Source organism: Kogia breviceps, chromosome 1 (genome assembly GCF_026419965.1).
Source record: "Kogia breviceps isolate mKogBre1 chromosome 1, mKogBre1 haplotype 1, whole genome shotgun sequence".
Taxonomy (NCBI): domain Eukaryota; kingdom Metazoa; phylum Chordata; class Mammalia; order Artiodactyla; family Physeteridae; genus Kogia; species Kogia breviceps.
In genome coordinates, this window is record NC_081310.1 from 192,501,945 (window position 1) to 192,573,645 (window position 71,701).

A 71,701-nucleotide genomic window follows, 5' to 3' on the forward strand; every position below is an offset into this window, starting at 1 on the left:
GTGCTTAATAAAGCAGAGTGAATTGGAGTTTTCAGGCTGACAGGTAAGTCCTGAGCTCTAACCAAATTGTGATTTCCTCTTCCTGTGGCTGCCTCCTAAGCCAGGGGCTCCTTGAGCATGGGGCTGCACTTGCTTCATCCTCGTTCCCCCATACCTAGCATAGAACCTATTCTCCTGGGATGGATAATAAGGGGACCAGGAATTTGTTCAGAGCAACTCTGGAAGGCTCCCTGGAGGAGGCCAAGTTTCCTTGAGCCAAACTTGGAACATGGTGAGAGGCAAGCTGGAAAGAGAGTGCGTGTAAAGGTTTGAAGGTGGATGTGTTAAAGTGATTTTTGGGGTGCTGTGGGCTTTGATGGAGTAGAGAGGAGCTAGAAATGTGTTGGGGGGAGCCCCAAACACCCAGGCTACTTCAAGGGTACAGCTGGCACACTTTGTACTCCACACACAAATCCCTCCCCTTCCATGAGCCCAGAGCCAAGGCCACCTGTGGAGGGATGAAGGTCCTTGCTCCCCCTAGGAGGTAGATAGGCATCTCCAGGTGAGATACCACTGGAAGCTGTTGAGAAACTGGCGGCCTAGTTGAGAAGCATCATTTGTAGGTGGCAATTAATTAATTAAACATTTTTCAAATGCCTATTATATTTTTGGGGTGATTCTAGGAACTGGGACAATGTAATGGTTCTCATAGAGGTTCTATTTTAGTGCCAGGAGGTAAAGCAAGTAAGTAAACTAAAAAGCAAGCTAGATAATATCAGGTGGTAACAAATGTTCTGAAGAAAATAAAACAAGGTGGTAGCACAGAAGTGAGGTGGGAGAGAGGGAGGTCAGTGCAGGCCAGTCAGAGGAGGTGACATTTGGGCCAAGAAGACCCGAATGACCAAATGGCACCAACCATGCCAAAAATTGGGCGAGGTGGGGGCGGGCAGTATTCCAGCCAGAGGGCACAGCACAGGCAAAGGTCCTGGGGTTGGCACAAACATGATGAATTAGATGTATGAAAAGACCAGAGTGGCTGGAGGGTGCTGAGCCAAGGGGAGAGGGCTCCAAAATGGGGCGAGAGAAGCATGTGGGGCCAGAGGATGCAGGGTCTGGTGGGATGATTTTATTCCAAGTGCCAAGGTGTATTAGCTAGCTGTTGCTACGTAACAAATTCCCCAGAAATTTGGCAGCTGAAACAAAACACATTTTCAATCTCACAGTTTCTGTGGGTCAGGGGTCTGACCGGGCTTTGCTGGGTCCTCTGCATAGGGTCTCTCACAGGTTGCGACCAAAATGTTTGCTGGTCTTATGCGGTTGTTGGCAGGACACAGTTTCTCATGGGCTGTAGATCTGAGGCCACCTTCAGTTCCTCACCATGCAGGCCACTCCAACACGGCAGCTTGCTTCATCAAAGCACACAAGTCAAAGAGGCAGCAGAGTGAGTCTGATAGCAAGATGGAAGTCACCGTCTCTTGTAACCTAATCATAGAATGGCATCCGTCCCCTTCGCTAGATATGTTAGAAGCAAGTTACGGGGCCTGCCCTCACCCAGGGAGTGCCAAGAGGTGGGGATCATTGGGGATCATCTTAGAAGTCTGCCTACCACTCACAGGAAGCCACTGGGGGTGTCTGAACTGGGAGGTAACATATTTTCAAAGGCTCACTTTGGCTTTCTTGAGTGTTAGGAGCATGAGTGGGGAGCGTGAGTGTTCCCTTGTTGGAAACAAGGCTGGAAGCAGGAAGGCCAGTGGGACGATGTAAAGGACGTAAAAATGTAAAGGATGTAAAGGACGATGCCAGTCTGGACTAAGGAGGTCCCGGTGGAGGCAGAGATATAGCACCCAAGGGCCTTACTAGTGGACAGGAGGTGGCTGTGAGGGAAGAGGAAGCAGGGATGAGTCCCGAACTCACTGGAGAACATGTGTCTCCTGCCTGTGGGATGGCGGTGCCCTTGACTCTTGGGACATGTGCTCTGTGTTTTTCTTCTGGGAGAGACAGGGTGGCAGTATCCCCATCCTCCTTACCCAAGGTCACTCATTTGCTGGCTGGCTGGCCAGCATTAGGAGCACCGGCTGTGAGCAGAGAACAGATGTCTCCTTGTACCAGGCTGAGGGACTGACCCCACGTCCTTGGTCTCATTGGTCTGCCCACGCTCAGGCCAACCAAGCCAGGATGCCGGAAGCTGCTCACCTATAACTGTGCTCACAAAGTCAGCCAGAGCTGGAGGGGGCTAAAGGGGTGGGGACGTGTGTGTGTGTGTGTGTGTGTCTGAGAAATGCTACATTTGGAGTAAGGTTCAGGGCAGGGAGAGTTACTAAACCCAATCCTAGAGTGTAGGGCATCCCTAGCAAATACATTCCAGATAAACACTTTCATTATTTACCTAAAGAATACCACTTCCATTAAATATTTACCTGCTATATGTGAAAAAACAAAGAAATCAATAATTATGTGGCCACTTATGATGTCAAGACTCACTGCTAAGCACTTGATAGAGCTCATTTAATCCTCATAACGGCCCAGTGAAATAGGCACTAGTATTATCCCATTTCATTGATGGGAAAACTGAGGCTTAGAGAAATTAAGCAACTTGCTCAAGGTGGCAGAGCCAGGGAAGAAGAGAACCAGGTTTGACCCAGGTCTGTCTGACTCCAAACCCATGTTCTTAAGCACGACTACCACCCTGCCTGCATTGAGGCTGGTTAAGGATTTGTTTCCTAGCACCAGGGGTGAAACAGGGGCAGGAGCTTTTCTTCTAAAAAGTGGGTCCAGGCTTGCCAGAGGAGACAGAGCTGCTGCCTTGAGAGAGGAAGGGTTCAGCTCTCACCAGTACAAGCAGCGGATGGTGCCCCCTGGTGGTGGTGGTGGAGAAGGGCAGTGGGTGGGAACAAACTGGAGCTTGGAGTTTGCCAGTTAGTGGGGGGACAGATACAGAGCAGCGTCCTCGGAGCAGAGAGCCGGCTCCACTGAGTCAGCCTGCCCCCAGGCAAAGGGCCAGAGCACGTCTCCCTTCCTGGGGCCCACGGGGTGCCAGGTCAGCCAGGCACTCATCACAGGTGACACATGCCAGTAACCCAAATGACGTCACCAAACACCCTCCACAGTCTTATCATTCAAACCTAGCCTCTGCACCTAAATTCAGATTCCTGCACATACCATCCTGGCATCATCTTGTTTACAATTTAGGGCCTAGGATTTGGGCTAATTTAGAGGCAACCAAAGGGGAAGCCCTCACGCCCGGTTTGCTTTTGCTTGGGGACCAGCCACCACGTGGGGGGTTTCCTGCGGCCCAACCTCAGGGGGAGTCAGACAGGGGCCACTTACAAGATAAGATAGGAAGTGCTCTGTAGCTCGGGGAGCATAGAAGAGGGGTGAGGGATTCTGCTTGGTGATTTGGGGAAGGTTCTGAAAACTTCCGGATACCTCCGGTATTTGTCCCACCCCTGCTGTGAACCTCTCGATCAGGCATCACAAAGTGTGTTGACTCTGGGAATAAATACAGAAATGGAGCCGATAAACTGAGTCTCGGAAGGTGTCTCTCCACATCACCTGCACTGTTCTTCCTCAAACTGTAAGACGCCCCCTTTCCAGGGAGGCAGCAGGGTGAGTCCGGTGGCAGGGGAGTCGCCATGGCTGTGTTCTATTTCCTGCAGCTACCACCGACTCGCGGTGTGACCTTGCTGAGGTCACAGCTATGTTTTCCTTGCTGGGGGAAAATCAGAGGTGGCAAAGCTTGCATTCTCCCAAGGCATGGGAGTCTCGGGCTACGGGGGGCCTCCCTGCACTCTACGACCCTAGCCACTCTGCTCCTTCTCCTCTCCATGAAAAAAGCCTTCGATTTGGATTCAAGGTGCTTTGGGGGACACCAAGCAAGAAGCAAGGCATGCCTGCCACAGCAAGACTTACGGCCACTTTTATATGCAGTGTCTCTCCAAACACTTTTCAGCTCACGTTCCAAACCAGTATGTCCCCGCGTGGCCTTCACACTAGCTGTGGAAGGGGAGAGGGAGGGTATTTTCTCTCTAGTTTCAAGGTGAGGCAATCAAGGCCCAGAGTGTCATTTCTCAACATCTGCATTGCTGGGGACCCCTCTGATTATTTTACCACCGTGCAACCCCCTGTTCTGCAGGCCCTTGCTAAATGCTCTGAACTTATTAGGTAGACATTCATCCGTTTCCATTAATCAAAGTCACCAGTTTCTGCTCAACACAGAAGAACTAGGGCTCTCACTGAGTTCGTTGCCAAGAACTGCAGCATTTGCTCTGGGTGACCTCCTTATAGGAAAAGGCCCAATTTTCACCAGAGTTTTTGAAATTCTGAAAAGAGTTGATCCTCAGGGGGCCCAAGGATCCCCGACTGGGAAGTATTTCCCTAGAGAGATCGAGTGGCCTGTGAAAGGTTCTGTGGCCAGTGGTAGGGCCAGGACCAGGTCCAGGGGCCTGACACTCAGGCCAGGGCTCCAGCCAACCAGACCACTTGGCAGGGAGGTATGGTGCTCTCAGACACACAGGCCCAGGGGGGCACGTGTGTAGGATGACAGCCCAGCCAAACGCAGATGCCCTGAGCAACGATGCTAGGGGCTCAGACGGGTAAGGAATAGATTCCCCTCAGTACTAGAGTGAGGAGCTAGAGCCAAGCCTGAGGCTGGAGGGGTGGAGGGTGTAACAGATCGTTCCAGGGCGTTCCTGGAGAGTTGTAATGGGGGGACCCGTTGGTTCTGCCACCTGCCTTTGCCTTGACAATAATGCATTATTTATGCAGCCTGGGGGTGTTCACCCACTCTGGGACGATTCACACGTTTCCCCCAGAGCTGCCTCATCAAAGGCATGAGACCAGAATGGGGGCTGAGCCCCAGCCCAGCTGGGAATGACAAAGACAGACTGGGGACCCTGGGAGAGTGGGGACACGGACAGGAGACTCGGGAGGTCTGGTGTGGAGGCCTGGGGTGTAAGCAGGACCCCAAGTGCCTCAGAGCTTCCCTCAGGGCTCTGTACCCCTCCTCACCCAGGGCTCTGCTGAGCCCTTGGCTCGGTCCCAGAGGCTCAGGTTTTTGATCCATCGGAAGGCATCAAGCTGCGTGTACCTTTGGAAAAAGTCCAGGGCTTAGCTTTGTGGCTTCAGAATTCAGGGCTCCGTCAATCTGCATGGGGCCAGGGGCCAGGGCAGGGGTTCTGGGGGCCTGCTGCCCAACAGCTGTTCCTGGGTTATTTTGGTCCAGGGGGAGCTTATCAATTCCAGGACACTTGGACCAAAATAGCCAACAGCAGCACAATCTCTTGGTGGCTCTGTGGAGACTTCTCCTTAGAAAAGTTTCTAAATGGGGTTGGGAAGGGAAAGGAGTTTGACTTGGGGGTTGGTGAAGGGTCTGAAGCTAAACATACCACTGCTTGCTGTCCTTCCAGCCTTGGCACCACCCTGACCATCTTCCTTGAGGACCAAAGCTGGGGGTTTGTTGAGGATGGAGTAGAAATTAAGAGGGAAAAGATCATTTTTAAACTTTGTTTCTTGACTCTGTGCTCCTCCCCCAAAGCTGGTGTCATGCCTATTACCTTTTCCCATCTTACAGATGGGGCGCGTGGGGTCCAGAGTGTGGAAGCACTGGAACTGAGGCCACACAGCTGGGAACCCTGGCCTCTGGGGCCTCTGAGGGTGCCTCTCGGCTGGGCCTTGGTTAGATCAGCAGCAGATCCCCGCGCCGGGTGGCCGCCAGTTCCCCGACAAACTCAGGGCCAGCGTGGAAACTGCTGACTGGCCCCTGGCTTTCCTTCGGGCCACAGCGGGGGGCCTGGCAGCGCCCCCTGGTTGACCCCGCCTGCCTCACTGAGATGGGTTGAGTGCCGGTGGAGGAAAGGAGGCAGGAAGACCAGCCACCCTGGAGCTCCGTGGAGCCCTCTGGAGCCCCGCCCAAGCCCGGATCAACAGCCCCCGGCGCGGCCGCCGAGAGCCGGCCGGGAATGCCCTGGCGCAGAGCCAGACGGACCCAGGTCGCGCTCCCTTTTGCAAGGGGTGGCGCGCGGGGAGCGCGCTTTGGCACCAGGAGGGCGCGGGGGCGCGGGGCGCACGACCGTGACACGCCCTCTGAGATCCACTGGGGCTGGGGGCGCTTGGTCACTGAACTTGGTCGTCGAGTGTTCCGCGCCAAGTCCGCGCGACAGGTCTTATTGCCCGGTGTCGGAAATAAGCTGCCCGGGCGGGGCCGCGTTTGGGACGGCCACTCCGCCACCCCTGCAGCTCCCGCCTCTCTCCCGGGATTTTTCCAGCGGGTTAATTTCCTGTTCGGGTAAATCCTTCCCGAGTCCCTCGCCCCTCCTCCCCGGAGCTCCCCCCTCTGCCCGAGCCTCCCGGGCTCCCCTGGTCGGTCCGCGCTGCGCTCCGTCGCCCCCGCGCGCCCGGGCGCAAGCCCTCCCCGCCCCGGCAGCCCTCCGGCTCCCCGCGCCTGGCCTCCGGGACCCCGCGCGCCGCCCCGCGCCGGGGCTCGGCCCCAGAGCCGCGTCCGCGTCGCCACCGCTCGCGCGGGTCCCGGCTATGCGCCCCCGCGCCGCCCCCCGCGCCCCCGCCGGCGCCGCCGCCGCGCTGGGGCTCTGCAGCCTCCTGCTGCTGCTGCCGCCAGGACCCGCGTGCCCCGCGGGCTGCGCCTGCACCGACCCGCACACCGTGGACTGCCGCGACCGCGGGCTGCCCAGCGTGCCCGACCCCTTCCCCCTGGACGTGCGCAAGCTACTGGTGGCCGGTAACCGCATCCAGCACATCCCCGAGGGCTTCTTCATCTTCTACGGCGACCTGGTCTACCTGGACTTCAGGAACAACTCACTGCGCTCTCTGGAGGAGGGCACGTTCAGCGGCTCGGCCAAGCTCGCCTTCCTCGACCTCAGCTACAACAACTTGACCCAGCTGGGCGCCGGCGCCTTCCGTTCGGCCGGGAGGCTGGTCAAGCTGAGCCTGGCTAACAACAACCTGGCGGGCGTGCACGAGGCCGCCTTCGAAACCCTGGAGTCGCTGCGGGTGCTGGAGCTCAACGACAACAACCTGCGCAGCCTCAGCGTGGCCGCCCTGGCCGCGCTGCCCGCGCTGCGCACCCTGCGCCTGGACGGGAACCCGTGGCTCTGCGACTGCGACTTCGCCCACCTCTTCTCGTGGATCCAGGAGAACGTGTCCAAGCTGCCCAAAGGTGAGCCTGCTGGCCGGACCGGAAGGCGGGAAGGAGTGAGGGAGAGCGCGGGGAGAGGCCGACAAAGCCCGGGAGCCTAGGGCAGCGAGCGGCCTGGCGTTGAGCCTGGAAGGGGAGGCCTGGCCGCTCACGGCCACTGCCCTGGATGAGAGTTGCTCCCGGTGTCACCCTCCCAGGTTCCCAGTCTGAACTTTTCCTGGGACTCTGCTAGGGAAGGGGAGTGGGAAGGGACACATCTGGAATTCTCTGGAGATTCTGGGCCTTGTTGCCCTGCTTTCCCCCGTTTCTCCAACAGTGTTCGGGACCTGGATTTCTGAGATCATATTGTGGGGCCTTGGGTCCTAGTACTGGTGGGTGTGGGTTATTTCTGGGCCCCTCCTAAGTGGAAGACACCCTGCTCTGTGGGTAGCGTTTCAGCATCCATCTCACTACACTGAACGTGGAGAGAGAGCCTGCCAGTTCTAAGAGCTCTCCAAGGGCTTCTGTAACCTGAGCAGGTCTTCGTTGCTCAGCTCCCAGTTTGCTCTTCTGTCTGAAGGGGGTGAGGAATATTCCTGGTGAGGAAAAGCAGCAGCCTGCTAAGAGCCAAATGCAGTAAAGATTTGCCGTTCAGTAGCTTTTCAGCCCAGACGTGAAATTGCTGAACAAAATCTTGTGGCACCCTTTGCTTGCCTGGTGCACTTTTCTGGCGGTGACATGGACATACATCCCCACCTGGCAGACAGGCACAGCAGGTAAGAGACCCTGTGAAGGCCAGTGGAAAGGAAACAAAGGCAGAGCTGAGAAGAGGGGACCCCAGCATCCATAAGGATAAGCCCCAGGACGGGGAGGAGGTGAAATGCCCTACTTGCAGTGGATTCCAGGCTTCCACTGGTAAGCATGTGAGCCTGGGTCCCCGCAGTGACCTCTCAGAGCAAGACTCCACCTCCCACCTTGACCCCGAGGGTTTGTCAGAACAGGAACCAGAGCTGAAAGACCCACAGTATAAAAAGTGACATTTAAAAAAAAAAAGTGACATAGATGTGGATTTATCATGGGTAAATATATAGTTTTTCCATTTACTGAGAATTCAAAAATGCTGCTCATCTATGTCCTGAATTCCTGTGCTCACTTATTCATTCTGTACTGTCACTAAGCACAAATCCCAGGCATTAGGGGCAGTCACTCCTCTGCAGACACAGGCCCCTGAGCTAGCACTTTAAGCCCAGGCTGGCTCTCCCACACGAGCAAGTCCTTGAAAAGATCTGACCTGCAAGGTACAGCGTGGCCTAACTTTAAACTTTGCCTTCATTCATTCCCCAGACCCTCCCCACCAGAGGACAGAAAGGTCCAGATGCAGACCTCACTGTTGAACAGGGGTTCCCCTTGGTTCTGATGGCTTCTGCCTTTACTTCTTGGTAGAGCTGGCATCGTGAACCCCAGTTGTCAGTTGAGGTGCCATAATTGGCTCCCACCGTCATTCACTCGAGGGCTAGGTGTTACCAGTCAGGAGCTGTGGATTTCAGTCTCAGTTCTGCCATGGATGGCTGTGACCTTGACCAGGACAGGTATCCTGTCTGGGCTTCGGTTTCTTCATCTTTAAAGTACTTTGGTTGACCTCTGAGGCCTCTACAGAGCCCTGGATTGGTAGGTATACACTGGAGTCCTGGCTTAAAAACTGGGTGACTCGGAAAGTTCTTTGAACCTCCTCTTCCTCCTGTGTGCAGTTGGGACACAGTAACGCTGACCAGTCCATCTGACCAGTGATTGTCGGGATAATGTGGGTAAATTAAAGAGCAAAGAATATAAAATGTCATCCTTCCTACGGTCTGTAGTAGAGGAAAGCAAAGAGCTACCAGATGAGGGTGTGTGGCTGGGGGTAAGGATGGACAGGTCCAGAGCAAGGAACAGTGTCCAGGCCCTGGCGAAGGGTCGGTCTCATTCGGGGAGAGAGGATGGAGACAGCAGCAGGGCAGCATGGGGGCTTCCGGCATCTCATGGGGTGAAGCACCAAGAGCAGCTCTGACCTCCACTGCCCATGTTCTGTGGCCAGAGCAGTGTCCCGAGCTCTGTGAACCGAAAGTGGGGTGCATGTGGAACGCCCAGCCCAGGCCTTGATGTGGGAGAGCTGAGTTCCCACGTCGACTCAGATTATGACCCTAGACAAGTCCCTGACCTCTCTGTGCCTCCGTTTCTCTGCCTCTAACTTCAGACTGAAGATCAGAATCCCACAGCATGTTTGCAGCGAGGGTTGGACGAAGTCAGCTCTGTCCAGGGTGTGGTAATCTTAGCGAGGCGTAGGTGATCGCTAGGTGTCAGTCACTCCCTTCTCTCCTCCTGCATTTGGGCCTCTCATATTTTCACAGATGCAGCAGGCAAGGGGGCCAAGTGCCCAGACTCTGGCACAGAGCTGCTTGGTTCAAATCCTGCCTCTACTTCTTACGAGTTGGGAGGATTAAAAGGGTTTTATCTATCAAGTACTTAGAACAGTGCCTGACACACAGTAAGTACTAATAAGCATTAGTGCTGTTACTGTTACCCCGTTTTCTCTGGAAGGCCCAGAGAGGTGATGGGAGTGACTTGCCCAAGGTCACACAGAGTTAGAAACAGATGGGAGAGGGCTTCCCTGGTGGCGCAGTGGTTGAGAGTCCGCCTGCCGGTGCAGGAGACGCGGGTTCGTGCCCCGGCCCGGGAAGATCCCACATGCCGTGGAGCGGCTGGGCCCGTGAGCCATGACCGCTGAGCCTGCGCGTCCGGAGCCTGTGCTCCGCAGCGGGAGAGGCCGCGACAGTGAGAGGCCCGCGTACCGCAAAAAAATAAAATAAAAATAAAAAAAATTAAAAGCCCTCCAGTCCTTCCCATTGCCTTCCCTTTACAGCAGCCCAGTGAGGTGGGTAGTGAATGAAAACACACGGGTGATGAGAAACCCGTGTGCTAATCACCTAGAGAGCTTGTTTGACATGCAGATTCCTGGGCCTGCAGACCTACTGAATGTGTGCCTGGGGGGCGAGGCCCGGGGATCTGCATTTTAATCCTCCCCACCCCCACCCCTGAAAGGGGCCTGCAGTGCACACTCACTAAAGCTTGAAAACCGTGCTGGAGGGGGAAGTCATTTTGCTGCAGCTGTGGAAATGCTGTGTGACGTTATACGACTTTCCTGCCTCTCTGTGTCTCCGATTTTTCTTTGGTAAACACAATAGTATGAGTAGGAGGATTTTAAGGTTCCTTCCAACTCTAAAGTTCTATGGTTTCAAGGGAAGGGAAGACTGTCTGTGTCTTAAAGGTTGGGAAGTTGAGGCCTGGGGAGACCAGGTCCCTCCAGAGACCCCTCTGCTGGAATCCAGGTGGCCGTAGTCTCTGTGCGGTAGGGAGGGGGCAGGGCACTCAGGCAGCCCGGGCTCTGGGCTCACAGGACATCTCATGTGTCCCGGCCTTGAGCCTGGAGCCTCAGGCAGGAAAGGCCCCTGGGTATGAGGAACCATAGCCTGCAGGCAAGGGACTGTCTCTGTGCTCAGAGGTGCCTGGAGCCAGCAGGCTTTCCTGGGGACACAGACCACACCAAGGCCTGAGAGTGTATAATGGGAGAAGCCCAAGCAGGAGCTGGGGCCTGGGAGTGAGGGGTGTCGAATAGTGAGGCACCTTCTGTCACCTCCCTTTGCAGCCGTGGCTTCGTGTGGCCTGCAGGACACAGCCCACAGCCCCAGGGGAGAGATCTGAGCTGCAACTGGGACCTTGACAGGGAGGCTGCAGGGAGGGAAGGACTGGGAGAAGCGGGGACTGGGGGAAAATGAAACACGGCTGCATGTCATGCCTTGAGTCTCTTCGCCCTGGCCCCTTGGGTGGGTACAAGCCTCCGAGACAAGGTCCACCGTAGTGCCTGGAGCATCCGGGCATTCTGTGGCTTAGCCCCTGCAGGGTGGACCCTGCCGGCAGAGTGCTGTCAAGGAGAGGGTTCATGGCAACTGAGGTGCTCACCAGTTATATCACTAACCCTGCCTGCTTAGCAGGCCAGGCTTGCGGCCTTCTGGGGGAGCCTGCCCCCCACCTCCCAGTAACTCCACCTCCCTTTCCTGACGTCAGATGCCGTGACGGCCTGGTTTGGTCAGATGAGTGGGGACTTGTCATACCGACAAAAGAAACAGTAATTCAGCCAAAGGGACACAAGCTGATGCTCGCCTGGAGGTCACACAGGTCCTTTTCTCCCAGGTGACTCCAAGGTGACTCGTTTTCTTTGAAAATAAAAGCATTTTATTTTTCTGCTGATAAAATAACAGGTCCTTTGTAGACTTGGGAAATGTAGATAAACATCATGAAGAGAATAAAAACCACCTAGAATCCCACTGCTACGAAAGTTTTACTGTGTTTAGTTCTGGCTCTATTCTTATGCACATATATATATTTTAAACAAATTGATATTATCCGATGTATCTTATTACAGACTCTTTTCCTCTTACTGAGTTGTGAGAGTTACCTGTCATTATAGCTCTTTGAAAATTTGACATTTTATGGTCATGTAAGAGGTCATTTTATGTCTAGTCATTGAACCTGTCTCCTGTTGTTAGAAATGTGCATTGTTTTTCTTTCTTTTTTGTATACACACGGTGCTGAACGGAACATCCTCGTTCATGTAAATTTGTGGACATCTCCGGTTATTCCTCTGGGGTGGATTCTTTGAGGTGGAATCACCAGGTCAGAGTCTACGGTTATTTTAAACCTCTGGCTACATTTTTGCCTAATTGCACCCCAGACAGCAGGCTCTGTTGGCAACTAGAAAGTACCTGTCTCACCGTACCTCTCCCAGATTTATGTATTATTATTTTTAAACACGCTTTCCAATTTAATAGACAGAACAGTGACATCCCCTTATTGCTGTAATTTGCATGATTTGCTTGCCAGTGGAGGGGACCTCTCCCTTGTGTTTACACACTTAAGAGAACCACGTTCCTGGCAGAGGTTGATTGAGGTCTTGCTCGCCCTTGCAAGTGGCCTCCTCCCGCTGTTGACAGGCCTGTACATGTCCTGGTGCCATAAGCTCATGTGTTTTTAACTTGTGTCTTAATTAGAGTTGAGTCCCTGGTGTCACCTTTCTCACCGTCCCCAGCGTCCCAGCTGGGTGTCAGCTCTTACAGACACCACGGTCTGGAGTCCGGGGGAGGGTCAACTGCAAACATGACGTGTGGCAACCCTGCCCTGTCTCTCTTCTCCCTGGAGAGCCCCACCCGGTCCTGCGACTCTGTCCCAAACGTTGGATCTTTCTGGAAACGTCACCTTCGTCCTGCCGCTCTATCAATTAACTCAAAGGGCGACCTCATTGCCGGGCTAGTGGACAGAGGGCCTGCCTTCCTGCCCAGCTAGGACAGCCCCAGGGGAGCACAGGCAGTCGGAGATTTGCTCTGGAGAGGCCAGTGTCACTGCTACCTGAAGCTGACAAGCTGCCATCTGACTCAGATACCCAAAGGCTTAGGCCTTTTCAGCCAAGTGGCCATCCAATGCCCACTGTCCCAGAATCCTGTGGTCTCCGAGGTAGCTGGGAATGAGGTGCTTGGCAGGCCTTCTCACCTGCGGGCTGGGAGTTTGATGATGGCCCAGAAGGACCTCCTCGCGGGTGGGTTGTCGTGAGGACCGGAATTGGGTTCCGGAACCCAACCGGAATTGGGTGTGTTCACGGTTACGTGAGCCACATCGTATCCTGAACTTGGTCGCTGTAGGATAACAGCAGAGTGTCAGTCCAGTCCTGGGAGTGTCCTGGGCTCCTGCCCTCAGGTCTTTGCCCAAACGGTGCCAGCCAGGTCCCCGCTTCTTCCCTCCCGCCCTTCCCCACCTCTGCTTCTCTACCTTTCTGGTTTTTTCTTAGCCTTCCAGCCTCCAGCCCTCTGGGCCTCGAGGCTGGGTTGGGAGTCTGGCCTGTGTGACCTCATTGGATGCTGTGTTATCTCCATGGCCACTGCCTGAGCTTGCTGGTTCACAGGTCGGGCCTGTTTTGAGGACACAAACTGTGTCTTCTTCTCCTTGAATCCCCAGCAGCCGGTGCAGTACGTGGCACGTTTGGAAAAACCTTCTGATGGCTTCCATTGCACTTAGAACAAGCCAGCTCCCTCCTGTATCCCACGAGGCTCCACCCCCACACCAGCCACGCTGGCCTTCCTCTGTCCCGTGAACACGCCAGGTGCCGGTGACCAACCAGGACCTCCTAACTTATGGCTCCCTCTCCTCCCAAGCCGTTTTCCACCCCAGATGGCTGCGTCTTCCTCATCATCACGTCCCCAGGAGATGTCCCCTCCTCAGAGAGGCCTTCCCTGCCCACCCCGCCCAAGCAGTCCCTTCCCCTCCCTCTCATCGTTGTCGTATCTGCTTGTTCCGTCTGTGGCGTCTCGCTCACTGAGTCCACATTCTCTCGTTCACACGTCTCATCCCTCTAGAAACATGAGCTCCAGATCAGCACGCTCCCTGCTGTGTCCCTAGCGCCTGGGGCCACGCCCAGTGTAGAAGGGGCTCCGTGGGGCAGTAGGCATGTGTGGGTGAGCGGATGAATGCACGCCCCCCGAGGGCTGTGTCACAAGGGCCATTGGGGCGAGAGGCCAACCTCGCTGGCCTTGGCTTTTGTCCCCACCAAATACCGCCTCTCCGACTTTGGTCAGCCAAGGGTGTCCAGATCACCTTTTAGCAAAGACAGAGGCCCAGACTGGGGGTTCTCTGAGCTCCTTCAGCAGATCTGTGTGATCCTGGTGAAATCCTGAGCCTCAGGCTCTCCGCTGTGAAGGCGGGAGGGAGCCAGCTGTGCCTGCCCCACCTGTTGGAGCAGTGCCGGCAAGACGGCGCGGCGGCCATTCGTTCTGGGAGCCTGTTCGCCTCTGCTCTGCGAGGTACAGTGAGAATGGCTGGTGGGGGGAATTCAGGACACGGAGGCCGCCGATCTCAGTTTCCCCCGATGCATCGGAAACCAGCTGCCTCTGACATAAGCTAACAGAAGGGTGTCTTGTAAGCATGTGGGTGTCACCAGGAACCCAAGTCCTGAACAGTCAGGCCTCGGGCAGCTCGTGGCTGAGACCCGAGAGGCTGCAGGGAACACAGCGCCTCCTTGTTTCACCCTCTGCTTCTCACACTTTTTTTACCCCCCTTCATATACCGATGGGCTTTCTGTATTTTTCCATCCATGTGGCCAAAAATACGCAGCTCCATTCACGAGACCAGCTGGGGCTGGGCGAGCCTGTGCTGTCTTGGTCCCAATTTCCAGGTCCCGGGAGGAGGCTCTGGGGGGCAGAGCTTAGGGATGGGGGCTGGGCAGGCCATGCACTAGACATCCAGCGAGGCAGCCGTGACTGTGGCCAAGCTTCCAGTGAAGTGTCTGACGGCAGGTAAATCCCCCGACATTCCTGGCCCCTGGTGTTCCCTCTGTCGGATGCAGGTGATAGCATCTGCCCTTTGACCTCGAGTGATGTCATGTCAAGGTGCGCAGAGTGCAGCTTCCTCCAGGACTACACACAGAAGCTGTTCTTTTCTTCCTTGTCCAATTCGCAGACATGTGCAAACAGGCTTACAAATCCCACCGGATTTAAGCCTTTCCTGTGAGATCCCAGATGTCTCCAGTCCGCGTAGACGGGCATCATCTGTGTGTTCACAGCCCATCCCCCCCGTGGCTCTCAGCCTGGCCCCTCTGCTTCAGAGGCGGCCCATCAAGGAGCCCCCAGATGCCTCATCTCTTCCATCCTCTGGGCCGGTCATGGGATAAATGCCAAGGGCAGGAGTCAGGACCTTGAGGGAGCAGCGGGTCACTCGGGATCCAGAGAGCTAGGAATCGGGGTCCCTGTCCCCACTTCCTTGTTAGCCAGCAATCGACCTGTGTCAGGTCTTCTTTCTCAGTTGCTCTGGATCATGAGTGGTGACCCCAGATGCCCCTGGGGGCTGTAGGTGGGAGTCATCAGAGAGGATGGGGCAGGAAGAGAACCACATGCACAGGAGAAACAACTTAGGGCACCGCGCTGGCCGGATTCCCCAAACAAGGCGGTGGCTGCATTCCTCCCCCCAGCCACCCGCTTTAGACCCTGGGGCTGGATGACCTCGAAGGCCTCTTCTATCTCTGACTTTGGCTTGCTCTGTGCCCTCCCCAGCCAGCCTCCTCCAGGTCGTGGCATGAGAGAGTCTGGAGGCCGCTCGCCCCCAGCTCCCAGCACAGGTTTCCTGGGTGGGTTCCCTTGGCATCTAGGCCCCATCACCCCCGTAGCTCTCTTTCAAATCAGTAGGTGCAAAAGTATGTTCCTCTCTCCTCCCTCTTCATGTGAAGAAAAGGCCCTCCCCTCACATTATTAGAAACAATGGCATGGCTTTTTCACGGGACACCAACGAGATGATGTCTCTTTTTAAACATAACCAACATAAATGATCGTTTGCATCAGAAATGAAGATGTCACATGGTCCCGTTGAGGGGCTGAGAGCTTAGAGCTGACAGGACACCCCGGACCTGCTGCCACCTCCTTGACCTGGGCAGGTCACCTGACTTGTCTGGGCTGTTGTTCCCTCATCTGTTACCCCGAGGTTTATTTGGAAGATCAGGGAAATACTGATGTCAAAGAGCTTTAGAAGAAAATGGGGGCATGCAGAATAACTGTCTTGAAGGGTGAAGTTTTATACTCACAGATCTCTAGAAATAGGAAGAGTGGAAGCCATGCAGCGCCACACGCGGAAGCACTAGGGATGGTCAGGAGACAGAGGAATGAAAGGAAGAACAGGTGAGAGTCTTGATTGTGGTTTTTGCAGGAAGGAATGGGCAAGGCAGGGTAAGCAGAGGAGGCAGGTTAAGGGTTGGCTAGTTTGAATAATTTCAGGAGGCTCTGGCTGAAAGCGAGATCCTTAGCTGTCTGGTACCTGGCCCTGCGGTGACTGAGGGCAGGGAGATAGTGTCTCGGAGTGCAAGAACCTGATAACAGGAGGTGGGTGGGGTATGGACTGGGGTTGGTAGCTCTGCATATCAAGGGTGTGCAGCTCACTGGCGAGGGTTTACCGTCTCTAGGAACTGGCCGACCCCGGGAGGGACAGTCCATCTCCAGTGGCAAGGCCCCAAGATGCCAAAGCTAAATAAAATATAGAATGTAAAAATAATGATTAATACAAGGGTCATTGCAGATATAATTGAGTAGGATGAGGTCCTTAGGGTGAGCCCTAATCCAGTATGACTGGTGTCCTTATAAAAAAAGGGGAGGTGTGAACACAGATGGACACAGAAAAAAACACCACATGAAGGTGAAGGTTGAGCTCAGTGATGCCTCTACAAGCCAAGGAACGCCAAAAATTGCCAACAGGCCACCAGATGCTAGGAGAGAGGAAGCAGCCTCCCTGTCACAGCGCTGGGAAGGAACCAGCCCTGCCCACACCTTGATCTCAGACCTCTAGACTTCAGAGCTATGAGACAATACATTTCAGTTGTAAAGCCCCCCCACCCCCCCCAGTCTGTGGTGCTGTGTTACGGCAGCTCTGGGAAGATACTGCAGGGGATAATGTAACCACCCTCTTTGCCAGAGGCAGGGGAATGGATTCGGTAGCCTCCAAAATGGCATCCAGCCCTTGGATTTTATGATGTCAAGAACCAATTGCTTCCCTTCCTTTGCATGTGGCCTGTCTACGATGTTCCAGGCGCTGAGCTAAGCACTCGAGGGCAGCTCCACCCAGTAGAAATAGAATTCAACGCACGTCTAGAATTTTAAATTTGCTAGTAGCCACATTTAACTAAATCAAACGAGTAGGTGAAATGAATTTCAGTGTTTTATTTAATCCAGCATATCCAAAATGTTATTCTTTCAACTTATCAATAGAAAACTCATTCATGAGATAGTTTTCCATTCTTTGTTTCATACAAAGTCTTCACAATCTGGGTGTGTTTTATACTTACAGCACATCTGAGTCCAGACCGGCCGTGATCAAGTTCTCAACATGTGTCTGGTGGCTACTGTGGTGGACAGTGTAGCTCTAAGTCTATGAGTGTCTTCCAAAGAGGTCAGTGCCAGGCGCACCCCATTTTACAGGTGAGGACTCCAAGGCGCAGACAGGTTAATGTAACTTGGCCAAGGTCACCAGCCAAGAAGTGATAGATGGAGGGATGTGAGCCAGGGTCTTTGTCACCAACCTTGCATGGCTTCTGAAATATCATGTCAGGACCAGGTCCTTTATCCACAAGCCCACCCTCTCAGGTCCACAGCTCCTGCTTTAGGTGCAGAACCAAACTTAGTGAGTCTTGCCAACTCAGAACCTTGACTTGGAGGAAATCAAAGTTGACTTGAACATATTAGTGGAAACCAGAGTAGACTAAACACCTGTTGAAAGCAAGTTCAACTCCTACTTTCTGCTCTTCTGAGAGCTTTATCTGGAACAATGACCCCTCCCTGCTTGCCAGAAGGATATCAAGTCACGTCCTTCCTCTGCTCAGAACTCATCAGTAACTCCCATGTCACTGAAGTTAGAAGCCAGGGTTCTTCCAGGGGCTTATAAGCAGCCCCCCACCCCCATGATCTGACCTCCTCCTTTCTTTCTGGCCTAATTTCCTACTACTCCCCTTTCATTCACTCTGATCCAGGCACCCAGACCCCTTATTGTTCCCCAAACACACCAGGCATATTTCAACCTCAGGGCCTTTGCACTTGCTGCTCCCTCCACCTGGAACACCCTTTCCTGATGTCCACATGACTTGCTCCCTCATTCCTTTTAGCCGCTTGCTCAAATACCATTTTCTCACTAAGCCTTTCCTCCCAGCCCCACTGAATCCTGCGACCCACCGCTTCCAGCTCTCCTTCCCTCCCTGCTTTGCTTCTCTTTCTCCATAACACCCGTCACCATTTGCTGCATAATACATATTACTGACTTACTCATGGTCTCTCTGGTTCTCCTCACTAAATTGTAGTCACAAATGATTTTTTCACTGTTTTTACCCCAGAGCTGGCCTATATTAGGTGCTCAATATGTATTTGTTGGCTGAATGAATGACTCAGTGATGGATGCTAACACAAGGTAAAGGGGAGAAGAACAGAGAGGAGGTAGCCTTCAGAACCATCCCCCTTGCTTAGAGAAAACAGTTTGATAAACTAATTCTCAGCAAAGTGTTAATGACTTGAGGGTTAACCAGGAATAAATACAGTAAAGGCAGAAGGAAGGGACCTCTGCTCACTATGGAGGCAGAGTCTGTGTAGAATTTTAGATGCGGGGAGGCCTGGAGGGAAGGTCGGAGCCCCCAGGCCTCATCAAACTGCAGCTTGTAAGCAGTTACCTGGGCTTCCTGTCTGTTGGAACTTGCCAGAGACTCTTTGTACTTGGAGAATAAGACCATACTGACATAGGAAAGTGGATGTTTAACTAAGGACAGACGTGGAAGGACATAGCCCCTGTCTCCTGATGTCTGAGGAGCTGTCACTGAATGTGAGAAACTTGTTTTGGCCTCCGAAGATGGACCCGTGGTTGCAAACTACAAGGAGACTGATTTTGACACTCTATAAGGAGGAACGGCCAGCTGTTGGGCTCTGCAAATGGCCCCAAATTATTCTGATCTGTTTCCATCCTCACATCTCCTCTCTGACTCTGACCTTCCTCCCTCTTACAAGGACCCCTGTGACGACATTGGACCCACCTGGACAGTCCATACCCTGAACTTAATCATATCTTCAAAGGTAACATTTTCTCAGATTCCAGGGATCAGGACGTGGTCATTTGGGGGGCATTTTTCTGTCACCACGGGGAAGTAACTTCCCTTCCCCGGGCCGGTTTCTCCACCTGTGAAAGGAGAGGGTCAGATATCGGTGCATCCTCTCCACTTGCACAGGTTGTTTCTAACAACCACCCCCACAAACGCCACACCCTGAAGTCACTTCCCAACAACCCACAACTCTGGCCCCAGTGACAGCAGTTGCCACAGTGCCAGGACCTGCTGAAAACTTCAGGGTGAAGTTGTCTGCCACCGGATCCTGGGGCTCCCCCTGGTCCCCACTGCCAGAGGAAGCATAAATCTAAAAAAAAAACCAGCCTGGTTCCTGACTTCCTAGGAAAGTCAGAATTTCTGTGTTGGTAAATTGTTTCGGAGCCATCCGGGGCATAGAGAGAGCGTTATGGGTTGAGAGGGAAGCGCCAGCCCTCGTGGGAAGACGTCCTGGAGTGGTTGCCACGAGCAGCACAGGTGGGGCAGCCACCGGGTCACCCCAGAGAGAGGCAGGCAGGTGAAGTCCAACCAGTGACCCACATGTGAGTGAACCCAAGCAAGACTGAGGACACCGTGGTGTCGTGGAGAGAGGATGGGCTGTGGTGATAGCCAGGCCTGCCCTTAAGTCCAGACCCTCACAGACGAGTTGTGTGACTTCAGGTAAGTCACACAGCTTCTTAGAGCCCCAGTCTCTGCATCGAAAACCTACCCCACATGTGCTCCCATGTGCGTAGCAGCGTTATTCACAGTAGCCAAAAGGTGAGAGCAACCCAAGCGTCCATCGATGGATGAATGATAAACAAAATGTGGTCCATCCGTACAACAGAATATTATTCAGCCTTAAAAGGAAGGAAATTCTGACACACGCTACAACAAGGATGAACCTGAGGACATGATGCTGAGTGAAGGGGGCCAGTCATAGAAGGACAAATACTGTACGATCCCACTTGTACGAGGCCCCTTGGAAGAGGCAAATTCATAGACACAGAACCGTGGCTGCCAGGGTCTGGGAGGAAGGAAAAATGGAGGATTCGTGTTTAATGGAAACAGGGATTTAGTTTTGCAGAAGGAAAAGAGTTCTAGAGACGGATGGTGGTGATAGTTGCGCAACAACGTGAATGTACTTTATGCCACAGAACCGCACACTTAAAAATGGTTAAGATGGGCTTCCCTGGTGGCGCAGTGGTTGAGAGTCCGCCTGCCGACGCAGGGGACACGGGTTCGTGCCCCGGTCCGGGAGGATCCCACGTGCCGCGGAGCGGCTGGGCCTGTGAGCCGTGGCCGCTGAGCCTGCACGTCCGGAGCCTGTGCTCTGCAACGGGAGAGGCCACAACAGTGAGAGGCCCGTGTACCGCAAAAAAATAAATAAATAAATAAAAATGGTTAAGATGGCAAATTTTACATTACATATATTTTACCACAAAATTTAAATTAGAAAAGTGGGACTACAGAAAACATACTCCAAGGCAGGCATTCCAGCCTCGGCATTATTGGCATGATGGACTGGCTAATTCTTTGCCTTGGGGGTCACCCTGGCACTGTTGGGTGTTTAGTGACATCCCTTCTTCTACCCACTAGATGCCAGTAGCATCCCACCTAGTGTGAGAACCAAAAATATCTCCAGACATCGTCAGGTGCCCACTGAGGGGCAAAATCACCCCCAGATGAGAACCACTCTTCAAAAGGGCTGTTGAGGGCTTCCCTGGTGGCGCAGTGGTTGAGAGTCCGCCTGCCCATGCAGGGGACGCGGGTTCGTGCCCCAGTCCGGGAAGATCCCACGTGCCGCGGAGCGGCTGGGCCCGTGAGCCGTGGCCGCTGAGCCTGCGCGTCCGGAGCCTGTGCTCCGCAACGGGAGGGGCCCCGACAGTGAGAGGCCCGCGTACCATTAAAAAAAAAAAAAGGGCTGTTGAGAAAGAATTCAATGACACGGTGGTGGTGAAGCACTTATCATAGTTCCTGGCAAATGATGAGTTTCAATAAATATTACTTCACCACAGAAGGTCATCTCCACAGTGAAATCTGAGGGGGCCCGCTTAACACACACAGCCCTGCTCACCCCCAGGACCGCTTCTTCCAGCTGGCCAGTGAGCCCACTGACAGAGATTCACTGGGGACCCTGGGTGCTCAGAGGGGCAGGTCTAAGGAGGGAGGCCCCGTGGGTGTCTCTGAGCAGCGTGGAGCGCCAGGCAACCATGAGGCGTGGGAGGTACCAGACTCACGAGGCCAGTCTTAGACTTCCTCATGCCGGCCTTGCCGGAAGGTTCTGACCAGTTCATCAGTTCTAAGAACTAGACACAGATTGGTATCGTCAGCCCAGGGCCCAACTTGTAACAAACGTCTCTAATGGATGATGGGGGTGCCAGCGCTGGTGGTGATGGTGGTGGAAAGTGGGGAGGTGGGGTGGCTGGGGAAGATGGCACCATTTTGGAAATGGTGGACTTGGCCAGGGTTGGCGTCACGGCAGAGATGGTGGGTGCAGCAATGGCGGTGACGGTCACAATGATGGCGGCGGTGGTGACAGTGGAAATGCTTGCAAGCTTCCCGGAGAATGAAAGTGTAAGCTGTCCGCATCATCTCTGCTCCTTTCTTACCCGGGGGGGACAGTCTGGGAAAACCGCATCGTGAGTCAGTCAGTTTTCCATGCTTGTGTGTGTGACGGATGTCGGTGTCCTGAGGTGCGGGGTGGCAGTCAGGCTGCAGTGGAGGACAGCAGACCCGAGTCTCAACCCTGGTGCAGGATGCACTCTTCCATGCTGCCTCTTGCACAGGACATGCTCTGCAGAGCCGGGTCCAAGCAGGAGCCCTTGACCCGATGCTGCAGATGCGTCTTCAAATCAGCTGATGAGTCTTCGAATCAGCTGATGACTTAATCAGATGCGGTGTCTGCCGGCTGATACAGTGAGGAGAACTGGGAATTTTCCCCTATGTGGTGATGCTTAATCAAAATGGTGGTAGGGAGCAAAGGTCAGCACGATACAAAATGAGAGCTGCTGTTCCCCGGCATCCTGCTCCCCAGAAACGTGAGCAAGCCCTGCCTGCCATCTGCGACGCCCCCTCGTGCAGTCTTCCTGTGTGACACGAAGGGGCTGCAGCAGGGGCCACAGCACATGCAACTCCAGAACTAAGAACCTCAGAAGAGTACTAAACGGGGAGTCAGGAGACCTGGGTTCTGTCCAGACTCCATGTGACCTTATGCAAGTTGCCTGACTTCTCTGGGCCTCTCATCTGTAAAGCACAGGAGACAGGTTGGGGAGGGGTATTAGCTGTGCAAGGCACCTTCAAGTCTAACTTTGTGTGATGCTCTGAAATCAGGAGGCTGAAAGTCTGGCTGTGCGTGTAAAAGATCCAGAGCTGCTGCTTTTTCCTGGTCCTTTGGGTTTGGGTTCTGGAAGGCTGGCAGGGACGGCCTGGCTGGGTGTTTCACCAGCCCAGGCTGAGCCCTCTTACTCCAATGAACAGAAGAGGGGAGCGGAAGAGGCAGTGGAGAACGCTGGCCAAGAGCAATGGGACCACCAGCAGTGGTCCTGGACAATGTCCTTCCTCCGGATGTGGGACAAGGGAACCCCCTTCCCTGGGAGTTGTGGCCCCAGCAGTGAGCTGGGTGCAGGGGATCAGCCTGACTCCCTCCCCAGCGCTTCTTGTCATCGGGGCCTTCTCATACCTTGGTAAGACTTGTGAAGCTCTGAGCACAGGTCTTGGGCAGGCACTTCACAGAAAAACAACTCCCAGCGGGTGGTGAGCGCACCACACAATGGCCGGCTCTCCCCGTCATCAGAGAAATGCAGATTCACTCACCAGTGTGCACTTGTATGGCTTATCAGGTTGGCAAAGATGAAAAAGTGACAAAATCCATTGTTGGCCTGAGTTCAGGGACTCTCACGCAACCTCCAACTTGGCAGAATGTGCCTTGGGGAAATAATTTAAAATGTGTACCTGGTACTCACAGCAGCTTTGCTTCTAGTAAGATAAAAACTGGAAACGTTCAGTGATTGGGCAAGTAGCTCGTGGCTCATCTGCACACAATAAAATGCCCTGTAGCCATTACCAATGATGTTTGATGGTTATATTGGTGGAATGAAAGATGCTCCCAGAATGATTATCCACCAGAGGGGCGGAGTGTATTTCTATCCTGGAGATTTATGCACATGTACACACAGAAGAAAAAAATCCAGCAAGGTGTAAGCCAGTGTGCTAAACATGTATTTACGAGTTCTTTGATCCCGCTTCTTTTCGTTTACTTCTGTTGTTTCAGTGTATACAGGGGCTTTGCATAACAAGTGGTATTAGGAGAGCAAAGATATATTTTTAATGACAAAAAGCGCCTACTAGGCTGCCTCTCATTAGGCGGTCCCCGAGAGGCCAGATCATGGGAAAGGCCCCAAGAGAGCCTCTGGCTGCAGGCCTGTTTGTTGGCACGGGCGAGAGATTAATCTCAGTCTGCCTTCTGCTGTGTCACCATCTATTTCGGGAGAGTAGCAGCAACTCACCCTCTGTGGCTCAGATGTCAGCTGCTGGGGAGGAGTCATCAGTCAGGGGGAGAGGACCAGGAAGAGCAGCAGCAGGCAGGGAGCCAAGCCACCCTGCAGGAATGGCCCATCTCTTCGGAGCGTGCCTGGTGGAGAAGAAAGAGGTTGCTCTGAAGCAAAGGAGCAGTGAACCGCATTCTGCCTGGACCCAGACGAGCCAGAGCCCCCTTTGTCGTAGTGGAAGGTGTGATCGCCCGAAATGAAATCTGGGAGCAGACTCCAAACGAGGAGAGATGGAGGTGAGACGCTGAAGGATGACAAATGACTGTTACACGTAAGACACCCGGACTGGGTTGAATTGCATCCTTCAGAGGGATCTGTCCAAGCCCTAATGCCTGGAACCTATGAAGGTGACCTTATTTGGAAAAGAGTCTGTCCATATAACTGAGTTAAGGATCTCGAGGGGAGATCATCCTGGATTGAGGATGGGCCCTAAATCCAATGACAGGTGTCCTTGTAAGAGAAAGAGAGAGAGACGAAAGAGATACAGAGCAGAAAGCCACACGAAGACAGAGGCAGAGATGGGAGTGATGCTGCCACAAGCCAAGGAATGCCACGAGCCCCCAGGAGCTGGAAGAGGCCAGGAAGGATTCTCCCCCAGAGCCGTCAGAGGGGAGCCTGGCCCTCTGGCACTTTAATTTTGGACTTCCGGCCTCAGGAACCACAAGAGAACGAATTTGTCTTAAGCCACGTGGTTTGTGATAATTTGTTACCGCAGTCCTAGGAAATACGACAACAACCAGACCCTTTAGAATGACGTCTCCCGGCGGAGTGCTCTGGGCTTGGGCCACCACTGGAGGTGACGTGGGTTCCAAACTGGGTTCACAAGTTTCCTGTGCAGCTTTGGCTTAAATCTGTGGCTCACTGGGTCTCAGTATCCCCACAATAACTCGTGCAAACATTTTTAAGACAATAGGGGAGGGTAATGGCTAACAGCATAGGCTCTGGAGTCAGACCGCCTGACTCCAAATCCTGGCTCCATCATTTCTCAGCTGGAGAACCAGAAGCACGTAACAGAAGTAGCATTCAGTTTCCGGGGTCACTACTAGTCACTAGTCATAGTACCAGCCACAGAGCTTGTTTTATGCATTAGAGGAGTGTAGACAGTGCAGTGCTTAGAAGACTATCCGGCATGTGTTACGGCTGCAGGGCGTTAGCTGATTTGCCCTCACTCTTTGCTGAGCTTCATTGTTCTTCTCCACCTGTGTCCAAAGAGCGGTGAATGTTTCCACCTCCCAAGAGGGAAAAGCATGGGAGAAATACATACAGCTTCTTCCTCCTCCTAGCGAGCTGCAAGGTATATGGCGATGAATTGAGAGTAAAGGACTTCTGTCCTGCAAGGGAGGGACCCGTGCTTGTCCAGCACCATCAGCCATTAGGTGGGATGGACTGCCTGTTTGGGGAGGTGGTCTAGGAACCCCTCTGTGGCCACGCAGCTAAGCCACACTCTCCCAATCCTGTCTTTATTCATACATCATTCAAAAATACTTTTGAAAGTTCTAGGTACTGGGAATACAGCAGGGAACAAAACCAAAAGCCCAACCTCCCAGAGCTGACAAGTGAGTGGAGAGGGGCAGCAGGAAATAAACAGATAGATACACATATACCATGTCAGGTGGTCCCATAGAGAAAAATAAAGCCAGGTACAGAGGATGGGGAGTGATCGTGGGGCTGGGGAGAGCATCTCTGATAAAGTGACATCATCTCTGATAAAGTGACTTCTGAGCAGAGACCTTAAGAAAGTGGAGTGAGCCAGGCAGAGGAAACAGGTGCAAAGGCCCTGAGGCAGGCCTGTGCATGGGGGGGTCTGAGGAATGGCAAGCAAGGTGGAGTGAGGGGGTTGCGGGAACAGTGGTAAGGATTGTGGATTTCACTTTGGGAAAGATGAGGAGCCTTAGTGATGGGGGCGGTGGGAGGTGTTGAGCAGGAGAATGATGGGATATAAGTTTTTCTGTAAAAGACTCATTCTGGCTGCTGAAGGGAGAATTGGGGCAGCCAGTAGGGTAGACACAGGAGGACAGCATAGGCTCCTGCAGTTTTATCAGTAACAAAACTGACGTTCTCACCTATTTCCTCTGAGTCCCGTGTCTCTCAATCATTCAGTTCCACACTCAGGGCGGGAACTGAGTTATCTATGGAACCCACCAGCTATCACTAGTATTATTTCAGAAATCATGTGTAATAAATAGGAAGAGGTCTCCGCATCTTGGATGCACTTCACTGAAGAAGACAGACAAATCACAAAAATTGATAGCTCCCAACATTTTTGCCACTAAAGAACCTATTGTATTAATGTTTCCAGACCCTGAGTTTGAAAGATTTTGTCTACCAAATTGCATGTTTGAGTAAATAGCCCCTGTGGCCTTCTCACGGGCAAGTGACTGATTGACTTTTTGACAACTAGTCCTTGCTTACAGAACCCCAGCCCACCTGCAGGACCCCAGCTGGGAACCATGCACCAGGATCCTTCTCACCCAGATATTTCTGAGTTGTTTTAGATTTTCCCAGTTTTCCTGATGTTCGTGTGCTGTGTGCCAGGCCCTGAGCTGGCAGCTGTGTCTGCAGACGTGAGAGACACAGGCCGCCCCGTGGAAGAGTTGACTTTTTTGGAGGAGGTGTGGGGGGCCAGGAAGGGAGGGGTCTGATTCAGGGGAAGGGGGAACACAGGAAGCATTCAGGGCAGGCTTCTCAGAGGAGGCGTTTCCTGGGTTGAGTTTTGAACAGGAGTTGGCAAACTTTCTATTAAGGGCTGGATAGTAAATATTTTAGGTCTCATGAGCCATAGAATCTCTTGCAGCTACTCAAACTTGCCATTGTAGCTCAAAAGCAGCCTTAGATAATGTGTAAACCAGTGGGTCTGGCTGTGTTCCAATAAGACTTTATTCACAAATACATATAGGAGAGGGAAGGAAGGGTGATTTGGGCCTGGAGCTGTAGTTTGCAGCTGTACCTCTGGTCTTGAAGAATAAGGAAGCAGTCTCCGGGCTCTTGTTCCCGGTGGGATAGAGAGTACGCAATATGACGATGTTTCCCAAATGTGGCCCTTTTCCAGTGGTCATTTTTTTCCAGGCAAAATGAGAGCAATGAGGGCACTGTGGTGAGTGGGTTTTTTTGTTGTTGTTGTTGTTTTGCGGTACGCGGGCCTCTCGCTGTTGTGGCCTCTCCCGTTGCGGAGCACAGGCTCCGGACGGCGCAGGCTCAGCGGCCATGGCTCACGGGCCCAGCCGCTCCGCGGCATGTGGGATCTTCCCGGACCAGGGCACGAACCCGTGTCCCCTGCATTGGCAGGCGGACCCTTAACCACTGCACCACCAGGGAAGCCCAGGTGAGTGTTTTTTAAGGCCAATGTATTAACTGATTTGCTGTTATCCTGCCTTTCTTAACTTTACTGGTGTACAAATGTTCTCTCTTTTATAAAATGATGATGGCGTGTGTGTGTTTAATGTCCTGAGAAGAATTATCAGCTGCAGCCCTGTGTCAGTCTCCTCTATTTCTTATTTAAAAAAAATTTTTTTACCATTATGTAAAAGTCAAAAGCCTGAGGATCATAGCTGTAGACTCTAGGCTTCCGAGAGATCTTAGTCACAGGCAGATGGTCTTACCCTAAACTTATGCCCATGCCTTGCAGTCCCTGGCTGCCTCTGGGATGCAGGACAGGCCGAAACCCACTGCCCCAGGGGGTTACAAGCTCACACACCTGCACAGGGGCCAGCAGGTGACACGGATGAGCCAGCAGCCTCACAGCATGTGTCCTGTCTCATTAGGGCAGCCCGACAGTTGTCTCCATGTGACAACATTGCCTTATCTGCTGATTTGAATGTTTTTTTTTTTTTTTTTTTGATTCTTAAGATAAAAGACCACTATTGGGGCTTCCCTGGTGGCGCAGTGGTTGGGAGTCCGCCTGCCGATGCGGGGGGCGCGGGTTCGTGCCCTGGTCCGGGAGGATCCCACGTGCCGCGGAGCGGCTGGGCCCGTGAGCCATGGCCGCTGAGCCTGCGCGTCCGGAGCCTGCGCTCCGCAATGGGAGAGGCCACAACAGTGAGAGGCCCGCGTACCACAGAAAAAAAAAAAAAAAAAAAAAAAAGACCACTATTGTTGCTTTGACAAAAAAAAAAAAAAAAAAATCTTTTGCAGCCTGAGCCTGGCTCAGGGCTGCCACCCTTTAAACTCATAATCCAGATTCTCAGATCCTGGCAATGATGCTCCATCGATTCCACACGCAGCCACTGGACGTCAGCCAGCGGCAGCCATTTGGGAAGATATTGTATTTGGGGGGCGCTCTTCTAGCCCAGGAGGGCGCCTCTTATGTCATTCTCACCCACTCTTCCAGATTCCACCCGGGCCTCTTGCCTGCAATGCCTTTCTCATTCCTCCCCAGTAATCCCCTGAACTCAGAGGTATGTGTTCATTGCATAAACATGGATGAGTATTAGCAGACCTTCCACACACCCTGGCTCTTCATTCTCTGAACTTGTAAAGCCCAAAGTCGAGTCTCAATCATCTATTGTCTTCTTCCCCATTGCTTGATGTATTTTAGTTTGGGCTCCCCTGTCAGATTATAAGCTTCCTGAGGCTGAGGATGTCACTTTCTTCAGCATTACAGACAACATAGAGTGACGGGAAAAACAAACTGAGAGGACAGTTTGAACTCGGGCTTCCCTATTTAACAGTACGTGAATTGCCAAAGATTTCTGAGACCTGCTTCCTCAGCTATGAATTGAGGATAATGCCTGTCACCTCCCAGATGGAGGTCAACTATAAATGACATGCGTTAAGGGGTGTGCACTGCATCAGAACATAACAGGTGCTCAATAAATGCTACCCACCCCCCTGCACACGCATTCTTCCCAGTTTAGGGCATGGATGAAGGCTCCGGAAGTAGTAGGTGAATGATACTGGATTGGGAGATATGCCTAGTCTTCCTTTTCAGAAATCTGCCCAGTGTGCCTCTGGGTCTTCCCCAGGGTTTCTCAGCCCTGTTTTCTACCCAGATTTGACTTACCTGGGACCAACCTTTTGCAACACGGCTGCTAATCCTTGATGAAATGCCCCATGCAGGCTGTTTAGGGGACTATGGCCTTCATTTAAAAAGAAGGAACAGGCCAATAAACACATGAAAGGTTGCTGGATATCACTAGTCAGTAGAGAAATGCAAATCAAAACCACCAAAAAAAAAAATGAATACTACTTCACTTCCATTAGGATGGCCATTTTTTTAAATGCAAAATAACACATGTGGGCAAGGATATAGAGAAATTGGAACCCTTGTGCACTGTTTTTGTTTTTTAAAAAATATTTATTTATTTATTTTTATTCATTTGGTTGTGCCGGGTCTTAGTTGTGGCAGGCGGGCTCCCTAGTTGCAGCTCCAGGGCTCCTTAGTTGCGGCTCACCGGCTCCTTAGTTGCAGCACGTGGGCTCCTTAGTTGCAGCAGGTGGGCTCCTTAGTTGTGGCTCCAGGGATCCTTAGTTGATGCTCACTGGCTCCTTAGTTGCAGCACATGGGCTCCTTAGTTGCAGCAGGTGGGCTCCTTAACTGCGGCTCGTGGGCTCCTTAGATGCAGCTCACCAGCTCCTTAGTTGCGGCACATGGGCTCCTTAGTTGTGACATGCAAACTCTTAGTTGCAGCATGCATGTGGGATCTAGTTCCCTGCAGGGATCGAACCCGGGCCCCCTGCATTGGGAGTGCGGAGTCTCATCCACTGCGCCACCAGGGAAGGCCCCCCTTGTGCACTGTTTATGGGAGTATAAACTGTGTAGCCATAGCGGAAATCACTATGGTGGTTCGTCAAAAAATTAAATGTAGAATTACAATATGATCCCACAATTCCACTTCTCAGTTATATACCTAAAAGAATTGAAAGCAGAGACTTCAACAAGTCTATTGTATGCCAAGGTTTATAGCAGCATTACTTACAATAGGCAAAAGGTGGAGACAACCCAAGTGCCCATCAGTAGATGAAAGGATAAACAAAATGTGATGTCACCATACAATGGAATATTATTCAGCCTTAAAAAAGAAGGAACTTCTGATACATGCTACGACATGGCTGGACCTCGCAGACATTATGCTAGGTGAAATAAGCCAGTCACAAAATGACAAATATTGTATGATTCCACTTATATGAGTAGGCAATTCAGGAGCACTTCTCCTGACCAGGGAGAGGCTATGCCAGCACTTTGACCTTTCCAGGCTATGCCAGGTCAGGGCCTGGGGACCAGGAGGGTTGCTGGAGAGTTCTAGAACATCTCTTTAAAAGACCATTGCATCAAAAAGAATAAAATACCTAGGAATAAACCTACCTAAGGAGACAAAAACCTGTATGCAGAAAACTATGACACTGATGAAAGAAATTAAAGTTGATACAAACAGATGGAGAGATATACCACATTCTTGGATTGGAAGAATCAACATTGTGAAAATGACTATGCTACCCAAAGCCATCTACAGATTCAGTGCAATCCCTATCAAACTACCAATGGCATTTTTCACATAAGTAGAACAAAAACTTGCACAATTTGTATGGAAACACAAAAGATCCCAAATAGCCAAAGCAATTTTGAGAAAGAAAAACAGAGCTGGCGGAATCAGGCTCCTGGTCTTCAGACTATACTACAAAGCTACAGTAATCAAGACAGTATGGTACTGGCACAAAAACAGAAATATAGATCAATGGAACAGGATAGAAAGCTCAGAGGTAAACCCATGCACCTATGGTCACCTTATTTTTTATAAAGGAGGCAAGAATAAACAATGTAGAAAAGACAGCCCCTTCAATAAGTGGTGCTGGGAAAACTGGACAGCTACATGTAAAAGAATGAAATTAGAACACTCCCTAACACCATACACAAAAGTAAACTCAAAATGGATTAAAAATCTAAATGTAAGGCCAGACACTATAAAACTCTTAGAGGAAAACATAGGCAGAACACTCTATGACATAAATCACAACAAGATCCTTTTTGACCCACCTCCTAGAGAAATGGAAAAGAAAACAAAAATAAACAAATGGGACCTAATGAAACTTAAAAGCTTTTGCACAGCCAAGGAAACCATAAACAAGACGAAAAGACAACCCTCAGAATGGGAGAAAATATTTGCAAATGAAGCAACTGACAAAGGATTAATCTCCAAAATTTACAAGCAGCTCATGCAGCTCAATATCAAAAAAACAAACAACCCAATCCAAAAATGGGCAGAAGACCTAAAACGACATTTCTCCAAAGAAGATATACAGATTGCCTACAAACACATGAAAGAATGCTCAACATCACTAATCATTAGAGAAGTGCAAGTCAAAACTACAACAAGGTATCACCTCACACCAGTCAGAATGGCCATCATCAAAACATCTACAAACAGTGAATGCTGGAGAGGGTGTGGAGAAATGAGAACCCCTTACACTGTTGGTGGGAATGTAAACTGATACAGCCACTATGGAGAACAGTATGGTTCCTTAAAAAACTAAAAATAGAACTAGCATATGACCCAACAATCCCACTACTGAGCATATACCCTGAGAAAACCATAATTCAAAGAGTCATGCACGATGTTCATTGCAACTCTCTTTACAGTAGCCTGGACATGGAAGCAACCTAAGTGTCCATCGACAGATGAATGGATAAAGAAGATGTGGCACATATATACAATGGAATATTACTCAGCCATAAAAAGAAATGAAATTGAGTTATTTGTAGTGAGGTGGATGGACCTAGAGTCTGTCATACAGAGTGAAGTAAGTCAGAAAGAGAAAAACAAATACTATAACCTAACACGTATATATGGAATCTAAAAAAAAAAAAAAAAGGTCATGAAGAACTTAAGGGCAGGACAGGAATAAAGACGCAGACCTACTAGAGAATGGACTTGAGGACACGGGGAGGGGGAAGGGTAAGCTGGGACAAAGTGAGAGAGTGTCATGAACATATATACACTACCAAACATAAAATAGATAGCTAGTGGGAAGCAGCCACATAGCACAGGGAGATCAGCTCGGTGCTTTGTGACCACCTAGAGGGGTGAGATAGGGACGGTGGGAGGGAGACGCAAGAGGGAAGAGATATGGGGATGTATGTATATGTATAGCTGATTCACTTTGTTATAAAGCAGAAACTAACACACCATTGTAAAGCAATTATACTCCAATAAAGATGTTTAAAAAAAAGAGAAAGAAAGAAATGCTGTACACCATAAAAAAATAAATAAATAAATAAGCTGCTACCTGGAGGAGGGAACTTGCTCTGAGGCACTGGGTGGAGCTGCCGCAGCCTTAGGTTTCCCTGCCCGGGAAAGTGTGTGGGAACGCATAGTGGCTGGCGTCCGTCTAGGCTCTGTCTCTTTCCTGGCGGTGTGGCCTTGGGCAAGTCACTTGACTTCTCTGTGTCTCAGTTTGAACATCTGTAAAGTAGGGATGACTGGAGGCTCCTCTTTGGGTTGGCCTGAGGATTCAGTGAGCTAATGTGTATAAAGCCCTAAGAGTAGGGCCTGGCACACATGAAGTGCCCCATAAATACTGGTCCTTGTTCACTATTCTTAACTCAGACAGCCGAGGAGGTGGGCTCAGAAAAGGAGGGAGAACATTCCAAATCAAGTAGGGACATGACATGGACTCCCCTCCTCCCCTCCACGTGCTCGTGACCACCCGTCCTCCCTGTGTCCCTCTGGGCCTCCCCCCAGAGACCCCTACCCCGCACCCTCCTCGCAACTTCTCTCTCTGGCTTTCACTGGACCTCTTGTGCGACTTCTCACTCTCTCTCCTAAAATACCACTATTTATGCTTGTGTCCTGCTGCCCCTATTAGACCTAAGTTCCTTGAGGCCAGGACTGCATCTTCCTCTTTTGTTCTCCTCCCTCACTCCCCCCCACTTCCTGCCTTCTTTCTTTTGTCCTTTCTTTCTCTCTCTCCTTTCTTTTCTTTTCTGTTTTTGGTATCTAGCATTAAGCCTTACCCATTTTGTTTAATGCAGGAATTTAAAAGCCATTTGACAACTAAATGTCTGCCTAGTAGCCAAGAGCAGCCCTGCCTTAGAAGCTTACCTACTTAGCTGAGCATTTTGGTCTCAAGCAGCGGTTCGCAACCAGGGGATTCTGTCTCCTCCCCCGACCTCCTCCTGGGGACATGTGACACTGTCTGGAGATGTGATTGATTGTCACACTGGGTGGGGATGCTACTGGCATCTAGTGGGTAGAGCACAGGGACAATGATAAACATCCTGCAGTATATAGGACAGCCTCCTACCTCAAAGAATCGTCCAGGCCCGAAGGTTGGTAGTGCCGAGGTTGAGAAACCCTGGTCTAGAGTAGCTCCTGCAGGAGAGAAGAGGGGACCCCAAAGTCAGATTACTCCAACTCCTGAGTTTTGCAGTCGGCCTTGACTGTGTCCTAGGAGCAGCCGGCAGCGGCGCCCTGCCTCCCTCTGCTGGGTCCTGCTCACTCATTTCTCTGCCCTTTGTGAGCTACGAAAACCCGTTAGGTCAGTGTATCTTGTGATGGCTCCATTGAGCGTGGGTCCAGAGCCTCCCACTCCTGGTGGGCTTGTGTGTGGTGTTTTTCAAGCAAACCTGTTTCCTCTAGCCACAGAGAAATGTGAGATGACAGTTTCTAAAAGTGTCGCTTTCTAAAAACGCCAGGCGTAATCTCAAGGCACAAAGAACACCGTAGAAATCAGAATCGACTTGAGGAGTCGTGGCCAGCAAAGGTTGGATTTGAATGGCAGGCTCTGTGAGCTTGTGTTGTTTTGTTGGCGTGGTGTTTACCAGTTAATACAGCCCATTGAAAAAATGACTTCTAGACCTTTTCTCTCGGTAATAATGACCTGTTATGGGTTTGAAAATGGCAAATATTGTCTTCGTTTTAGAAACTGCCTGAGCTTCCTGCAGTCCAATGGTGTCCATCGGTGTCCATCTTTTTTATTTTTGTAACATCTCTGGCTGGCGGGGAGGGGTGGGGTGGATGTTAAGAAGAGGCAGGTCCATTGATTTTCCTGCTTTTCCATTGAAAGAAATAATGTCTACAAGGGAACCCCACAATAACTCTTCATAAAGCTCTCCTGTTCTGTTCCAATGCATTTAAAAAGCTCAGAAGTAAACAAAAGTTTGGCTTAAGAAAAGAAATCGTCAAAAACGTAGTCAAGTGTAAACTGGAGAAACCTGCAGAGCTTTGGTCCAGCTAATTCCTTGGATATCTATTCCTTGGATATTCCTTGGATATGTTCTGAGCATTTAAAATGCTCAGAAGTAAACAAAAGTTTGGCTTAAGAAAAGAAATCGTCAAAAACGTAGTCAAGTGTAAACTGGAGAAACCTGCAGAGCTTTGGTCCAGCTAATTCCTTGGATATCTAAGGTAGGCATCCATTCAGGGAGAGGAGGGAACGTGAGCATGGTTGCTGAGCAACAGTTCCCATGGGGAGAAGAGCATCAGTGGCTTGGCTATAGACTGCATAAAAGATGGGTCAGGACAGAAGGAAGGAGGAAGCTCAGGCATTCTTCCTCCACCTTCTGTTTCTGAGCTAGAAGGAAAGATACACAATAAAGACCCAAAGGGTGGTGGCAGGATTGTTGTGCAATTAGCAGGGCTGCTCTTTGCAGAACAGAAACCAGCTAATTAGTGGGGTGTGAGGAAGCCTTCTGACTTTCAGATTATGCTGGATATGGGTTGAAGGCAGCTTTCTGAAACCAGGAAGCACTGAAAAAGAGAATAATTGAAGGTTTCCTGAGAACTGAAAGGTCGCCAAAGATAAACAGAAATTGCAGTCAGGTGAGCTTAATGTCAAAACGGTGTCTTCACGTCCCTGTGCAGCTGTGTTGCTGAAGGCAAGGTGTGTAAATTCTCTGTGCTTCAGTTTTCTCGTTCATAAAATGGGTGTAATAAGAGTTGTGAGAATTAAGAGTTAATATGCATATAGAACTTAGAACAGTGTTTGCATGTAGTAAGTGCAATATGAATATTAGGTACTATTACTTTATTTTTCTCTCCTCTTCCAGATCAAAAACAGGTCTGACCTTGTTATGCATTTTAATATCATGCATTTTCTTACATTCGAAGTTTGTGAAATTATGACAGTAACTTGACTTTGTATGGAGTTCCTATTGTACATCCATCAGGATGTGCAGATTATGCTCGATAACGAACAGTCTTTAGAGCTTTTAATACTAACACAAGTCTGTATCTTTTGTTCTTGTCCAGTGAGGATTGTTTTTAGTCTACTAGGCTTGCCATAACAAAATACCACAGATTGGGTGGCTTAAACAACAGAAATTTATTCTATCACAGTTCCAGAGGCTACAAGTCCAAGATCAAGGTGTGTGCAGGCTTGGTTTCTGCTGAGGCCTTTTTTCCTGGCTTGCAGATGGCCACCTTCTCGCTGTTTCGTCACATGGCCTTTCCTCTGTGCACACACAGAGAGAAAGAGAGAGCTCTCTGTTATCTCTTCCTCTTCTTATAAAGACACCAGTCCTATTGATCAGGGCCCCACCCTTGTGACCCCATTTAACCTTAATTACCTCCCTAGAGACCCTATGTCCAAATATAGTCACATTGGAGGTTAGGGCTTCAACATATGAATTTGAGGTGGGGGGAGATACAATCCAGTCCATAACAGGATTGGGGGTGGAGGTGGGCCTTTCTTCATAGTATTTATTTGAAGACCCTGGTTCTCAGGGGCTTCATCTCAGCACATGCCCTTCTCTCCCACCCCAGCTCATGCTGAATTCCCCTTGGCTCACTCTGATGCCCCAGCTGCACGGTTCCCCGAACTCCGAGTTCTTTGCCAGCTTCCTTCTTCTCTACCTGGACTGTTCTTCCATTGCTGCTTCCACCTCATCCTTTAGGCCTTAGCTGACACCCTATCTACAGATGGTCCTTTGTCCCAGGCAAGCCTCAGCTTTAGGCTCCTATGAGTAAGTAGAAGGGGCAAAATTCACCAGCCTGCAATTCTCGTAGCTGCCCTCCCATTTCACTTGATGGCAGATGGGGTACCCCGAGAGGAACAGCTAACTGATAAAGGAGCAGTCATACAGCAGTATCTCTAAAATGCCATAAATCCATTACACTAGGAACATGTCCCTCACTCCCAGGTGACCGACAACTGCTGTCACCACCACTCCTCTTGGTGGCAGCCACGGAAAGACAATGTTGGCTTCCTGTGTCCCTGGCCCCTCTCTTCCTGGCTTTCCTGTCCAGCCCCACACCTGCTTTCTGTTCCTTTTGGAGGCACAGTGGCTGCAGGCCAGGTTTCTGGAGGCAAATTGTTTGAGTTAGAGTCCAAGCTAGGCCACTTACTAGCTGTGCCGCTTTGGACAAGTTACTTTACCTCTCTGAGCCCGTTTCCTCATCTGTAAAATGGGGATGATGGCAGGACCTATCTCCCGGAGTTGTGAGGATTAAACAATTTATTGTGTGAAGTGCTTAGAACAGTGCCTGGCCCATCCATGGTAAGCTCTAGATTGATTGCATTTATTGCTGTTGCTATGAAGCACCGTCTCAGCACATACCCAGACGTAACATGTTTTTGACCTGTGGATTTGAAACTTCTTTTTAAATTAGCCAAACACTTTTCAAGTGAGATCTTCAAGGGAACCCCAATATATAAAACAGAGTTTACAAGGGATCTTCTGGTTGCAGTGGGGTGGGTGTCCCAGGAACTCTCTCTCAAACCCATCACAGTCTCTCTCACCAGCTAGAAGATAATGTTTCTCACGTGTGCCTCGTGGACCAGCATCATCAGAATCACCCGGATTTTAAAACTGCAGAGGCTGGGGCCCCAGTGCAGCCTGCTGAACTGGATTCTCCAGGGGGCGGAGCCTGGGAATCTGGATTTCGGTATAGTGTTCAGGTGATTCTGAAGCACAGAGGAGCTCATGCAAGCATCATAACTGCATATTTATTTTCCCCACTCCTGCCAAGGGAAAACCCTTCTAGGGTAGTGAGTGGCGTTTCTACAGTGCTACACTGATCCTCTGTTCAGTTTCTCCTGGGTGGCAGTGGAAAGGAGGCTGGCCACCGGTTGGCACCGCCCCTCCGCATCCCACAGCCTTGCCCCGCCCTCTGCCCCGAGGGCGCTGGGTATTAACAGATCTGGATTCCGTCTACAGAGCTTCTAAACCCTAAAAAGATTATGCTCCCTTCCATCGCCCCCTTGAGTGATTCAAAATCAGGAGTGCCACACCTTAAAGTAAGGGAAAGCATCACATTCTGGTTTCCTCCATGTGATTCCCCTGAGGCGTTTTGCAAACGTTTACGTTGCATCCAAGTCAACTTTTTCCCCCTTTTGTGTTTGGGGGCAGGCGCCTGCTTTGCACCGGGTAAGCACTCACCTTGCTCACTTGTAGGCAATCCTGGGCTGCAGCCTAAACCTCTCTCTCGTTCTGCCTGCCTTTCTCACAGGCCTTGACGAAATCCAGTGCTCCCTGCCCGTGGGGAACAGGAGGATATTCCTGCAAGAGCTGTCGGAGGCCAGCTTCAGCGAGTGCAAGTTCAGCCTCTCCCTCACAGACCTGTTCATGATCATCTTCTCTGGCGTGGCTGTGTCCATCGCCGCCATCATCTCCAGCTTCTTTCTGGCCACCGTGGTGCAGTGCTTCCAGAGGTGCGCCCCCAACAAAGACACTGAGGACGAAGATAAGGATGAGGACGACTGAGCCGCCCGCACCCCTTTTCCTCGCTCTCCAGAACCCCAGCCGGTGGCTCTCCTCCGAGGAAAAGGCTGAAAACGGAGAAGAATTGACCATCGGTGACCAGAGCGGTGCCTGCTCTGAGCCTTGCCCCCTGGGCGCACCCGCTGAGACCTCTGATCTCAGAGTTTAGAATCCACAGAGTGAAGGAGCCCAGGAAGGATGCCCCGAGGAGAGCTTGCCTTCCGGCCTGAGGTGCGTGTGGGGAGAAGATGACCGAGTCAGGTTTCAGAGCTGACAGCTGCAAACAGCGCAGGGGATGTGAGGACTGGCGGCTCTCACCTGCAAAGATGACTTTGTTCTGTCCATGTCTCTGACCCGGACCGCAGGACCAGGCAGCTTCTCCTGCCTCCTGAGAGGCAGCAGCCTAGACGGTGGCGATTGGAGTTCAGGTCCGTCTCCATGGGAGCAGGACTTCTGCCCCTTCTGGAATAGGCTTCGGCCACCTTGGGGTGTAACGCAGAGAACAACCCCATTTCTGGCTAAAATGGCACCGAGTAAAAAGCTAAGACCTGGCCAAAGGGTGTTTCACTCTTCCCTCTGAAGTACAGCCAAGTTGTTTCCATCTTGCCCCGCCACCTCCTTCAGCCTTGAGTCCCTCCGCAGCCGAATAGCGCCTGTTCGTTCTCTGTGCTGGCACCGTTCCAGACTTACCATCTCCAGAACTTGTGATTAACTTTCCTGGAGGCCAGGATTCCAAACAGCAGGTTATATCGGACCAATAAAATGTTAAAAAAACCCAAAACAAAACAACCTGGGACTTGGCTTCTGAAAAACCTCCATCAGTGGCCTTAGGGCGTGTGTGACATTCTTTGGAGCATCGGCTGTGACAGGCAGTGTTTTCCAGGATGTGGACTGCAGCACTTTGGTTCAGAGACAGTGTGAAACAATGCCATGCACCCAGCAGGTTGATGGAAGATGGTGGGTATCAGCAGCGTCGGGCCTTGCTGGGGACTGACACTTAGACGCGGAGCTGGTGAGAAGCTCCTGGGATATTTGGGGAAGCATCTCTCCATTGTTTCCCATAATATATTCCTTATGTTTCTTCCTCATTGCTCTCTTGCGTCTTTGCCTGCACAGAGAATTACTGAGTGCTTGCTAAGTGCCCTGGTCCAGGGATTGTGGGTACACCTTCCAGAAGGAAGATGGGGCCCCGGCTCGCTTGGGCCTCAGTAATCTTATGGGTAGAATACAAAACAAACAAGTAAACAAAACTATCATTGCAGGTAGTGATAAGCGCCATGAAGGAGATAAATGAGGCCTTGTGACAGAGAGTAGCTGGGGGGAGCCAGTCAAGAGTAGACGGAAGGGTATAGTAGCCAGGGCTCTCTAGACAAACAGAACCAATAGGAACTCTGTCTATCTATCTATCTGTCTGCCTTGTAAGGAATTGGCTCAGGCAGTTATGGGAACTGAGAAGTCCCACAGTCTGCAGCCAGCCAGCTGGAGACCCCAGGAATGCTGGTGGTGCAGTTCTGGTCCGAGTCCAAAGGCCTGATAGCCAGGAGAGGCAATGGTTGAGTTCTAGTTTGAGGGCAGGAGAAAACTCAGCTCAAGTAGTCAGGCAGAGGGAAGGAGGGAGGGCGAGATGGAGAGGGAGATGGAGATGGAGAGAGAGAGAGAAATTCCTCCTTTCTCCGCCTTTTTGTTCTGTTCAGGCCCTCGATGGATTCGGATTCGGTGCTTCCCATCCACTTTGGGGAGGGGGATCTGCTTTACTCAGTCTACAGATTCAAATCCTAATCTCATCCAGAAACACCCTCACAGACACACCCAGAAAGAATGTTTAACCAAATAACTGGGCACCCTGTGACCCAATCAAATTGATGCATAAAATCAGCCATCACTCGGGGGCCTCTGATTGGGTCGTTTTGAGCTGCATCCTGCCTCCTTGTCCCACCTCGTTGCTTGCCTCTCCCCTTCTCTCCTTTCCTCCTCTTCCACTCTCTGTTTCTACTCTTCTTTCTCCCCTTCACCCTCGAGGAGACTCCTCGTCAGAGGGGCTGTCTTCTCAGAGTCGCTGGGCAAATGGAGAAGTGGGTCAGCATCTTCCCAGACCCCGTGGCAACCTCCGTGGGCCCCACCCTCAGTGCAGGTAACGCTTCCATTGAGGAAACAATATAGGCAAACAAATTGGTCATCACGAACCGTTAGGTGCTGCTGGAATTGCTGTCGAAAGGCTCCAGCCATCATTTGTACCTTATTGTGAATGAAGGTTCCTGGAGACAGTTTTCAATCAGGAGAGAAAACTGCACTGATGTTGGCCGTCCTAGGGGAGAGAGAAAAGACCATGGAGTAGGGGGCCTCGGGCTCAGAGGACACGAAATACTCTAACACCAGCACCTCCCCAGCCTGGCCACAGACTCAGCTGAGACTTGTGTGGGGTTGGAATTGCGCTCTGTCGTCACAGTCTCCAGTCGCCATTCCCAGGAGCATCCTACCAGGGACACAACTAAAGGCCCTGGATCCAACTGGGCCCCCACCAAAGGCACACTGTGTTTCTCCCAGAATCCTAGGGAGGTGGTACCCCAAGTTGTGGAAACAGCACTAGACCCTTGTTTTGTTTTTGTTTTTTTTGCGGTACGCGGGCCTCTCACTGTTGTGGCCTCTCCGGTTGCGGAGCACAGGCTCCGGACGCGCAGGCTCAGCGGCCATGGCTCACGGGCCCAGCCGCTCCGCGGCACGTGGGATCCTCCCGGACCGGGGCACGAACCCGTGTCTCCCGCATCGGCAGGCGGACTCTCAACTACTGTGCCACCAGGGAAGCCCTGATTTGGGTCTTTAAAAATTGACATCTAACACTATATTATTATTTGCAAGTGTACAATATAACCTGGTATAGTCAGGTGTTTTGGTTTGTTTTTAATGTTACCCATTCTAATGGGTGCGAAGTGGTACAATGTTTTGGGTTTTTTTTTTGCGGTACACGGGCCTCTCACTGTTGTGGCCTCTCCCGCTGCGGAGCACAGGCTCCGGACACGCAGGCTTAACGGTCATGGCTCACGGGTCCAGCCGCTCTGCGGCATGTGGGATCCTCCCGGACCGGGGCACGAACCCGTGTCCCCTGCATCGGCAGGCAGACTCTCAACCACTGCGCCACCAGGGAAGCCCGACCCTTGTTATCATAGGTTCTGGTAGATGAATTCCCTCTTCATGAGTCTGTTTTAATCCCTTGGTCCACTTCAAGTGGTTTATTGTGGTCAACAGGCTCAGCTCTTTGCTCGGAAGACACACACCCTGCAGAGTGTAGGGGCCGGTGGTCGTTTACTGAATGAATGAGCGAGGAAGGGAGGGGCTCCAAGGCTTGCTGGGTGCCAAGTAACCATCATTTCTGCTGACTGCAACCTAGAGTTTTGAAAAGAACATGACTTGGGGGAAGAAGAAGAGTTTTCAAGTATTGGCAGTTGAAACAGTCATCTCCTGGATATAAAGTTCCCGTGAAACACTGGGGACATGGGGACATTAGGGACATCTGTGGTCAAACCCAAGGAAATATACTGACCAGGAGCCACAGCTCAACTGGGGAACCGCCTTTGAGAAGTGACATTGCACAAGCAGCAGGCGATGACTCAGTGCTCTCTGTTGCTGTAGCATCTCAAGTTATTACTAACAACAGCCGTCGTGCTGCATACCAGTTGAGGGCCTCCTCCGCGCCGGACATCCCCCCCTCCCAGATCTCCACTAGTGTCATCTGGGTCTCGAGTGTCACCAGCTCAGAGTCGCTCTCATCACGCCATCCTGTATTATTTTTTGCACAGCATGTACCATGGTGTGAAGTTATCCCACCTGTTTGTTTACATGTTTATTGTCTACCTTTTCTGGACTAGAACATGAGCCCCCCAAGGGCAGGAACTCAGGCCCTTTGTGTCTCCAGTGTTTGAACAGTAGTGGCACAACCAGTATATGCCTGTGGGGTGAAAGAGCAAACAGATGAATTCCAGGCACAGTACTGGAAACTCTACAGACCTGAGCTCTTCTTAAGCATCCTCACAACGCAAGTGGAGAGCTGCTGTCATCTGCGTTTTGTCGACTGAAAAAAACTGCACAACCTAAAAACTGAGAGTTATGTTTGATTCGGTGGGAATTTTTAGGACTTCAAGCCGGGGAGGCAGCATCTCAAGTAGCCCTGAGACCTGCTCCAAAGAGGCAACGGTGGGGAGCTAGGATATATAGGAATTTTGCAACGAAGGGTAGGTAGTCTGAACATCAAAAGATTATTGTTAATTAAAGAAAACCAGACTATTGTTAATTAAAGAAAACCAGACGTCTCAAGGAATTTAGTGCTTTTATATGTATGGGAAGATGCAAAAATCTGGGCTTACTGACATTATTCCTTTGATATGCATCTCGCTCATCTGGGGCCAGTATCCTGTGTTTGCATATCCTGAGTTTCCTCGGGGCTCACCGAGGGGGAGTGGCTGTAGTCTGGTGGCTGCTAGAGAGCAGGTATTCTTTTCCTTCTTGAGTTCCCTCAGGGCTCACCGGCTCACCATCAGCAGTGGCTACAATCACTGATGACTGCACCCTTTGTTTACTGATATGGCAGGCGATATTCCATTTCTCAGTTTCATAGGTGAGGAAACCAAAGCTCAGAGAAGGTGGTGGATGACAGGACACGACAGAGCCAGAACAGATTTGTGGCCATTGGACTCCAAAGCTGTGCTCTCGGTTATAATAATAGCTCATGTGGGGGCTTCCCTGGTGGCGCAGTGGTTGAGAATCTGCCTGCCGATGCGGGGGACGCGGGTTCGTGTCCCGGTCCGGGAAGATCCCACATGCGGCAGAGCGGCTGGGCCCGTGAGCCATGGCCGCTGAGCCTGTGTGTCCGGAGCCTGTGCTCCGCAACGGGAGAGGCCACAAGAGTGAGAGGCCCGCGTACTGAAAAAAAAAAAAAAAAAAAAAATAGGTCATGTGTATCGAGAGCACTGTCCATGCTAGGTGCTGAACCAAGCCCTTTGTACAACTCACCCCTGTAAGGCAGTATATTCGTCAGGGTTCTCCAATAGGATGTGCATATATATATATGATTTATTTTAAGGAATTGGCTCATGTGATTGTGGAGGCTCCTAAGTCCACAATCTGCTGCAGGACAGGCCAGCAGGCTGTAGACCCAGGGAAGAGCCAATGTAGCAGTTCAAGTCTGGAGGCATCTGCTGCACACACCCTCTTGCCCAGGGGCAGTCAGCTTTAATTCTATTGAGGCCTTCAACTTATTAGATGAGGCCCACCCACATTATGGAGGGCAATCTGCTTTACTCAAAGTCCACTGATTGAAATGTTAATTTAATCTAAAAACACCCTCATAGAAACATCCGGAATAATGTTTGACCTCACGTCTGGGCACCGTGGCCCAGCCAACTTGACATGTAAAATAAACCATTACAGGCAGGTACCATTATTGTCTCACCTTTATGGATCCATCACCTCCATGTGGTCGTTGAGAGATCTGATTTGGTCTTGGGAATAACTTACCTGGTAGGACAAAGCTAGTTAGTGATGGAGTAGGCTTTGTGCTCTGACCACTGCATGCCCTCTCTACACCCAACTGCGTATTCCCTTCTCGGGTCAGCAGGAGCTGGCCTGGCAGGGACACCACAGAATGGCACATTTCCTGGGGTTGTATGCTAGACTCTGGGAAAAGCAACCTGCACTTGCTAGGTGCACCCAGAATGAGTTTATTTTAAGCCTCAAATTCAACATCTCAGACCCATTCAGGGGAATCAACACCACCAAAGTATCTTGTCTTACCATCTTGCTCTTCTTAAGATCTGATGACCAGAAGCTTCTGGCAGCATCACAAATGAATTCATCTCATCATGAACACAGCAGGATCCACCAGTGCGGCCCTTGGACCTGGGCAATGGGCCCCTATTTGGGGTCCAGTGCTTTAGAGGGCCCCGTTCCAGCTCTCCTCCACTTGTCCTCTTCCTCTGGGGTAAAGAATCTGTGAGGCCAAGGGTGCACACCCACCCAGTACCAGTGCCCTATTTTAGCACATCCTCACGATCCCAGAATTCTCTGCACAAATGACCTCAAGCTTGGGGGTGGGCCCCTTCCCAGCATCCCTCCTCCAGGGTGAACTGAGTGGCCAGGCAGTGGTTGTTGGCTGGGCTTGTGAACAGAGGCTGGATGTGTAGGCTTGGGTATCCACATATGGGTACACTAGACGCTTAGAGGCTCAGGATGGAGCCAGGGCTGGGAAGAGAAAGGGTAAAGGTTTTATACGGCTCAGCTCTCCCCACACTGCTATATTCTGGTGCAGGTTTCTAGGAATTCAAGAATCATCATTTAAACCTGGTTCCAAGTCATTAAGAAGGTATTTTTGTCAAGGTAGCTGGGTGGAATGTTTTCTTAGCAGTTTATGACTTATGAATGTTTAGATATGGGTGTGTGGAGGGTATTTGTACTCTGGTCCTAGCTTCACAGATGGTACAGGTAGGCCTGGGTACCACAGTAGAGACCAAAGGGTGACCACACACCCTGACTCTGGCCCTAGAACTGAATATCACTTCTCCCCTACGGGGCTGGTCCATAGGAACCTTTATCTCCAAAATTTACAAGCAGCTCATGCAGCTCAATATCAGAAAAAAATACAACCCAATCCAAAAATTGGCAGAAGACCTAAATAGACATTTCACCAAAGAAGATATACAGATTGCCAGTAAACATATGAAAGAATTTTCAACATCACTAATCATTAGAGAAATGCAAATCAAAGCTGCAATGAGGTATCACCTCACACCCGTCAGAATGGCCATCATGAAAAAAATCTATAAACCATGAATGCTGGAGAGGGTGTGGAGAAAAGGGAACCCTCTTGCACTGTTGGTGGGAATGTAAATTGATACAGCCTTTATGGAGAACAGTATGGAGGTTCCTTAAAAAACTAAAAATAGAACTACTGTACAACCCAGCAATCCCACTACTGGGCATGTACCCTGAAAAAACCATCATTCAAAAAGAGTCATGTGGGCTTCCCTGGTGGCGCAGTGGTTGAGAATCTGCCTGCCAATGCAGGTGACACCGGTTCATGCCCTGGTCCGGGAAGATCCCACATGCCGCAGAGCGGCTGGGCCCGTGAGCCATGGCCACTGAGCCTGCACGTCCAGAGCCTGTGGTCCACAACAGGAGAGACCACAACAGTGAGAGGCCCGCGTACCGCAAAAAAAAAAACGAGTCATGTACCACAATGTTCATTGCAGCTCTATTCACAATAGCCAGGACGTGGAAGCAACCTAAGTGTCCATTAACAGATGAATGGATAAAGAAGATGTGGCACATATATACAATGGAATATTACTCAGCCATAAAAAGAAATGAAATTGAGCTCTTTGTAGTGAGGTGGATGGACCTAGATTCTATCCTACAAAGTGAAGTAAGTCAGAAAGAGAAAAACAAATACTGTATTCTAACACATATATATGGAATCTGAAAAAAAAATGGCTCTGAGAACCTAGGGGCAGGACAGAACAAAGACACAGACGTAGAGAATGGACTTGAGGACACAGGGAGGGGGAAGGGTAAGCTGGGACAAAGTGAGAGAGTGGTATGGACTTATATACACTACCAAATGTAAAATAGCTAGCTCGTGGGAAGCAGCCGCATAGCACAGGGAGATCAACTCGGTGCTTTGTGACCACCTAGAGGGGTGGTATAGGGAGGGTGGCAGGGTGGGAGATGCAAGAGGGAGGAGATATGGGGACATATGTATAGCTGATTCCCTTTGTTATACAGCAGAAACTAACACACCATTGTAAAGCAATTATACTCCAATAAAGGTGCTGAAAAGAAAAAAAAAAGAAAGAAAGAAAGAAAAAGAAATGCAGGGGCAGGACATCCCCACCACGTGGCTCTGGGCTGGCGCTGTGGATGTGTCCCCCTGCCCCGTGGAATCCTCTGTACCCAGAGAGTCTCCATGAGGTCAGAGCCAATGGGTCATCATCACTAGACACCAGCCCTTTACCAGGCCTAGCAGAGAGGAGCCCTCAACTGTCACATGAACAGGGGAACACACACTTTCCCATCTGAAGAGGGCCACCCCATGTGGCCTCCCTCAAGGAAGGAAGTCCAAGAGAGGGAGGAGGTGGGACAGAATCCAGGCTGGGGTCCAAGCCGTCTTACTGCACTTGACCTACAGCCACTGAAATGGTCCCAACAGAGTATTTGGGAGGAGTATTACTGGAGCATTAAAATAGCAGAGTAACAACAGTTTCTGGTATGTGAGTACCAGGGTATTCACATGAGTATTGGGAGGGCAAGCAAGCTGGCCCTCAGATCGTGTGGTGCTGCTGTGAGTGGTCCCTGAGCTTGCTGACTTCGCCCCCTCCCCCCACCCAGGCCCCCATCACTCACTCTTTTCAGCCCCTTGGCTTCTTCAGTCAAGGGCCCTTGCAGTTGGCTGTCCCCTCATCCTGGGATGCTCTCCCCCAGATCTTTTCTCCTTCTTGTCATTTAGCTCAAAGGTCACTTTCTCAAAAAGTCCTTGCTGCCCATCCCAGCTGAAGTAACCCTTACCTGTCACCCTCTAACCCATTATCACCCGGTTTCGTTCTCTTCACAGGACTCGTTTTGTGGGCTTCTCGGGTTTTGTTTGCTTGCTTGTGTACTGTTTCCTCCTCTCTGGATTGTAAAGTGCAAGAGCAAGGTCCACGCTTGTCTTGTTTGTCTTGTATGCCCAGAGCCTAGCCCTGTTGTGGGTTTGGCAGGAGCCTGATAAATATCTGTGAAGTAGACGGATGAGGTGGGTGGATGGATGGATGCATGGATGGATGGGAAGGTGGGTGGATGGGTGAGTAGGTGAGCAGATGAATGGATGAGTGGGTGGATGGATGGGTGAATGGGTGGGTGGGAAAATTTCCACCATTTCTAAAGACTTGAAAGCCACACATAACGTGTGAGGAATACAACCAAGGAAGGGTTTACAAGACACACTGAGTATATTAAAGCGCTTCTTCACCTTGCAGAGGACACAGTTCTGAGCCTTGGGCTGCAGTAATGTCAGGAACCACTTGTATTTCCTTCCTTAGCAGTTGCCCGTCTTTGTTGTAGCTCTGAATCCTTCCCCTCTGCCTGGTGTGGGCTGCTGCTGATGGATGCAAACCCCCAGACTTCACAGCTTGCCTTCAGTCTGAGAGCCGGGAGAACAAGCCCCCCTCAGATCACCGCATCCCGTGGGGGGCGTTGGCGGTGGCTGCCTCTTCTCCTCTTTGGACCCTCCCCCCCCCACCACCCCGTGTTTGCCTCTCCTTGGCACAACCAAGCGTGGCATTGGTGGCTGGGTACCGAAAGGTTTCCATTCGTGACCACCCGACCCCGAATTATTTCTATTAATTACTTGGACAGCTTTCCCTGCAAAAAGGACTTACACCCAGGGAGGGCAAGAAGAGGTCCTTGCCCACCACCTGCCTCAAGAGGGAAGAGGGTGTGTACCATTCAGGTTACCCAGTTTTCCAGAGATTTGCTCTCAAGGGAGATCAGTCCGTCACTTTGATGAGTTCCCTCTAAAAGCTTATTCTCTCACTAATTCTGCACCTTCTAAAGTGCTTGATCGCTGGTTGCGGAAACAAGTGTGATAGCAGGGGAGGGAGGGGAGAGCTGGTGCGATGTGGAATTAACCGACTCATTGTTTTCTGGTTGCTACTCTCACTCCCACGTCCAGGGAAAGGCCAGCATGGAGCTGCCCAGCCCAGGACAGAAGTCCAAGTGGGGCATTAAACCCCTGCAGCTCCCATGGCCCTCAAACCATCATCTGACACGTTTGTCAAACCTCACTTCTCTCTGGTTCTAAAGAGAGTGTAACAGGCTCCCAGGTTGTCTGGCTTTTCACCTTCCCCTCCTTTCCCCCAGTTTCTTCTGCCTAAATCCACCTTGTCTTAGATGCTTCTTACTTGGGACTCATTCATTCATTTAAACATTCATTAATTCATTCAACATTTCTTAAGTGTTTCTCCCTGGCCAGGCGCTGGACATACAGCAGCACAGGACAAACAGGCTCTCATCCCAGGCAGTTTTCCATCAGAGAACACAAATAAAACAAGCGATCACAATAATGTGATCATTTACTCCAGGAAATGCCAGTGCCTGGGGAACGCAGAGCACGGGCCAGCTCAGGGTGAGGGGCCAGGAAAAGGGTCCCTGGTGAGAACTAAGGACTCTGTCCAAATCCCTGCACTGGGAGAGGACCAAATCCTAGCAGGGCTTCTAGGAGCATAAGGCCTGGTCCCTAGGAAGACCCTAGCCCCCCATCCAATGCCTGCCTGGGCAAGCTCCAGGCCGCCAAGAAAATTTACCACTGCTCTAGCCAACACCTCACATAGACTCCAGTCTCCATTTCTTAGAGATCTATTAAAAAGGGCTTACAACTGTTAATCCTTCCTCTGTCCCTTTGAGATGTATATGTATCTCCTACAACTCAGGGGTGTCTTCTCTAGGGCCTGGGGAAGATTCCTTTGAAAAGTAATTATCAGGAAGATAGGGCCTCTCTCCCAGTCTCCGTGGGAGGATGGAATCCTGACTTCGTCGTCAGCTAGCAGACACAGCTTTCCTGACCGCGTAGACACTGACCAACCCAAGAAAACCAGACATCTCAAGTTAATGAATTTAGCACTTTTCTATGTGCGGGAAGATACAAGAGGCTGGGCTCACTGAAGTTACTCCTTTGATCTGCACCTTCATTATCTAGGGCCAGTGTCCTGTTTTTCTCCATCCTGAATCCCCTCAGAGGGCACTATTGGGGATGGTTGCAGAGGCTGGTGGCTTGACGGCCTCAACGTCTTTTGTTTACTGAAATGGCAGGTGACATTCTTCGTTCACACCGACATTGCAATGGGTTGGGGAGGGACACACGCTGTGGCATCACCCAGATGCAGTTTCGGGTTGGTTAGGCTTTGCCCATCCTTACGTTCCTGCCGGGGCTCCGCCTAACAGCTATAGCCTTCTCTAGTGCTTACAGTTGTACTGGTTTTTAAATTAATTAATTAGGTCGCACCAGCTCTTAGTTGCGGCTCGCCAGCTCCCTAGTTGTGGCACGTTGAAGCCACCACCTGGGAGCCACACAGCCCTCTCTCCAGGGGTGTGCTGGAACAAGGGCTCACAGAAGAAAGTACTGGTTTGTAGCATTTGCCGATTTCCCCAGTGTAAATATTCCCCCCCTGGCCGATTTCAAGCTCCCAATGTGATGTCACGGAACTAGTGCAGTTGGTCTCACCAGCTGATAGGAGTTGGCAGCACCACATCACGGCTTTCCTCCCCAGGGTCCCCCAGGGCAACAGCAGTGACTGATGGGGAGAAGGTAGTCAGGGGTACAGAAGCCCCCCCTCCTTTGCCTCAAGGTGGGAAGGGTCCTGGGGGGCGGGTCGTGCTCCCTGAGCACATGCCATAGCTGCACTTCTGCTGAAACCAGACTTGTGGTCCTTCCCCTTTACTACTTCTGCTTCCCTCCCTCCCTTACTGGTTTCTTCCGAGAGCTCTCACTCGATAAACCACATGCCCGCAGGCCCTGGTCTCAGGCTCGGCTTCTAGGGGTCCTAAGCCACGACAGGCCTCTTTGCCAAGCGGTGCCTCAGATCAGGCTCTGTCCTGAGGTTGTGGCCGGGAGGTCTGCCCACCTGCATGGCGGTTTCTGAGAGTGGCAGGGAGGGAGGACATGACCATCCCTGATACCTGTGAGGTGGTCAGAGTAGCCCTGTACTAGGAAGCTGGAAATCTGGGTCCTGACTCCACTGCTGACCCTGGACAAGGTCCTTCCACTGGCTCTTCTTAACTCTCACCAGGAGAAGGACGGGTGCTGACTCCATCATGCCAAGAAGCTTTGAAATTCTTTATTAGGCCCCATCCGTGGAAACTCGGGTTCCTTATGCCAGGTTGGGGTGCTTTCTTCTTTAACAAACACCTCCGGACAGTCTGTTATGAGGTGAGGGGGGAAACTGCGTTCTCGGGTAGGAGTTCTCAGCCTTGACGCCACTGGAATTCGGGCTGGCTCATTCTTGGTCGTGGAGGCTGTCCGGTGCCCTACAGCATGCGGAGCAGCTTCCCCGGGCTGTACTCACTAGATGCCAGCAGCGCCCTCCTCAGGTGTGACGACCAAAAGTACCTCCAGACTCTGCCAAAACATCCCCCGGGGGCCAAAATCATACCCGAAAATCTATGAACCTTGAACTGTCATGGCCACTTGTCAAACTATGGCAAGGAGACCATATGGATTGAATTCCCCACAAACCTCTTTACCCTGAAAAACAAGTCTATTTATATTACACTTTCCAATTATATGTGCGTAGAAGTGTACAAATATATTTTCTCTTATTTTTCTTAAAGTTGGCATTACTATCATTATTATTTTAAGGGAAGGAAAGGAAAACTACATCGAATTCTTTTTCTGGGGACACATCAGTTTTGCTTTACCTCCCTCGCCTTCATAACTGTGTCCCCTCTCAACCACTGTCTTTAGATGGAGGCAGTTCCCTCTCAATCACTCTGTTCTCACTGCTGTAAGCAGAAGCTCCTACAAGACCCAAGGGTGGGAGAAGCAGGCAGAAGTAGTAGAAATGTGGGAGGGGGCAGCAAGTCCCCATCCCTGGGGGGACAGGCTCATAACCAAACCCATCAGTGGCACAGCACTTTCAGCAGATCCTAGTTGAGTGGCGGGTTCCAAAGGGTCCTTCAACATGGGGGAACCCCGGAGCCAGAGTGCCTGGCAACCCTCAAAAGATGGCCCATTATAAGCAGTCACTTTACATCCCAAAATAGAGTCCCTGAAAGCCAGACAGAGGAGTTTGGGCTCATTATGGAATGCAGTAGGGGGTCATTAAAAGTTCTTCATCAAGGACATGGTGACACCGGCTAACATGCTCCAAAAGGAAGGATCCTGACATTTGCTGAATCTCTAGGCTTTCTGATGCCCCTCCAGCTTACAGCAAACTTTCCTGACAGTAATGAGAGGGTAATTAGAGGAGGAAGAGCTCCTGGGCCACCCATCCACTAGACAGAAATAATCATGTAGTCAGTTCCTGGGAATTTCCTGAATGCCACATTTGTATTGTAAAGTCCTTTCCCATCCAGGGCAGAGTCTAGGGGAGCAGGTGCTCTTAGCAATGGGGGTTCTAAGGGAGCAGGCAGCTTACGACAGGTGGAAGTGCTGGTGGGCGCTCTTGGTCAGTGTCTGTCTGGACTGTGTCAGGCTGGCCGTTCCCCACTGTGAACAGCGTCGGCTTTGTGACCCCGGCTCTGCGTTCCAACCTCTGCCTTCCCAGTACCGTGATGCATGGGGCCCAGGGACTTTCTCTGTAAGGAGAGGATTTCCTCAGACAAACCAAAAGAGACAGGCAGAAGTGGAGCCCTGGATGAGGCTTTTGGGAGGACATCTCTGCCTTCCTGAGGCATAGTCTCAATTCTACTGCATCCTCCTGAGTGACAGGGAGGTTGCTTCAAACAACGACACACACACACACACACACACACACACACACACACACACACACACACACACACCTTATTTAATCCTCACAACATTCCCATGAAGGAGGGATCATTAGGCTCATTTGACAGATGTGAAAACCAGCTCAGAGAGGTTAAGTGGCTCCTCCAAAGCTGCACAGCCAGCAAGTGGGCTTGAATTCACTTCTGTCTTGAACTCAACCCCAGTTTTCCCTCTTGCCCCGTCCAGGCAGAATAGAGAGAGAGTTGGAGTTAAGACGAAAACCAGGATGGAGGTTGCAGGTTAGAAAATTATGCTCAGAGAGGTCATGCATCCAGCTCCGCGGAGCAGAGGAGCCCAGAGCCCCCCTCCTACCTTCTCCGGCTCCACAGTCTGCCGAGGGGCCTCAGGAAAAGTGAGCAGGCCTGCTGCCTGGGGCCTCGAGGGCTGAGCCGCGGAGTGGGTGGTCGGCGTGGTGCTGGCTCCGCTGCGCGTGCACAGTTGTATATAACCAGGGATTGACTGCCACTGTCTCCCTGCCCTCCGTCCGCCTCACTGAAGACTGGCATCCTCCATCTTTTTACAAATCCGGCAGCTGGCAGCCTCGCCCTGCACCACTGCCCTAGGCCCCAGGTACTGGCCAGCGAGTCCCTTCACACGGTGAAGGGTGAAGGGTGCTGGCCACGGTGGAAGGAAGAGGAAGACATTCACCTTTGGAAAAATACAAAAACAGCAGACAGCGAAGGCAGAAAGAGCTTATGTTGTTTCACAGGGAAAAGAAAGACTTGGAGGAAACATTGAGATAGAAGCAAAATTAGTATAGCTGTGGGACCCTCAGAGCCAGCAGGTAGAAAATAATGGCTTTAAATGATTCTAAGTATTTCTTATCATTGGTATTTTGCCCGCCACGTGGAATGGGCTGCCTTTCCCACTGGATTTCCCATGGGGCTTGACCATCGATGACTGGTGATGTAGCAGGGTCCCTGTTGCAGCACCTCTAGTAACATTTTGCAAGGCAACATCCATTCTATTTGGGCCCTGTTCTAATTGTTAGAAACCACTCTTGCTTGTAGGGAGAGGAAGGGGAGTCATGGACTGAGAGTTCACATTGCTCAGATCCCCTCCGACCCTGGCATGCTTCAAGTAAAATGGCTACACAGGTATGTCCTAGGGTGATGCTGGCCCTGAATGGAGACGATGAAAAGAATAATGATAATAATTACCTTTTGAGCTCTTACCACGTGCCAGGTACTTTCCATACATTTTTCATATCTCTGTGACAGACAGGTCACATTATCTGTGACATAGATATTCTTGTGTTTTTCCCTTGGGGACATTGATGCTTAGACGGAAAGCCATGTGCCCAGTGAGATGCAAGAGTCAGTGGCCATGTCTTTCCCATTATGCTGCCCCGCCATCAACATCAAGAACCAGCCAGGGCTTCCCTGGTGGCGCAGTGGTTGGGAGTCCGCCTGCCGATGCAGGGGACACGGGTTCGTGCCCCGGTCCGGGAAGATCCCACGTGCCGCGGAGCGGCTGGGCCCGTGAGCCGTGGCCGCTGCGCCTGCGCGTCCGGAGCCTGTGCTCCGCAACGGGAGAGGCCACAGCAGTGAGAGGCCCGCGTACCGCAGAAAAAAAAAAAAAAAAAAAAAAAACCATCCAGAAGCTAATAGCTCTGTATGGGATGGGCAGGGAGACGTAATTCCTCTGTAGCAGTGAGTTCTTGATTAGAAACAATTCCTTGGGCTTCTTGGGATGAAAGGGGGACCATGTCATCTCTACCAATGATTTTCAACTGTATTTAGTTTTAGCAAAAACATAATAATAATTTAAAAAATTTTTTTAAATCTTCAAATAGAACCTGACACCGACCCCCTTGATGCAGGTGGGTTGTGAAGAAACCCAGCAGCGTGCGATGCCCGTGATGGGCCACCCAGCACATCCTTGTCTCCTGGCAGGTGTGTTCATCCCCGTTTGCTCCCTGATATTGAAGGAATCAGCAGTATCACCCATGAATGGTCCTGGTGGGGCTCATTTGTGTACCCACTACCTCCCTAGCACAAGCTCCCCCTTCTGGGCACCTGGCTGACTAGGGCCACCTCTGACCTGTTCTCCTGCCTCCTCTCTCCTCCCACATCCTATTTCCCCAGGTCCTGTCCCCAGATCACCATTTGTCAAGCACAGAGAGGCACACAAGAACCTCCTAAGACTCTTTCTGTAAAGGGTCAGGCAGTCAACATTTTAGGCTTTTCCAGCCACTCTCTGCCTCTGTTGTATAACTTTCTTGTTTGGGTTTCTTTTGTTTTTACAACTCTTCAGAAATGTAAAAACCATCATCAGTCCACAGGCCAGGTCTGAGAACAAGTGTGGGCTAGATTTGGGCTGTGAGCCATAGTTTGTTGACCCCTGGCTTAGAGAATAAACTACTTGGCATTAGCTTGAATGCCATTAGCTTGGCATTCAAGGCCTCCTGTGATCTTCTTCAAGCCCTTTGTTGAGCCTTATCCCGTATTACTGCCCTTCCCTTTCCTACCCACCAGCCAAACTAGAGCGCTCACACTGAACCACACAAGCACTCCCACCTCTGTAATGCTCCCTTACATCTTCTACCTGGAAATCCACCTGCCAATCTCTTCCACCCATCGAAATCCTACATCTCAAATGCTGTCTCCTCCATGAAGCTTTCTGGATCCTCCTCCACAGGGCGTGTTGCATATGTGAATGTCATGCCCCAGAGTTGCACAGTGTACAACCTGCACAACCAGATGTACTAGCCTGCCCTCTGCCCCCAGATGCAAATTACTTCTTCTTTCTCTGAACCTAAAAGAATATACTTTTATTTTATGAAGTATTGTTTCTACCTAGATTCAGAGTTTTCCACACAGGGGTGTTCAAATCTCTAGCTCTTCTGTCTTTTACTACACTATTCTCTTACTGAGTTTACCTCCCAAAAGAAAAAAGTACCTGGGGTGTGTCCACGTTTCTCTTCTCCACTTTCCACGTGGCTGATGGCAGTTTCTGAAAACGTCTGCAATGACATCTCCCACCTTATATGGCCTTCTGCAATGTGACTTTGTCATGCTTCCATCAGGAGGTGGGGTCCATCAAGAATGTGAGGGACCTTGAGAGCTCTGAGGAACAGACTATGGGGAAGTCATGCTGGGCTAGTTCCTGGAGAGGAACTTAACGGGTCTGGCAGGCTCTGCTTCCTGCCTCTGTTGAAGCAAGCATCATGTAGAAGTTCAAATCGCCTAGGACCTCCAAGCGGTGGGAAGCCCAGCCATGGGGGGAGGAGCTGGTGGGTCACATGGAGAGAGAGAGGAAGAGGCCAGGAGCATCAAGGAGCCAGACGGGGGAAACAAGGAACCATCTGGACATTCCAGCACCATGGACACTTCATGGCGATACTAAGCCACAGACACTTGGTCCCAGTTGAGCTGATCAAAGCTCCCCAGATGAGACTCGGGGAAGCAGAGACGGTGGTTCCTGCTCTATCCACCCAAATTCCTGAATAATGGGCACCAAAAAAAAAAATGGCTGTTGATTTGACAGGACTGAGCTTTCGTTTGTTACACAACCACAGCCAGCTGGCACAGCCCCCATCCTCACCTGCACCAGCATCATCTTTTGGCCTTCCAGAACCAATTAACTGGGCTCCCCTCCAATCTGTCTTCCACTGAGGCGCCAGAGCCATCTTAATAATCGGAACACACTGCTTCCTGCATAGAAACCTCAGAACCTTTCAAAGCTTTTCCATGAGTCTTAGAGCAAATCTGAACCCTTTACCGTGGCCTCCGGGGGCTGGTGAGCCTGCCGCCTCTCCGACTCACCTCTCTTGTGCCAAGAACTGCCCCAGCCACATTCTCTCAGGTCCTGGAATATGCTGGGTTTTTCCTGCTCCAGGGTTTCAGTACAAGCTCTTCTCCTGGCCTGGACTGCTCTCCCCAGGTGCTGAGAGGGCTGGCTTCTCATCAGTCAGCTTGAGCAGCACGTCTCCAGAGAGGTCTTCCCTGGCCACTGGATCCAAAGTAGATCCTCCCGTCTGCCCCCCTCGTATCCTCTGCCTTCCGAGTTCCTCATCTCTTCTCCCCTGAGCTCTTTCCCACATCTTGTGATTGCTTCGATTTTGATTTGCTTGAGAGAATATAAGCTTGTGAGTACAGGAGCAGCATTTGTCTTGACCACTTGCAGCCCGAGTTCTGGACACAATGCTGGTCAGGAGCGGATGCTCAGTTTGTAGATTAAGTGAATGAATGAATGCCAATCCTCAAGGCCTGGCTCAGGCCTAACGCATCTCTGGAATCCCGCAGGGCTTAGCCGGTACCAGACTCTCAGCAGATATTTGCTGAACAGACGTGGTGATGCCCTCATGTAAATTCTACATGTGCCCCTTTTGTGGGAGCTGGGTGGGCAGAGGAGTGGGAAAATGGAAGACAATCCTCATTTTCCCACCCCTCGGGGTAACCTGAGGGGTCATCTCAGTCTTCAGAAGGGTCCTAGGTGAGGGGATAGAGAGCTGAAAGTAGCCTCCATTCAATGAAACCTGGGGGAAAAGAATGAGTGATGTGATCAGCCTAGGCTACTCTTGAAACCCACGTGTTTTTTTTTTTTGTGGTACGCGGGCCTCTCACTGCTGTGGCCTCTCCCGTTGCGGAGCACAGGCTCCGGACGCGCAGGCTCAGCGGCCACGGCTCACGGGCCCAGCCGCTCCACGGCACGTGGGATCCTCCCGGACCGGGGCACGAACCCGCGTCCCCTGCATCGGCAGGCGGATTCTCAACCACTGCGCCACCAGGGAAGCCCAAAACCCACGTTTTGACATGAGTAAGGCAGACAAAGGCTTCCAGCCCCAGGTCCCACACCAGAGAGATCCATAAAGAATTACTGAATTACTATTTACAGAAGCCAAGACATGGAAGCAACCTTAAATGCCCATCAACAGATGCACGGATAAAGAAGATGTGGTATATATATATACAGTGGAACATTACTTGGCCATAAAAAAAGAATGAAATAATGCCATTTGCAGCGACAGGGATGGACCTAGAGATTAGTGAAGTAAGTCAGAAAGAGAGACAAATACCACATGATGTCACTCATATGTGGAATCTAAAATATGACACAAATGAAAAAGAAACAGACTCACAGATATAAAGAACAGACTTGTGGTTGCCAAGCAGGAGGAGGGGGCTTCCCTGGTGGTGCAGTGGTTGAGAGTCCGCCTGCCGATGCAGGGACACGGGTTCGTGCCCCGGTCCGGGAGGATCCCACGTGCCGCGGAACGGCTGGGCCCGTGAGCCATGGCCGCTGAGCCTGCGCATCTGGAGCCTGTGCTCTGCGACGGGAGAGGCCACAGCAGTGAGAGGCCCGTGTACAGCAAAAAAAAAAAAAAAAAAAAAAAAAGCAGGAGGAGGGATGGGGGAAGGATGGAGTGGGAGTTTGGGATTAACAGATGCAAACTAGTATGCACAGAATGGTACTGCTGTATAGCACAAGGAGCTATATTCAATATCTTGTGACAGACCACAATAGAAAAGAAAAGAGAAAGAATTGCAGAATTAAAGGTTCTCAAATCATCATGTGTTTGGCCACTTGATCAAGGTTGACAGGGGAGAGCCCAGAAGTGGGAAAACTACCCTCTCCCAGATCCTCAGGTTTCCTGGAGGAGGACATTGGCTCTCCACACCTTTGGCCCACACTTTCTCCCCTTTCTCCTCCCTCCTTTACCTCCCCTCTTTTCCTTGCCTTCCCCCCCCCCCATCACCTCCACCTGCATCCTCAAAGCCTGCAACTCAGTTTGCGTGGGTCAGTTCAAGTGGAGAGGGCGGCCTGGAGTGCCCATCTGGCCATAGATCCAAGCCACAGTCTCTGGTCATAGTGTTAGCAGAACAAAGCCAACGTTTAGACCTGCAGTCTCATAGCTCCTGCATTGTCTCACTCAGTTCTGAGTACGGGGATAGGGGGAAGAGGCATGACCCCTCAAGTTATTACCCCTCAAGTCTCGACAACAACAGCATCAGCAAAAGGTATTGAGCGTCTACATGGGCCAGACATGGGGTCACTGCTGGGTCAGCATTGATGAATAAGATGGGTGAGGTCTTATGCCCTCCTGGAGCTGGCCTTCCAGAAGAAACAAGAATGCACGTCATTGCAAATTGTGATATGTTTGTTCTGTGGAGGAAACCAATAGGGAGAGTGATGGGGAAGAGCAGAGGTGATCAGGGAAGGCTTCTTTGAGGAGGTGACATTGAAGCTGAGACCTGGAGGATGAGAAGGAGCAGGTCTAGTAAAAGGGGAAGGGGGTGGGCGAGGTGTAGGAGAGGATTCCAGACAGAGAGGAGAGGTCTCCTGCCTGTCTCCTTCCACTGCCCCCACCTGCCAGAGCCAAGGTTATGCAGTCCATTGAACCTCCTGCACCAACTCCCACCCAGCCTCCGGCAGTGGGAGATTGTACCCAGAGACAGAAAGGCCACCTCTGTCTTGTTTGGAGGTGAGTTAATGTCCCCTACAATGTACCGTGGAAGAAGGTGACAGCTCTTTGATTTATCTCTCGCTGACATTCCTTCCATTCGGTGACAAGGCAGCACCTAAATAGACCTGAAGTGCATTTGGAGAAGCCCACTTGCATAGATATTTACTCAGGAAGCAGAAACTGCTCTGGACAAAGAAGAAACGATGCGATAGCAAAATGAATTGTTGAGAAACTGAAAGGGTTTGGCCAAATCTGTGTACAGAGGATGGATGCAGGACAAGCTGCCAGCTTGATTACTCATTTATCACATGACTAGATTCTCTTCAAGACAGCCTCAGTGAATAATAATATGGACGATCAATTTTGAGATTCTCTGCAAAACAAAAAGAAAAGAAAAAAACCCCACCACCTTTAATTGGCATTTTATAAATAATGTTCCTTGATTATACCAGAATACAGATTTGAACCTCCAGTGCTATCTGAATTTGGAAAAATTAAGTGTTTTTTTAATGCTTGTTTATATGGAGCACTAGAGTTACACCCTAAAGTGCCTTCAATTTTTATCTTTCCCTCTGACCTTGGAAATAGCATTTGCCTCCTCAAAGCTAACTTTTTCCTTTGACTTTCCTGCATGACCCTGGCAGAAAAAATCGCTTTATACCTTCTCTTTCCCTTCTTTGTCTTGCTCACTATCTTGGATTTACTTCTTTGTCCCAAATAGAGACAATCACAGGAACAACTGAAGGACTCATACCAGACTTTGTGAATTCGTGGGCTATGCTCTGTGTTAGCCAAAGGATTAAAAATAACGTAACTTTGCCTAATTTAAGGAAAGAACAAAGGGAGAAAAGGTAGTAAATCTTTAAAATGACCTCTCCTTTTGTTATCATGTCTTTTTCTGGAGGAAAAGGGGTCTTATGAGGTTGAAAACTTTTCAGAGAAGTACAGCGACCATCATTAAAGCCAACGCAGTTTCTGGACTAACTTTCTCCCTCAGGGGAGCAAAGAGGGATTTGAACTTTCAAGGAGGTTGAGGCCTCCACCTTTGACCACATCAAAGTGGGTCACAGATCTGCTCTAACAGATTTCACTGTCAAATAGGAAGCTGGCGCCAGGCCCAGCCTATGATGGAAAGTTAATAGTTCTCATCCTGGAGCCTTTGGACCGCGTGGAGATGTTGGGGACATGAAAGCAGGCCACAGTGTTAAGTGGAAGAAAAAATGTCACGTTTTGACAGCGAGTTAACTATCAGACAACCTCTCCCACTGTCCGCTCATGAATATGTAGATGTTTAAAGAGCAGTTGAGTGAGAAGTAATTACCTCCAGTACATTTTTTTTTTTTTTTTTTTTTTTGCAGTACGCGGGCCTCTCACTTCTGTGACCTCTCCTGTTGCAGAGCACAGGATCCGGACGCACAGGCTTAGTGGCCGCGGCTCGCGGGCCTAGCCACTCCGCGGCATGTGGGATCCTCCCGGACTGGGGCACGAACCCGCGTCCCATGCATCGGCAGGCGGACTCTCAACCACTGCGCCACCAGGGAAGCCCCAGTACATTTTTTTCTTAAAGTGTCTTCTTGAAACGCCATCTCCCTTTGGCACTTCACAGCTTTCTCCAACAGGCTGAGTGCCCAGGTCCTAAATTCCTGGAGCAATGCTGATGATTGGCATTGTTGTTCCTAGTCTTTTGTCCTGTGAATCTGATGTCTGCCTCTCGGTCGCTCAGCAGTGCCCTCAACTAGAAGCAGGTTTGGTTAGGTGTAGGGGACAGTTGGAGTCCCATACAGACTCCTGTGCCGGGCACCCTCATCCCCAGCTTCTGTGAGGGCTGATGACCTATGGCTCCTGCTTCTTCTAGAGAACCACCCCCAGCAGAAGTAGAGCCCTCCTGACAGCCCTGACCCAGGCATCCCACAGCCATGACTCATTGACACAGAACAAAAGGCAGCCCCCTGGCCTCCAGTTGGGATCCACGCTGTGATACACTCACCAGCTCCAACTCACCCACACACACTGCGGGGGGAGGGGGGGCAGGTCAGGTGGAATCGTGCTCCATCTGGGACCTTGTCCTTGCTTAGCTCTTCCCCTGCATTGTCCCATGTACCTCATGTTCTTCTCCTCCCCCCGTCAATCCTGTGTGCCTTCATCCCTGTGTCAATCTCTGCTTCTAGGGAACGGGACCAAAGACATTTGAATCTACAGGTACCCAAAGGTCACCAACAAGGCACACTGACCAACAGAGAGAAAACTCATCTTCATTATCTTTGCAGAAAGGCTCTTGCACTTGAAAGCACGGAGCCTGACAAAGAACATCTAGGGCGTTTGCTCATCACAAGGGGGGATTGCAGATTGCAGCTGCAGCTCTGTTCACATGGGGGAATAAGTAACTTTCTCATAAGTAAACTCTTCTACCAGTAATGGCTATACAGTAATATAAGACTGAATGGGTCAGGATTGGACATGGCTGGAGGATAGTGGCAAGGGTAACAAACAGCCAAGGAGCTAAAAATGGGCATCTCCGACAGTGCTTGCACTATTTTGGAGAGTAGATTCAGTAGTGGTCTGAGACCCTCAGAATGTACCCAGTCCCTGATATCTCTATGGAAATCTCCATAGTACCATTGCTTATGTTTGTATGATACATATGTTATACCTAAGGTAAAAATTCTGGCTTATGAGAGCATTAGCAGAATCATTTAACGTCACTTGAGTTATATGGTGAGTGTTAAATTTTATAGGTTCAGAAAAGTTTTTTTTTTAATAAAGAGCATCTTCCAGAAACCTACAGCAAATATCATAATTAATGGTGAATCAACAGAAGCATTATGAGCTATGTGCATTATTATCTTTGCTATTATTCAATATTGGACTAAGGGTCTTAGCCAGTTTTACAAGAAAAGAACAAATATATAATAGGTATAAGACAAATAAATAATAGGTATAAATATTTGAAATGAATAATGTAGATGATACAACTGCCTACATAGAAAACACAAGAGAATCCACCAGTAAACTTATTTGAACTAATATGTCAGTTCAGCAAGATGGGCAGGTACAAAATTAATGTACACAAATCAGGACCTCTCAGACTTCAAGTTCTTGAACAAATACCTAACTACAAGTTTAGGAATATTGGATAAACTATAATACAAACTGCTTTTAATGCATAGCTGAACCCATAAAGGAAAAAAGGAAGTATTTATATTCCGGAAGAAAATGGAGCTTGAAACTAGAGTGGTGAGAAAGTGAACTAACAGAATGTCTGATGGGGCAAAGGAGAGGTAGTGCAGGGAATCTTTATGGGCCCAGGAACCTAGGTGCCTGGGTTTTAAGACCCACATGGAAGATGAGTAGGAAACTAGTTTGCAAAAGACAGGCAAGTGGAATTAATATCACTACATAAAGCTGCGCCATCAAGATCTTACCTTAAGTGAAAGAATGGATTCTGGAAGTCCACATGCCACTGTAGGGATGGTTCTGGGTGGGGAAAAATTGTCTCCCCTCATAAATTCAATCATCCAGCCTGTTCCTTAGGTAGGTTTGCAGCCTATTTTATATTCACTATGTGGTCTAGAAAACTCCAAGATGAGAAACATAGTTAAAATTTGTCCCATGAAACTGACATCAGTGGGACACTTGAAAAACACAAGAGCAAAATGATCTTGGAGGATGATCCAAGAGCAGGAGCTACAAGAAATTCCCACAAATAAAGCCTGGTGAAGATGAGCCCACAAACCAAAATTAAAACATTCTAAAATATTCCTCCAAGAGTCAAGGTCAGCAAACCATAATAATCAGGAGGATTAGAACCCTGGAAACTACAGATAGAACAATCTGGAAAAGGCTCTAGAATAAGATATTAGAAAATAAAAACAAAGGAATGTTTACAAAATACTAATTTTAAAAAAAGAAAAAATTATAAAAATAGAAGTAAGTAGAACTCTTTGAAACTCTTCATCCGAGAGATAAAAAGTAAAAATTTCTCAGAATTGGTAAAAGACACCAACCCTCAGATTCAGGAAGCCCAATAAATCCCAGGCAGAATAAAGGAAAATAATATTCTAGATTCTTCATTCATGGCTCATTATCATAATTGGTCCACGAGAGGCGCCTCTCTTGCAGGTATATGTATATACATTTGTGTATATTCCCTTTTTTCCCCTTATTCCCTTCCACTCCCTTCCCCACCATAGATAACTACTGTACCATTTGATCTAGCCTTAAATTTGCATGTGTCCTTATAAAATATATGGTGTCATTTTGTGTGTGTATTTATTTTAATTCACATACGTGGTATAGTACATAGTGCTACAGACAGCTTGATCCTACAATTAGCTGCCCAATCCAGAAACACTTTGGAGAGTGAACAGAAGTGCTGTTATTATTAATACTCCCAGAACAACAGGGAAACCCTGTTGGACCTATAATCATCTTAACTGTAGACCTTGTTCTTTTTTTTTTTTTTTTTTTTTTTTTTTTTTTTTTTTTTTTTTTTTCTTTTTTTTTGCGGTATGCGGGCCTCTCACTGCTGTGGCCTCTCCCGTTGCGGAGCACAGGCTCCGGACGCGCAGGCGCAGCGGCCATGGCTCACGGGCCCAGCCGCTCCGCGGCATGTGGGATCTTCCCGGACCAGGGCACGAACCCGTGACCCCTGCATCGGCAGGCGGACTCTCAACCACTGCGCCACCAGGGAAGCCCAGACCTTGTTCTTTTACTTAGTTTTTTTTCACTTGGTGGCATGTTTTTAAGATATAATAATGACAATGACAATAATATTACTTGCTATATGGAAAACATCTTTGCAATTCTGTAAGGTAGACATTGTTATTATCCCCATTTCATGGGTGCATGAACTGAAGCACAGAGATTAAGCAAATTGTACAAAGTCACACAACCAAAGGGGACTGAGCCAGTTTTGAACCTAAATTAGTCAGTCTGGCTCTGGAGTGTCTGCTATTAACCATAATACCATAGCTGCCTCTGAATACAAAGAGAATATTCTGGGGGCCTTTGGCAGGACTGATTGCATAGTAGTGAGCATAGCTGCCTTCCAACTGTTCTGAGGGTCTTAGTTCATAACTCAGTGGGAAGGTAGCTAAAGTTTCTACATTGCATCTGATGTTTAATACGAGTTTTTGGTATATGACATTTCATTTTCCAAGAATTTTTATTCAAAAATAAGGTTTGATCTCTATAAAATTCTGAATTTTTGAGGAAACTATAATTTTCCTTCTTTAGCCTGTCATTGTGAATTACACTGATAGATTTTTCAGAGGTTGTCTTATATTCCTGGAATGAAACTTAATCATGATATATTACTTTTTAATACACTGTTGGATTCAGTTAGCTGAATTAAGAATTTTTGCCAAATGGGCCTGTAATTTACTTTTCTTCTAATGTACTTATTCAGCTTTGAAATATAAGTTACAGACAGCCTCATAAAATTAATTGCAGTTTTCTCTGTATTTTCTTGAGTAACTTGTGTAAGGCAGGAATATCCCAAAGGTGTGGAAAAATCACAACACACATCTGAGCCTGGAGGTTTGGGGGAGGGAAGACTCATTGATTACCATTTCTATTTCTTTACTTTGTCTATTCCAGTTTCTGTTTCTTCTGGCACCAAAATTGTCATTTCATATTTTTCCAGAAATATGTCCTTTTTGGTCTTGGTTTTCAAAACTTATTAACATATTGTTGTTAATAATTTTATTTTTATTTTTTTTAACATCTTTATTGGAGTATAACTGTTTTACAATAGTGTGTTAGTTTTTCTTTTACAGCAAAGTGAATCAGTTATACATATACATATGTTCCCATATCTCTTCCCTCTTGCATCACCCTCTCTCCCACCCTCCCTATCCCACCCCTCTAGGTGGTCACAAAGCACAGAGGTGATCTCCCTGTGCTATGCAGCAGCTTCCCACTAGCTATCTAATTTACATTTGGTAGTGTATATATGTCCCTGCCACTCTCTCACTTTGTCGCAGCCCACCCTTCCCCCTCCCCATATCCTCAAGTCCATGCTCTAGTAGGTCTGTGTTTTATTCCCGTCCTACCACTAATCTCTTCATGACATTTTTTTTTCTTAGAGTCCATATATATGTGTTAGCATACGGTATTTGTTTTTCTCCTTCTGACTTCCTTCACTCTGTATGACAGACTCCAGGTCTATCCACCTCATTACAAATAACTCAGTTTCATTTCTTTTTATGGCTGAGTAATATTCCATTGTATATATGTGCCACATCTTCTTTATCCATTCAATGCTCATTGATTTTTAAAATCAGTTGTTAAGTCCTATTTGTTTTGAGACTCCAAACCAAGTTAAACATTTTTTAAACCCACATGCATTCTTTAAAATACTAAATTTCCTTTATAGTTTTATAAGAACATTTATATCTTTAATATTTAAATGAATCACAGCACAATTATTTAGTCAACTAGCATTTACATAACAGCAGATTTTTTTTAAAAAATACTGAACTGTGCTGTCCTGTCTGCCAAACGGGCCAAATTTATATCCTCTAGCCTGATCAACCAGCAGGTGGCCTACGAGACTTGAGGCTCAGAATGCCTATGACTCCTATGTCCAATCACTCCTATGTCCACGCCCAACCCTCGCTGCACTGGCTACTAGAGCAGCTTGGTAAATCATGATTCATTGGTGGCCACATATAAATGCTGAGACACATTTCATGTCCTGGGTTGGTTCGCCTCCCTGTTGTAAGGAATAGAGGGTACGCTAGAGGGATAAAGGATCCTGGGGGCTCCTGCTATGAAGGAAAAGACTCATTTAATAATGTCTTACTGTTTGCCAGGTTGGGTGCCAAGCCCACAAGTGCATCATCTCATTGGATCCTACAAAAATCCCAGAAACTAGTTTTGTAACATTGTCTTTCTTTCACAAGAAAATTGAGCTTTTACCTAAGGTCCCCCCAACCCTATATCCCCTCCCTTACTGAATCAACAATACCAGCCCCTGAATCCTCAGCAGGGAGCTTCGCGGCGAATGCCCTTTGTTAGGGTCACTATGATGGTTAAATTTTTTGTGTATGAATATTGCTGTGCAAAAAAATGATGGTAAAAAATGAATTCTGGATGAGGGTGTTTCTGGAAGAAATTAACATTGGAAACAGTAGACTGAGTGAAGAGATCTGCCCTCATCAATATGGGTGGGTATCATGCGATCCTTAGGTTCTGAATGAAACAAGGAGGGCAAATTCTCTCCTTCTCTCTCTTCTTACCCATGAACATCAAAGCTTCTGCCTCTCAAGCTTCCATACTGTGAAACTTAAACCAGTGGTCCCCTGGTTCCCAGGTCTTTGGCCTCAGACTTGGAGTAACACCATCAGCTTACCTGATTCTCAGCCTTAATCCAGTCTTGAGTTATACCACTGTCTTTGTTGACTCTCTAGTTTACAGACAGCAAGCTGTGGGACTTCTCAGCCTCTGTAATCATGCAAGCCCATTCCCATAATAAATCTCCTTTAATATATATACAGAATCAGAGAAAAAGATGGCGGAAGAGTAAGACGCGGAGATCTCCTTCCTCCTCACAGAGACATCAGAAATACATCTACACGTGGAGCTTCTCCTGTAGAGCGCCCACCGAACGCTGGCAGAAGACCTCAGACCTCCAAAAAGGCAAGAAACTCCCCACATATCTGGGTAGGGCAAAAGAAAAAAGAATAAACAGGGACAAAAGAATAGGGACGGGACCTACGCCAGTGGGAGGGAGCCGAGAAGGAGGAAAGACTCCCACACACTAGAGGCCCCTTCGCGGGCGGAGACTGCGGGCGCCGGCGCCGGAGGGGAAAGCTCCGGAGCCGCGGAGGACAGCTCAGCCACAGGGGTGCGGAGGGCAAAGCGGAGAGATTCCCGCAGAGGATCGGTGCCGACCGGCGCTCACCAGCCCGAGAGGCTTGTCTGCTCGCCCGCCGGGGCGGGCGGGGCCGGGAGCTGAGGCTCGGGCTTCAGTCGGATCCCGGGGAAAGGGCTGGAGTTGGCAGAGTGAAGACAGCTTGAAGGGGGCTAGTGCGCCACGGCTGGCCGGGAGGGAGTTCGGGAGAAGTCTGGAGCTGCCGAAGAGGCAAGAGACCTTTTCCTCCCTCTTTGCTGCCTGGGCGCGAGGAGAGGGGATTAAGTGCGCCGCTTAAAGGAGCCCTAGAACCGGGCGCGGAGCTGCCGAAGAGACAAGAGACTTTTTCTTGCCTCTTTGCTTCCTCGGGTGTGAGGTGAGGGGATTAAGAGCACCGCGTAGAGGAGCTCCAGAAACGGGCGCGAGCCGCGGCTGTCAGCACGGACAGTAGAGACGGGTGTCGGACGCTAAGGTTGCTGCTGCCACCACCAAGAGGCCTGTGTGTGAGCACAGGTCACTCTCCACACCGGCCCTCCCGGGAGCCCGTGCAGTCCTCCACTGCCGGGGTCCCGGGATCCAGGGACAGCTTCCCCGGGAGAACGCACGGCGCGCCTTGGGCCTGTGCAGCGTCACGTCGGCCTCTGCCGCCGCGGACTCGCCCCGCCCCCGTGCCACTCCCTCCCCCCAGCCTGAGTGAGCTGGAGCCCCCGAATCAACTGCTCCTTTAACATCGTCCTGTCTGAGCGAAGGGCAGTCGCCCTCGGACAACCTACACGCAGAGGCGGGACCAAGTCCAAAGCTGAACCCCAGGAGCTGTGCGAACGGAGAGGAGAGGGGGAGATCTCTCCCAACAGCCTCAGAAGCGGCGGATTAAAGCTCCACAATCAACTTGAAGTGCCCTGCATCTGTTGAAAACCTGAATAGACAACGAATCATCCCAAGTTGAGGAGGTGGACTTTGGGAGCAAGATATACTATTATTTTCCCCTTTTTTTTCTTTTTGTGGGTGTGTATGTGTGTGCTGCTGTGTGAGATTTTGTCTGTATAGCTTTGCTTGCACCATTTGTCCTAGGGTTAGACCGACCCATTTTTCTGTTTTTTTTTGTTTGTTTGTTTTTTCTTGTTTGTTTGTTTTTGTTTGTTTGTTTTTTAAAAGGAAATTTTTCTTCTTAATAATTATTTTTTATTTTAATAACTATACTTTATACTACTCTGTCTTCTCCCTTTCTTTCTTCCTTTCTTCCCTCCTTCCCTCCTTTCTTCCTTCCTTCCCCCTTCTTTCCTCCCTTCCTCTCTTCCTTCCTCCCTTTCTTCCTCTGCACCTTCCGTCCTTGCTTTCTTGCTTCCTTCCTTCATTTCTTCCTTCCTTTCTTCCTTCCTTCCCTCCCTCCCTCCTTCCTTCCTTTTCTTTCCTCTCTATTTATTCTACCTTTTATTTTGAGCCGTGTGGATTAAAGGTTCTTGGCGCCCCAGCCAGGCACCAGGGCGGTGTCCCTGAGGTGGGAGAACCAACCTCAAGACACTAGTCCACAAGAGACCTCCGAGCTCCACGTAATATCAGACGGCGAAAATCTCCCAGAGACCTCCATCTCAACACCAAGACCCAGCTTCACTCAAGGACCAGCAAAGAACAGTGCTGGCCACCCTATCCCCAACAAAGAGCAAGACAGGTCTACAGCCCCATCCATTAGCAGAGAGACTGCCTAAAATCATAATAAGGTTACCAACATCCCCAAACACACCACCAGACGAGGACCTGCCCACCAGAAAGACAAGATCCAGCCTCATCCACCAGAACAGAGGCACTAGTCCCCCCAACCAGGGAATCTACTCAACCCACTGAACCAACCTTAGCCACTGGGGACAGCCACCAAAAACAACAGGAACTACGAACCTGCAGTGTGCAAAAAGGAAACCTCAAACACAGTAAGATAAGCGAAATGAGAAGACAGAAAAACACACAACAGATGAAGGAGCAAGATAAAAACACACCAGACCTAACAGATGAAGAGGTAATAGCCAATCTACCTGAAAGAGAATTTAGAATAATGATGGTGAAGATGATGCAAAATCTTGGAAATAGAATAGACAATTTGCAAGAAACAGTTAACAGGGACCTAGAAGAAATAAAGAGGAAGCAAGCAACGATGAGCAACACAATAAATGAAATTAAAAATACTCTAGATGGGATCAATAGCAGAATAACTGAGGCAGAAGGACGGATAAGTGACCTGGAAGATAAAATAGTGGAAATAACTACTGCAGAGCAGAAGAAAGAAAAAAGAATGAAAAGAACTGAGGACAGTCTCAGAGACCTCTGGGACAACATTAAACGCACCAACATTCGAATTATAGGGGTCCCAGAAGAAGAAGAGAAAAAGAAAGGGACTGAGAAAATATTTGAAGAGATTATAGTTGAAAACTTCCCTAATATAGGAAAGGAAATAGTCAATCAAGTCCAGGAAGCACAGAGAGTTCCATACAGGATAAACCCAAAGAGAAACACGCCACGACACATAATAATCAAACTGTCAAAAATTAAATACAAAGAAAACATATTAAAAGCAGCAAGGGAAAAACAACAAATAACACACAAGGGAATCCCCATAAGATTAACATCTGATCTTTCAGCAGAAACTCTACAAGCCAGAAGGGAGTGGCAGGACATATTTAAAGTGATGAAGGAAAAAAACCTACAACCAAGATTACTCTACCCAGCAAGGATCTCATTCAGATTTGATGGAGAAATTAAAACCTTTACAGACAGGCAAAAACTGAGAGAGTTCAGCACCACCAAACCAGCTCTACAACAAATCCTAAAGGAACTTCTCTAGGCAAGAAACACAAGAGAAGGAAAAGACCTACAAGAACAACCCGAAACAAGTAAATGGTAATAGGAACATACATATCGATAATTACCTTAAATGTAAATGGATTAAATGCTCCCACCAAAAGACACAGACTGGCTGAATGGATACAAAAACAAGACCCATATATATGCTGTCTACAAGAGACCCACTTCAGACCTAGGGACACATACAGACTGAAAGTAAGGGGATGGAAAAAGATATTCCATGCAAATGGAAATCAGAAGAAAGCTGGAGTAGCAATTCTCATATCAGACAAAATAGACTTTAAAATAAAGACTATTACAAGAGACAAAGAAGGACACTACATAATGATCAAGGGATCGATCCATGAAGAAGATATAACAATTGTAAATATTTATGCACCCAACATAGGAGCACCTCAATACATAAGGCAAATACTAACAGCCTTAAAAGGGGAAATCGACAGCAACACAATTATAATGGGGGACTTTAACACCCCACTTTCACCAATGGACAGATCATCCAAAATGAAAATAAATAAGGAAACACAAGCTTTAAATGATACATTACACAAGATGGACTTAATTGATATTTATAGGACATTCCATCCAAAAACAACAGAATACACATTTTTCTCAAGTGCTCATGGAACATTCTCCAGGATTGATCATATATTGGGTCACAAATCTAGCCTTGGCAAATTTAAGAAAATTGAAATCGTATCAAGTATCTTTTCCGACCACAACGCTATGAGACTAAATATCAATTATAGGAAAAGATCTGTAAAAAATACAAACACATGGAGGCTAAACAATACACTACTTAATAACGAAGTGATCACTGAAGAAATCAAAGAGGAAATCAAAAAATACTTAGAAACAAATGACAATGGAGACACAACGACCCAAAACCTATGGGATACAGCAAAAGCAGTTCTAAGAGGCAAGTTTATAGCAATACAATCATACCTTAAGAAACAGGAAACATCTCGAATAAACAACCTAACTTTGCACTTAAAGCAATTAGAGAAAGAAGAACAAAAAACCCCCAAATTTAGCAGAAGGAAAGAAATCATAAAGATCAGATCAGAAATAAATGAAAAAGAAGTGAAGGAAACAATAGCAAAGATCAATAAAACTAAAAGCTGGTTCTTTGAGAAGATAAATAAAATTGATAAACCATTAGCCAGACTCATCAAGAATAAAAGGGAGAAGACTCAAATCAATAGAATTAGAAATGAAAAAGGAGATATAACAACTGACACTGCAGAAATACAAAATATTATTAGAGATTACTACAAGCAACTGTATGCCAATAAAATGGACAACCTGGAAGAAATGGACAAATTCTTAGAAATGCACAACCTGCCGAGACTGAACCAGGAAGAAATAGAAAATATGAACAGACCAATCACAAGCACTGAAATTGAAACTGTGATTAAAAATCTTCCAGCAAACAAAAGTCCAGGACCAGATGGCTTCACAGGCGAATTCTATCAAACATTTAGAGAAGAGCTAACACCTATCCTTCTCAAACTCTTCCAACAGATAGCAGAGGGAGGAACACTCCCAAACTCATTCTATGAGGCCAACATCACCCTGATACCAAAACCAGACAAAGACGTCACAAAGAAAGAAAACTACAGGCCAATATCACTGATGAACATAGATGCAAAAATCCTCAACAAAATATTAGCAAACAGAATCCAACAGCACATTAAAAGGATCATACACCATGATCAAGTGGGGTTTATCCCAGGAATGCAAGGATTCTTCAATATACGCAAATCAATCAATGTGATACACCATATCAACAAACTGAAGGAGAAAAACCATATGATCATCTCAATAGATGCAGAGAAAGCTTTTGACAAAATTCAACACTCATTTATGCTAAAAACCTTGCAGAAAGTGGGCATAGAGGGAACTTTCCTCAACATAATAAAGGCCATATATGACAAACCCACAGCTAGCATCGTTCTCAATGGTGAAAAACTGAAACCATTTCCACTAAGATCAGGAACAAGACAAGGTTGCCCACTCTCACCACTCTTATTCAACATAGTTTTGGAAGTTCTAGCCACAGCAATCAGAGAAGAAAAAGAAATAAAAGGAATCCAAATAGGAAAAGAAGAAGTAAAGCTGTCACTGTTTGCAGATGACATGATACTATACATAGAGAATCCTAAGGATGCTACCAGAAAACTACTAGAGCTAATCAATGAATTTGGTAAAGTTGCAGGATACAAAATTAATGCACAGAAATCTCTGGCATTCTTATACACTAATGATGAAAAATCTGAGAGTGAAATTAAGAAAACGCTCCCATTTACCATTGCAACAAAAAGAATAAAATATCTAGGAATAAACCTACCTAAGGAGACAAAAGACTTGTATGCAGAAAACTATAAGACACTGATGAAAGAAATTAAAGATGATACAAATAGGTGGAGAAATATACCATGTTCTTGGATTGGAAGAATCAACATTGTGAAAATGACTATACTACCCAAAGCAATCTACCGATTCAATGCAATCCCTATCAAATTACCACTGGCATTTTTTACAGAACTAGAACAAAAAATTTCACAATTTGTATGGAAACACAAAAGACCCCGAATAGCCAAAGCAATCTTGAGAACGAGAAATGGAGCTGGAGGAATTAGGCTCCCTGACTTCAGACTCTACTACAAGGCTACAGTAATCAAGACAATATGGTACTGGCACAAAAACAGAAATATAGATCAATGGAACAGGATAGAGAGCCCAGAGATAAACCCACACACATATGGTCACCTTATCTTTGATAAAGGAGGGAAGGATATACAGTGGAGAAAAGACAGCCTCTTCAATAAGTGGTGCTGGGAAAACTGGACAGCTACATGTAAAAGTATGAAATTAGAACAATCCCTAACACCACACACAAAAATAAACTCAAAATGGGTTAAAGACCTAAATGTAAGGCCAGACACTATCAAACTCTTAGAGGAAAACATAGGCAGAACACTATACGACATAAATCACAGCAAGATCCTTTTTGACCCATCTCCTAGAGAAATGGAAATAAAAACACAAATAAACAAATGGGACCTAATGAAACTTAAAAGCTTTTGCACAGCAAAGGATAGCATAAACAAGACCAAAAGACAACCCTCAGAATGGGAGAAAATATTTGCAAATGAAGCAACTGACAAAGGATTAATTTCCAAAATTTATAAGCAACTCATGCAGCTCAATAACAAAAAAACAAACAACCCAATCCAAAAATGGGCAGAAGAACTAAATAGACATTTCTCCAAAGAAGATATACAGATTGCTAACAAACACATGAAAGAATGCTCAACCTCATTAATCATTAGAGAAATGCAAATCAAAACTACAATGAGATATCATCTCACACCGGTCAGATTGGCCATCATCAAAAACTCTAGAAACAATAAATGCTGGAGAGGGGGTGGAGAAAGGGGAACCCTCTTGCACTGCTGGTGGGAATGTAAATTGATACAGCCGCTATGGAGAACAGTATGGAGGTTCCTTAAAAAACTACAAATAGAACTACCATACGACCCAGCAATCCCACTACTGGGAATATACCCTGAGAAAACTATAATTCAGAAAGACTCATGTACCAAAATGTTCATTGCAGCTCTATTTACAATAGCCAGGACATGGAAGCAACCTAAGTGTCCATCAACAGATGAATGGATAAAGAAGATGTGGCACATATATACAATGGAATATTACTCAGCCATAAAAAGAAATGAAACTGAGTTATTTATAATGAGGTGGATGGACCTGGAGTCTGTCATACAGAGTGAAGTAAGTCAGAAGGAGAAAAACAAATACCGTATGCTAACACATATATATGGACTCTAAGGGAAAAAAATGTCATGAAGAGGTTAGTGGTAGGACGGGAATAAAACACAGACTTACTCGAGCATGGACTTGAGGATATGGGGAGGGGGAGGGGTGGGCTGTGACGAAGTGGGGGAGTGGCAGGGACATATATACACTATCAAATGTAAATTAGATAGCTGGTGGGAAGCTGCTGCATAGCACAGGGAGATCACCTCTGTGCTTTGTGACTGCCTGGGGGGGTGGGATAGGGAGGGTGGGAGAGAGGGTGATGCAAG

At 49.2% G+C, this 71,701-nt stretch overlaps 1 protein-coding gene across 1 annotated transcript; it reads left to right on the plus strand.

Moving 5' to 3' along the window:
• The first annotated feature begins 6,507 nt into the window (after nucleotides 1-6,507).
• Nucleotides 6,508-38,053, plus strand: LRRC38 (leucine rich repeat containing 38). Its single transcript, XM_059038016.2, has 2 exons — nucleotides 6,508-7,150; nucleotides 36,715-38,053. Exons 1-2 carry the CDS (start codon nucleotides 6,508-6,510, stop codon nucleotides 36,966-36,968), a joined length of 897 nt encoding a protein of 298 aa, XP_058893999.1. The 3' UTR covers nucleotides 36,969-38,053.
• The last annotated feature ends 33,648 nt before the right edge of the window (nucleotides 38,054-71,701 follow it).

What these genes read in the sequence shown, in the direction of transcription:
- LRRC38 (XM_059038016.2), top strand. Translation starts at nt 6,508, where the DNA reads ATGCGCCCCCGCGCCGCCCCCCGCGCCCCCGCCGGCGCCGCCGCCGCG. An exon ending in CGTGTCCAAGCTGCCCAAAG is followed by an intron (nt 7,151 to 36,714) that starts GTGAGCCTGCTG and finishes CCTTTCTCACAG; the next exon opens with GCCTTGACGAAATCCAGTGC.